General features: G+C 44.3%; 2 protein-coding genes across 7 annotated transcripts; one reads left to right on the top strand and one right to left on the bottom strand.

Annotated features, from left to right (window-relative positions):
• The first annotated feature begins 27,372 nt into the window (after positions 1-27,372).
• SLC10A1 (solute carrier family 10 member 1) lies at positions 27,373-50,472 on the top strand. The gene is made up of 5 exons (XM_037127205.2): positions 27,373-28,014; positions 37,086-37,296; positions 44,053-44,231; positions 46,067-46,263; positions 48,019-50,472. Exons 1-5 carry the CDS (start codon positions 27,659-27,661, stop codon positions 48,120-48,122), a joined length of 1,047 nt encoding a protein of 348 aa, XP_036983100.2. The 5' UTR covers positions 27,373-27,658; the 3' UTR covers positions 48,123-50,472.
• A 1,285-nt stretch (positions 50,473-51,757) lies between these two features.
• SRSF5 (serine and arginine rich splicing factor 5) lies at positions 51,758-56,575 on the bottom strand. Of its 6 annotated transcripts, none has more exons than XM_037127217.2 (9): positions 56,296-56,572; positions 55,640-55,979; positions 55,393-55,538; positions 55,018-55,088; positions 54,815-54,913; positions 54,461-54,530; positions 53,172-53,245; positions 52,668-52,778; positions 51,758-52,578 (listed from the first exon to the last, which is right to left on the bottom strand). In XM_037127217.2, the coding sequence occupies exons 3-9, from the start codon at positions 55,516-55,518 to the stop codon at positions 52,293-52,295; spliced, it is 837 nt and encodes a 278-aa protein (XP_036983112.1). In that variant the 5' UTR covers positions 55,519-55,538; positions 55,640-55,979; positions 56,296-56,572; the 3' UTR covers positions 51,758-52,292. The 6 variants fall into 6 exon arrangements, 5 of the variants coding, with proteins under 5 accessions (XP_036983112.1, XP_036983137.1, XP_036983122.1 ...); XM_037127242.2 differs by having other exon boundaries at positions 56,421-56,572; XM_037127227.2 differs by lacking the exon at positions 55,640-55,979.
• Positions 56,576-62,400: the final 5,825 nt, after the last annotated feature.

Raw genomic sequence — 62,400 nt, 5'->3', positions numbered from 1 at the left:
TCTCAAACCCTGCCCACAGAGCAGAGTGTGTTAGTAGAACACAGATGCCTGCTGCCCCATTTACAGTGTGACCTTGGGCAAGTTACCTAATCCTTCTGTGCCTTAGTTTCTCCACCAATAAAATGGAGAGTTGTAAGGATTAAATAAAGTAATATGTAAACAGTGTATGAAACAGTGGCTGGTATATACTAAGTGCTCAATAAATTTAGCTGTTATTATTGTATATCTGACCTGCTCATGAACAGTGAAGTCTGACTCCCCCAGAAACTAGAAGTTTGTCTCCCAGAAATAGCCCCTTCCAACACATTATCAGCACACGCTCCTCCTGCCTTCAACCTCAGGCCCAGCTCAAAGCCGAACCTCAATGAAATGCCGAGCTCCAGCGAAGAGCCCAGTCCCCAGCAAGATCCCTACAGAGGGATCCCAGCCACACCCCCAGCCTCTGCTTAGGGACCTGGCAATCCCATTGGCCCAGAGAAGAGGACAGGTTGGGAGTGAGGAGGGTTCCTCGCCATGACTTTGAATCTCCTCTCTTGCCTTCTCAGGACTTTCTGCTCATTTGTCCAGTTAAGAGTAACATCAGTGGCAGCCACCACTGACTGAGTGCCCACTAGATGTCAGACCTGTAGCTCATTCAATCCATACTGAAACCACACAAAATCTTATCATAGCATCCACTGCACCATGAAGTATGGGAACTGAGCTCAGAATGGTCAAGCGATTTCCCAAAGTGGTGGAGCAGATTCTCATGAGAATCTGACCACAAAGTCCAGCTCTTCCTAGGACACTACATAACTCAAGTTCTTTTACTGGTGAAGTTACAGAGTTACCTTCCCTGGAGAATGTGCCCCAAAGCACCTAATGTGGCAGGACACTTGGATTAGGATTGCCAAATTGAGCAAATGAGAACACGGGACACCCAGTTAACATCGATCTTCAAATCTGTATGTATTTGAATTCAAAGTTAACTGGTTGTCTCCTATTTTATTTTGCAACCCTACTTCAGGGGCTTCATTCACACTCCCCAGCAAGCCAGCCAGTTCAGCAGATGAGATACACAAGATGGTCTCCAGAGAACAGCACAATGATGTGATATCACTTAATCCCTCTCCTCTCTGTGCCCCTTTCTAACACAGGGGTGACATGACTTGTCTGAGATTGCAAGACTGGAAGTTGAGTCACACACGGCCTCAGTCTCCTGGCCTGAGCCCCCTGCTATGATCACCATGCTTAGTAAAGTGGTGGCCACAGCTCAAGAGACAATCTGTTTTCCAGTGTAAAATGGCCATTCAACTGCATTAACACAAAACTATTGTGAAAATTTTAGTAAGTCATGTGACCTAAAGGCTCTCTCTTAAGATTTATTAAAGATCATTTGATTACAAGTGACAGACACCTGGACCTAAACTGACTGAGACTAAAAAGAAATTAATTGATAGCTCATGTCACCAAGAAGCCCAGGTGACCACAAGGAGAAGAGCCAATGAAAATCTCCCAGTGCTCAAAGCCAGAACGAAGTGAGCAACAAAATAAATAAGTAGTATTGGATTACATCTCAAAGTGTAAAATAAACACACTGAAGTTCATACTTACATAAATAAATGATTGAGTAAATAAAAGGAGGAGAAGGGACAAATCCCCCATGCAAAAGAATTTCAAATAATTGATGCAGATACTCCCAGGGTAAGAGTCATAAATCCCCACTCGTTAAGCACAGATTGCACAGACCAACTTCCTTCCAAAAATTAGTTTAGAAAGGGGGATGAGCAATAACTTCCCATCGGGGAAACATGACAAACTCAACCTCAGCCAGGTGATCAAGGTCAATGTCAACAGTGATGAGTCATGTTGAAAGCATGTACCCTTGACATGATGTGAGGAGAAAGGCAGTTTGCTTCTCTGGTTTTCCTCCAAAATCATATGACCCCAGTCAAATCATGAGAAAAACATTAGATGAATTCCAATTGAGGGGAGTTTATAAAATATTTTACCTATACTCCTCAAATGTGTCAAAGTCACAAAAAAAAAAACAAGGAAAATCTGAGAGACTGTCACAGCCAAGAGAAGCCCACGTGTAATGTGGTACCCTGGATGGGCTCCAGGATAAGGTTAGGGAGAACCAAAAGAAACCCGAATGAACTGTGAACTTTAGTTAATAATAACGTGCCCATATCAGTTCATTAATTGAGATAAGTGTGCCATACTAATGTAAGATGTTAATAACAGGTGAAATTGAATGTGCAATCCATGGTAACTCTCTGTACTATTTTTATAATTGTTCTGTAACCCTAAAACTATTCTAAAATAAAAAGTTCACGTTAATGAAAAGCCAGAGGCTTTAGGTGTGCCTGGACTTGGAGTTCGGACGAGGTCCTCGTCTGACCACTTCTGTGCAGGCTTCAGGCTCACGTGAGGGCAATGTGGCAGCCCCGTGACCACCACTGTCTCCTCTCAGGTTACAGCTCAGCAAGAAGCATTAAGCTTCTTGGAGCAAGAGCTCTTCTCAGCTGCTTCTTTCCCAGAATCCCATACGGCTCTTTGTGTCTCACTGCATGGGTTGACCCACAGGCTCAGTCGCTGGGGCTGGAGGAAATAGAAGCCCTAATTGGTTTATCCCAGGCCCATGCTGCAATTCTGAGTCAGGGGCTGACTGTCAAGGAGAGATGGAGACACCAAAAAATTGGGGACTGCTACCTAAAGCAGGTGAATGGATGTTTGGTGGTTAAAACTCATCAGTGTCCAATGCCCCCTTTAGCATTGTTGGTGCTGTATGAAATAATGATGACTAGTTTTTCTTTACTATCCCTACTTGTCAAAATAGTTAACTACTCTGTATTCATCCCTCAATTATTTTTTTTAAATCTGATTCAAGAAACCCCAGAAAGGAGGAACCACTGTTCAAGTCTGATCCGCAGAGCTAAAGCATCTCAGTGAATTGGCAGACAGTCCTCACCTCCCTGTAGAACTCACCTTGAGGGCCCAGGAAAATGATGGGACTGCTTGTGCAAGGAGCAGAAAAGCCAGAGGGCTCCCCAAGACAAGCCCCTCTTGAGCTGAAGCAGGAAGGTTGGGGCAAGCCCCAGTTCTCCTAATATTTAATGATGCATCCAATGAGCCAGACACCCCCCTAAGCAGCACATGCATGAATGTTGTGACCCTCACAACAATGCTGTGTAGTAGGCATTATTATCCCCATTGTATAGGTGGGAACACTGAGGCAGGGAGCTTCAGTAATTTTGCCTAAAGTCACACAACAGGTGAATAATAAACCTGGCATCTGATCCCAGGCTCTGGCTCCAGGACCATTCTTTAAAAACTGAAATAGGAAAGTGACCCCAAAATACAGACAGTATTCAATATCCAGCTTCTTAACCCGTTTTTCAAGCTCGGGTTACCACTGACCTTCCTTTCATTGGAAAGTCACTTCAGCTTTTAACCCTTGAGGGCCTGAACCTTGAAAAGGAAAAAAATAATTTCTCTACTTCTCTCTCCCTCCCTTCCTCTCCCCCTCCCTCTCCCCCCTCCCTCTTAAAGAAATAAAAACAGTCTGGGGGGAGGGGCTGAACAGGCTACCTGTGGAAAACACAGATTCGTGGTTGTGTGCTGAGTTTGCAGCTGTGTGTCGTTTTTTCCAGGCTGATGCATGAGATATTTTATAGCCAACTTGATTTTTTTTTTTTGTAAGCCTCTCCCAGTTTGCACAACCAATTCACCCTGCCGCCCAGCTCTGAGCTGGCACCCAGCAGGTGCTGAGAATGAGCCTGGCTTTCCCAGGCAGGAGCACTCCCTGCTGGGGACTCAGCCTGACCTAGGCCTGTGGCTCAAAGCACACGTGGGAACCCAACTTGCTGACCCTCTTTCAGGAAATCCCTGTGGGTGTTTTCTGGCTCTCTGTTCCTCACTCTTACCAACCTGAGTCCACAGTAATCATCAGAGAGAAAGTTACTTTAAATCCAACGCACCCTCTCTCACTATGAACCTGCCCCTCCATCTGTGTTCCCTGCTGCCAGCACCGAGCCTGGCATTCAGACCAGAGCCCTGGGCCTCCACACCCCAAAGCCAGCTGCTCCTGAAGTCCAGGGGGTTCACCTCCTCCATGCCTCTCAACTCACCTGTCGTCATCTGTCCTTACCCCTCGAGTGGTTTGTTACAACTTCTTCAAACCCTTCTACCTCCCAGTCATTCGTCCACAGTCTGACGATCCAATGTCACTGTCCCAATGACAATCAACTACCTAAAACAGTCCATGAACCACTGCCCCCGCTATAAGACAAAGACTGAACTGAGATTCCTGAGGGCCCAACTCAGTTCCAGGAATCATGGGAGAGACAAGATAAATGGGGGAAATTGCCTTTGTCCCAAAGAGTCGCAACAGAACCGGAAAGATGAGAGAAACACAGGAAGCTGCACATGAAGTCCACCTGAGGTTCTTATACATAGAGCATTTAGCAGAGTGCCTGGTGCCTAGTAAGAGTGCAATGAGAAATAGCAGTGATAAGTCACATTATCATTATTATCGCATAGTTTCTGCCAGGAGCCCACTGGGGTTAGGCAGAAAGCCCACTGGGCCTCCCTTTTTACATTTGCCAAGTGGAGACAGCCTTGGAAAGAACCCTTGGGGCCCCTGGGTGAAAGTCTTTTCTGGACTTGTCTCTAGCAACTCTCCAGTTCCTCACAACCAGCACCACTGTCCTTCTCAGGTCGGGCTGGGTGTCTCTGGGCAGGTTCAGAGGGCCCAGCTGCTCGAGGCCTGAGCACTGCCTGGCCTTCCCACAGCTCTGCACTCAAGGTCAAGACCTTGGGTGCTGTCTCCAGCTTCCCTACAGCTGGCTTTCTCTGCCTAGATGGGTAGCAGATGCAGGGCTGGTCCCTGGGCTACACAGATCCTGACACCCTTAGCTGTTATTCAAATTCCAGCTTTGCTTTCCAGAAAGCTGGTGCCTTGGCCAGAGGACTAGACCAGACTCAGGCAGTGCATGTGCACATGCACACACACACCACTATTAGTCTCCCAGGCCTCAGCCCCTCCCCCACTTCCCTTCTGCTCTCAGCCACTTGCTCTGTGCCAAACTCCAACACCCTCAACAGTTTCCTAACTGCTGCCACCAGTCCAGTTCTGGGGAGCAGGTCAGCAATGAAGGAGCCGAGCTGCAGCTCCTGTGAAAACAGCCCAGGCTGGCCCCAGCGGCCACACCTGCACACCTCATTCATCCCCACGGTTTGTTTACACATTGTCATCCCGCGGTTAATGCTTTCCCAGCAACTGCAGCGGGCTGATTGCCCCAATGGCACATGGGGACCCCATTCTGAGCCCTTGTGTCAGTTAAATTGAGCATGGGGCCTTGTCATTAAATTAAGGTTTGTGGCTCTGCCACTGTGGCCCTTTTTCCATCCCACTCTGCCTCCTCCTCCTTCCCCTCCCTCCCCTTCTGCTTTCCCTTCCCATTCATCACAGGGCCTCTTTGCAGTTTGATGGGGGGATGTGGGCAAGGAGAAGTGGCCTGGCCCAGAACAGGGAGGAAGAGTAGATGTCTTCCACTGAAAGCAAGGATCAAAGGGATGCATGACCTCTTGGTGAGAGGGGTTCTGGGGAGAGGACACAGCACTGGAACTGGAAAGAAGAGGGTCGTGCGGGGCCTTTGCTAAGTTATCTATTATTAGAACCAGCATGGCAGAGTGGTTAAGAATACAGGCTCCAAGATAGACAGACTGAGTTTGGGTTTGATTTCCAGCTATATACCTTTCTACCTCTGGGACCTTTTCTAAGTGGAATAAGTTTTGGTTTCCCTGAGCTGGGCAGAGGAATCAAAATGAGCCAAGAAATAGATGTAGCACATATCCTTGATATGAAAAGAACAGCACTTGACCTCTCTGGTTTTCCTCTCAAAACCCCCTAAACCCAGTCAAATCATAAGAAAAAACATCAGCTACATCCCAGTTGAGGGACATCCTGCAAAATATCTGACCGTTACCCCCCAAACACAAGGAAAGTCCGAGGAACTGGCACAGCCAAGAGGAGCCTAGGGAGACAGGATGACGGAAGGTGATATAGTATTCTAGATGGGATTCTAGAACAGGAAAAGAAATAAGCAAAAACTGAGGAAATCTGAATAAAAGATGGGCTTTAACTAATAATAATATATTGATATTGGCTCACTAATTATCATGAATGTACCATAGTATTTTAAGATGTTAATTATAGAGAAACCCTTTTAATTATAAAGAAATCTTTAAAAAAAAGAAATCTTTATGGGATTACTCTAATCAACAAAGAAAGATTGACAACATTAGAATGTTATCATTGTTACAACCCTTAATGAATGAATGAGTGAATGAATGAATCACTAAGCAATGATCATCAATGGTTGATAAAATCACAAAAAAAGAAATCATCAGATATTTTATACCTCTCAATGGAGGCACGTACCACCATCTATGGGATAGTCTTACAAAACAAAGAACAAAAAACAAACAAAAATCCCTAAAATGGACCTAACTTCAAATATAACTTCCAAAGTACAATTTTTAAAAACACAGGGGACAGAAAACATGTTAAACAATACCACCATTATGAAATCAGCAAAAAGTAGGAAATTTACAGGGCAAAAATTTTATTTCTTCAACAATGAAAACCACCAAATTGTGAGGGGGAAAAAGTAGAGATGGAGAAGAAATCTGCAAATTAGTAGACTCATGAGAGCCGCATCAGCCAATTCCAATGTATGAACCTTCTAAACTCTGGTCCAAACAAGCTCAAAATTTTAAGACAAGTGAGAAAATGCTCATTGATGATCATTAAGGAGCTGTTCATTTCTTTAGGTATAAAAATGCTATTGGGGTTATATTTTTTAAGAGTCTAACTTTTAGAGTTACAAAATAAAATATTTACAGGTAAAAATGATATAATGACTTGGATTTGCTTAAAAATAAGATGAGAGGGGGCACAGGTTAAGTACAGGTGAGACGGGGCTGGTCCTCAGTGATGGTTGAAGGTGAGTGATGGGTACAGACATGTAATAAACTATTTTTCATACTTTGTATATGTTTTAACGTTTTCAGTTTAAAAGGGAAGACAAATTGTTGGGTGTTGCAGGGGGTGGGGGCGTGTGGGAAAGGGACCAAACATTGATCTGCCAAGATCTCCAGTAGCTACACTCCCACAACATGAGGCAATCATTACACTATTCCAGTTAAAATCATGACCAACAATGTCCTCCCAATTTTTTCTGTTGAACTATGTGCAGGTAGAGCTCTAGAGATAACTATGAAAATGAGGTAACATGTAAAACTAAGATCTCATGACCTGGGTCCTGGGTTCCAATCCTCTCCTCTAGGGACCGTTTTGCCTACATGGCATATCCCTGTTGATTTCTAGCCCTGGCTGGTGTGGCTCAGTGGGCTGATTGCCAGCCTGTGAAACAAAGGGCCACTGGTTCAATTCCCAGTTAGGGCACATGCCTAGATTGCAGGCCAGTTCCAGTAAGGAGCGCATGAGAGGCAACCACACATTGATGTTTCTCTCCCTCTCTCCCTCCCTTTCCCTCTCTAAAAATAAGTAAATAAATAAATAATTTAAAATTTTTTTTTAATTTCAAATCCCTGTTGATTCCACTCTAATCCTTGTTTCACTATATTTTTCTATGACCAAAAGCTTTGCTGTTGATATTTATTTCCACAATACAGAAAGATCTTTGGAAAATTGTTGAATGTTTGATTTAATGAACACATTAAATCTTTCGGAAATTTTAATTTAGATTGTCAATAAGGAAAATACATAATTAAAAAAGAGAGCAAGTGAGGGATGGGAGAGGTAAGGTAGGACCTGTGAGACCAGCAGGCTGGGGGGACGGACCATCAGCGTGAAGTCCAAGGTTGCTCGGAGGAAAGCATGTGGATTTGGGGCCCCTTCTGCTTGGGAGATATCTTTGCTTCTGGAGAGCTGTTGGGGCTTGATGAGGTCCCAGGCATAATCTAGAATGTCTCCCAGGATCAGTCTCCTGCCCCCCACCAGAAGGGTCCCAGTCCACTGCTACCTAGATGCAAGCCCATGGTCCTGCTGGAACCACCAGCATTTGATAAGGTCTCAGTCATTTGGGCTAGTACAACAGAAATACTGTAGACTGGGTGGCATATAAATGTCAGAAGTTTATTTCTCACAGTTCTGAATGCTGAAGTCTGAGGTCACAGTTGGGTTCTGGGAAGAGTTCTCTTCCAACCTAGAGACCGCTGTCTGTTTGTATCCTCACGTGGTAGGGAGCAGAGAGAGGAAGCAGTGTCTCTCAGGGCTCATAAGGAAACTGATTTCATGGGCTCCTGTGGGCTCCACCCTCATGTCCTCATTTAATCCTAATCACTGCCTAATGGCCCATCTCCTAATACCATCACGTAGGGAGGTAGGGGGTTCAACATATGAATTTGGGGGGACACAAACATTTAGTCTATAACAAATTCCAAAGCCCAGGGCAGGGGCTCAGCAAGTGCAGGGTTTCCACAGTCACCAGGAGTCACAAGCTTCCTGGCCCCACTGTGACCCACTGCGAGCTGACTCTGCACTGGGTAGCTGACCCCACCACACACCTCGTCTCTGCTAGATATAACTAACCCAGTCCCACAGCCCCCCACAACCGCATGTGAAGAAAGCAAGAGGGAAAGCCACAATGGATGGAGGTGGAGGGCCAAGGGAGCTGGCTTTCTAATTCTCCCCAGTGAGGTTCCCTGAAGACTCTGTCTTAATGTCTTCAGCACCTAGCATGGGTCCTGGTACCCAGATCAATACACAACACACACACACACACACAGAGCAACCCTCAGCCCAGTGATAGACATGGAAAATGGACCAGAAAACAGATTTACAAGAAGAGTAAAATATCAGGGACGTTTTCATGTATTATTTCTGTCATTAACTACAAAATTTTTTAAAACAATGTGGAAACACCCAAAACCCAAAGTCCCTCAACCTTTTTTTTTTTTTTAAATCCTCACCTGAGGACATTTTTTCCATTGCTTTTAGAGAGATAGGAAGGGAGAGAGAGAGAGAGAGACATCAATGTGAGAAAGAAGCATCAATTGCTTGGTCCCGCACAAGCTCAGTCCAGAGACGGAACCTGAAACCCAGGCATGTGCCCTGACCAGGAATCAAACCCCCAACAACCTTTCGGTTATAGGACGACGGTCCCACTAGCTGAGCCACACCAGCCAGGGATGGACCTCTTTTCTTTAACGGTAGAGTGAGAGAGTCTTCCTCCTGGACCTCATCCAGCCCCAACAGCGCTCCAGAAGCAAAGCTACCTCCCAAGCAGGAAGGACCCCAAAGCCACATAAAAGGAAAGTGAACCAAAAAATTGTCTGCCTTCTACCCTCCCTTCCTCCCTTCATTTCTTCCTTTCCTTTTTTGCTATTTTTTTAAGAAAACATTTTATTTCATTTCCATTACATAAGTAATACACGTTCATTGTAGAGCAACCAGAGAAAATAGATTTGGGTGTATCTGCACATGGTAATAACACGTGGCTGTGGGAAGGCATTTTTTTAAGCATAAGGTTGATCTATCAGTGTGGACAGGCGACGATGTCCATGACATGCTGTTTAGTGAAAAAAGCAAATTATAGCACGGTGTATACAGTGTGATCCCCATTGTGTTAAAACGCACACACATACATTTACATGTGCATACCAATGTCTAGAATGACATACACCAGCCTGTCCACAGTGGTCCTCTCTGGGGAACGGGGCCACGAGAGGGAAAGCTGCTATACACTTCTGTCTGGTTTGAATTTCTTACAAGCCTCTGTGACTCTTGTAATTTTTTAAAAACCTAACAAGGTAAAACAAGAACAAATGCAAGACTAGTATGGCTATTTCAACATTGAAATAAAAAGGAGATACCAATAAGCCAAAAGGAAAAAGGTCACGTATGATCCTTGTTCCTCCTTCCCTGCTTTGAGGCAATCACTGTGAATATTTTGTTGCAAAGCCCAATCTATTTTTAAGCGTGTGATGCATACATTAATTTTATTTTCATAAAAGGGATTATATTATACACACACTTTCCCTTTCTCACCTAATAATACAATATGGACATCTAAGTCAATAAAAAGACATTTCTCATCATTTTAAATGGTAATGTACCTATTTAGGTCGTTTCCTTTTCATGCTACTTTATTATTTTTTAAATTATTTTATTGTTGTTCAATTACAGTTGTCTGCATTTACCCTCCACCACTCCCCTCCCACTCCAACCAAACCCACCTCCCACCCTTGCTTCCACCCGGCTTCGGTTTTGTGCATGTGTCCTTTATATCATGCTTTTTTTAAAGGCTACTGTCACCCTGGCCAGCTAGCTCAGGAGGTTAGAATATCGCCCTGATTTGCCAAGGTTGCTGGTTCAGTCCTCAGTCAGAGCACACACAAGAATCAACCAATGAAGGCAGAAATAAATGGAACAACAAATCGATACTTCTCTCTCTCTCTCTCTTTCCCTTCCTCTCTCTCTTTCTCTAAAATCAATAAATAAAAAATTAAAAATATATATTTAAAAAGTGAAAATTAAAAGGCTACTGTCAACAGCCCTGGGCAGCTACATCTTTGGGCACATCCAGCATTATGTCTGTAGGGTAGGGTACATTCCCAGGAGTGAAGCTCCTGGGTACAAGGGCAAACAATGTTTGTTAACGACCTTTGTGGATCACTCCCAATCACCTTCCAGAAAGGCCTTGCCAAGGCTCTGGCCCAGGCGATGGGGGCGGGGGAGCCAGGCTGGCCTCCCGGGTGTCCACCCCCCACAAGTTAGTTCCACTCTGAAATTTTCATCCGTTTGGAAATTGAAAAAAATGTAATTTCTGTGTCATTTTAATGATCCTTCTTTAATTACTACGAGAACTGGGCATTTCTTAATGTTTCTCAGTCATCCATTTGTCTCCTTCATGTGTTTTTCCAATATCCCTACTGGGGTGTTTGTCTTTTTCCTATTGATTTGTAAAAGCTACTTATATATTAAAGACATCAATCACTGCCTTTCATATGTGTCATTTCTATAAGAATGTATGTTACTTTTTTTTAACTTTATAATTTTTTAATGCAGAGAAATTTTAAACGTTGAACTAGATGAATTAGTCTTTCCCTTTACCGTGTCTCTATTTGATGTTATATTTAGAATATCCGCCCTGGCTAGTGTAGCTCAGTAGATTGAGCGCTGACTGTGAACCAAACTGTCACTGGTTCAATTCCTGGTCAAGGCACATGCCTGGGTTGTGGGCCAGGTCCCCAGTAGGGGGTGCACAAGAGGCAACCACACACTGATATTTCTCTTCCACTCTTTCTCCTTCCCTACCACTCTCTCTAAATATAAATAAAATCTTTAAAAAAACCTCCTACTATGACTGTATTGCTGTCAATCTCTCCCTTTATAAAAAAAAAAAAAAGAATATCCTCCCACTCCAAGACTACATAAATATTTACTAGTGTTTTCTTCTAGTGTCACATTAAACTGTCCAGCAACCCTCCCCCACAAGAAAGAATGTGGAAAGTTTCCATGCAGGACATTCAGTCCTGTCTGAAGCATCCACAGAGACATCACTCAGTCTCTGTAGTTAATATGCACCCCCCCTTTCTACGAGGTTCATCCCTGACACATCTGCCTGACCCCATGTGCCAGGACTAGCCAGGCTCCTGAGGCCAGAAGGGTCCCTGTGGCCCTACACCCGCAGCACAATTATTAGACCTGTACGACATCATAATGGTCTTTATGCATTAATTCTGTGAAACAAAAACAGTAACAAACTTCACGGGCCCCTGGAACCCAGGGATGTGGTCTAGGCGTGGACACTTTGGGCAGGGCCAGATTTCAAGGACCTTCGGTGTGGGTCAAATGTCCCCACAGGAGTTCTAGGCAGGACAAAATGTCTGCTAGTCACTAATCAAGAAGTTTACTTAAGAATTGGATTTTTTAAAATCCAAAATGATGGAAGACTCCCAAACTCTTTTTATGAAGCCAGCATCATCCTAATCCCAAAGCCAGATAAAGACACAACAAAGAAAGAAAACTTCAGGCCAATATCGCTGATGAACACAGACACTAAAATCCTCAACAAAATATTGGCAAACTGCATCCAGCAATACATTAAAAAGAGCATACACCATGACCAAGTGGGATTCACCCCAGGGATGCAAGGATGGTACAATATTCACAAATCAATAAATGTAATACATCACATAAACAAAAGCAAAGACAAAAATTACATGATCATATCAATAGATGTGGAAAAAGCATTTGATAAGGTATAGCACCCATTTATTATAAAAACACTCAGCAAAATGGGAATAGAGGGAGCATTCCTCAATATAATAAAGGCCATATATTGTAGGGGACCGGTTTGTCTTGGCCTGGCAAATGTGACTCAGCTCTGTATGGAAAACTTACAGATGTGAAGTGGTGGGCAGGAGCCAGATCTTCAAACCGAGTTTTCCCGTGGGAATCAGGCCTAGAAAATGCTTACAGATTGTTATGGCTTGCTCTTGCTAAAACTCCCTCACCCTGGTCTAAAGCAACAGATGTGTATTGTCTATCTTCAAGGTAATTTCCAAAGCCTGTGTGAGTTCTCCCAAGGACAGAGCTAATGAGCTCATTGCCATCCCCCTTTGCATGTTATTTTTATTTCCTTAATTGTACCTAAAATGTAGACAATAATATTCTATGTGATAGATAATAAATCTTTCTTTGATGTAAGACCCCAGGAAAATAATAAAAGCCTGTCTAGGCAAGGGTCAGGCGCTCCTCTCTTGAGGGCATAGCCGAGACACCCATAAGTGCTCTCCCCTTGAGAGAGCAGCCATGCCTGTTCCCTTTTTCCACACGGGATTGTTGTTGCCTGTGTATTGATTCTCATCATCAGCCACAACAGGCAGACTCTGCTGGACAGGGTCTGCAACAATATATGAGAGACCTACAGCCAATATCATACTCAATGGGCAAAAACTAAAAGCTTTTCCACTAAGATCAGGAACAAGACAAGGTTGTCCACTTTCACCACTTCTATTCAATATAGTATTGGAAGTTTTAGCCACAGTGATCAGACAAGAAAAAGAAATAAAAGGCATCCAAATCAAAAAGGAGGAAACAAAACTGTCATCGTTTGCAGATGACATGACAGTGTACGTGGAAAATCCTACAGACTCCACCAAAAAACTGCTCATCGTAATAAATGAATTTAGCAGAATAGCAGGATACAAAGTCAATATTCAGAAATCAAAGGCATTTTTGCATACCAACAATGAAATAGCAGAAGTAGAAATCAAGAAAAAAGTCCCATTTGATATAGCAAAAACAAAAAAAAAATACCTAGTAATAAACCTAACCAAAGAAGTAAGAGACCTGTATGCAGAAAACTACACAACACTGAAGAAAGAAATCAAGGAAGACACAAAAAAATGGAAACATATACTGTGTTCATGGATTGGAAGAATTAACATCATCAAAATGTCCATACTACCCAAAGCAATTTACAGACTCAATTCAATACCTATTAAAGTACCAATGGCATATTTCACAGACACAGAACAAACACTTCAAAAATTTATATGGAACCATAAACAAGCCCAAATAGCAGCTGTGATTTTGAGAAAGAAAAGCAAAGCAGGAGGGATCACAATACCTGATACCAAACTGTTACAAGACCACTATAATCAAAACAGCCTGGTACTGGTGTAAAAACAGGCACATAGACCAATGGAACAGAACAGAGAGCCCAGAAATCAACCCAAGTCTCTATGGTCAATTAATATTCAACAAAGGGGGCAGCAACATAAAATGGAGTAAAAATAACCTCTTCACCAAATGGCGTTGGGAGAGTTGGACAGCTATGTGCAAAAAAACGAAACTCAAGCACCAACTTACACCATACATAAAAATAAATTCAAGGTTGATAAAAGTTTTAAATATAAGCCATGACACCATTTAAAGTCCTAGAGGAGAACATAGGCAGGAAATCTCAGATATTTCCCACAGCAACATTTTCATTGATATGTTCCCCAGAGCAAGGAACATGAAGGAAAGAATAAACAAATGGGATCTCATCAAAATAAAATGATTCTGCATAGCTAAAGAAAACAGTATTAAAATAAAAAGAGAACCAACATGGGAAAACATGTTTGCCAATGATACTTCAGACAAGGTTTAATCTCCAAAATAGATAAAGAACTCATACAACTCCACTCCAAAAAGACAAGCAACCCAATTAAAAATGGGCAAAGGACTTGAACAGACACTTCTCCAAGGAGGACATACAGAGGACCCAGAGACACATGAAAAGATGCTCAATATCACTAGCTATCAGGGAGATGCAAATTAAAACCACAATGAGATACCACTTCATATCTGTCAGAATGGCCATCATAAACAAAGCAACAAACAACAAGTGTTGGAGAGGATGTGGAGAAAAGGGAACCCTAGTGCACTGATGGTGGGAATGCAGACTGGTACAACCACTATGGAAAACAGTATGGGATTTCCTCAGAAAACTAAAAAGAGATTTGCCTTTTGACCCAGCAACTCCACTGCTAGGATTATATCCTAAGAACACTGAAACACCAATCCAAAATAACCTATGCACCCCAATGTTCATAGCAGCATAATTTATAATAGCCAAGTGTTGGAAGCAACCTAGGTGCCCATCAGTAAATGAATGGATTAAAAAAAACTAAGGTACATTTACACGAAGGAATTCTATGCAGCAAAAAGAAAAAAGGAGCTCCTACCCTTTCCAAAAGAACTGGATGGAACTGGAGAGCATTATGCTAAGCAAAGCCAGGAGGTGAAAGACAAGTACCATATGAGCTTACCTTTAACAGGAACCTAATCAACAAAACAAACAAGCGAAATATAACCAAAGGCACTGAAATACAGAACAGGCTGACAGTGACCAGAGGGGAGAGGGGAGGGAGTTTCAGGGGAAAAGGGGAAGGGTTTGCAGGAACAAGTATAAAGGACACATGGGCAAAAACCAGGGGGCATGGAAACAGGAGGGAGGTGGGGAGGGCTGGGGGGAGGAGTAAAAGGTAGAAAACTGTACTTGAACAACAGTTAAAATTTAAAAAATTAAAATACTGTGATTTAAAAAAAAGAATTAGATTAATTTCAGTTTATACAAATAAGAAGATATTATGTAAATACCTCCGAGCACTGAAGACCACAAACCAAGACTGGGGCGTGCTTGCCCTCAACCCACCCTGGCACCTTCACCAAGCCTGGGCTTCTTGGCAGCCTGGCAGCAGGTAGCTGGGCTCCAGCCACACGAATCACCAGCCACCCTGGGCAGCCAGACCGGGGTTTGTGACTGGCCAAAGGAGGGCGGAGGGTTATTCTGGTGTGAATATCTTGAACTGTTTTTTTTCCAGGCAGACTGACAGTAGGGGTCGAGATGTGACTAAGGTTTGGAGAAAGCTTGGGCCCGTTTCATTTCCCTACCTGGATCGTGCCCCAAAACACCCAGGGCTTCCCATGCCAACTTCAGGAAATTTTAGTTGTTCTGAAGAACAACAGAAGCAAGGAGTCCAGACAGCAAGTCAGCACCCCTCAGCTTTATCTCGGAAGTGGGGAGAGCCCGCTGCAAGGAAGGAAGAAAGATCGGAAGCTGAGTCAGCCTCTGTCACGGAAAAAGCCCACACCTGTGGGGTTTCCCACGCTGTGGGAGACCAGGAGATCCACAGGCTGCCTCCCCCCATCATATCACAACACCCTCCACCTGGGGGCTATGCCGCATGGCCCCGTGGTATCTGGGGGTTTCACAGCCCCGGTTTCTAAAAGTCAATTTAAAAAGATAGGATGGCTCGGGGGGAATGACAGCTTGGGGCCCTAGTCCAGGGTGACCCATGTTTCGGAGCTGGATGGAGGTGCTGGTCGCCCCACGCTGTGAATGTGCTAAATGTCATTGAATTTGTCTACTTTAAAGTGGTTAATTTTTATTAAAAGTAAAATGGTTAATTTTATGTTATAAATGTTACCTCAATTTTGAAAATAAGATGATCTGACACAGTGGATAAATAAAAAAATAATAATACCCAAGAATCAGTTACCTTGACATAGAAAAGAAATATCCAATTGGAAACTGGAGGGAAAGCCCATTTTAAATAGCAACCAAAACTGCGAAATACTTGGGAGTAAACTTAACAGGAAATGTGTGAGGTTTGTGCATTTAAAATGATCCCATGTAATTTAAGGGCAGGAGAGAAGTAATTTGAATATACATGGAAAGATTTGCCACAACCCTAGATAAGGATTCTAAATATCATGTAAATGCTAAGTCTACCCACAGTGTCTTATAAATTAAATGCAATTATTAATCAAAATCTCAAGTTTGTTTTAGGAACTCGACAGTTTCACTATATAATTCATTTTCAAATAGGGAAAATAGGAAGCGCAATCTCTGTGACTTGTCCATGACCCTAAACTGCACACACACTCCTTGTGACAGTCTCACTGTACTGCCTTCTGTGTGTGTACATTCCTGGGAAAGCTGTAAAACACAGTGGCAGAGGCCTCCCTCCGGAGTCAGTCCATCCTGACTCTGCAGCTTAAGGTCGTGTATGTGACCTTAGGCGGGTTACTTCACCTCTCTCAACTTAGTTACCTCTTTTGCAAAATTGGGACAATAGTAATACCTACCTCAATATTAATACCTATCGATATGAGTATTAAGTGAAATTTTCATGTCTGAGTACTTAGCCTAGTGTTTCGGATGCAATGGATCTCAGCCTTTACACACACCATCTCCCAAACCCCCAGCAGTCCCTAGGTGCAAGGCAATCCCGTAAGAGGGGAATTGCTGCCATCTGCTGGCAGAATTGGTAAGGGCAGCTTAGATTTTGTCTATTGGCTTGATTTTTCTGGTTAACACAGACTATGATCTACCAGCCACAAACCAATCATTTTTTTTCTTTTATTGGGAAAGAATTGATGCGTAACATTGTGCACGTTTGCAGTACACAATATGCTGATTTTGTACACTTATCTATTGTGACATGATTGCCATTGTAGCACTCCTTTATCTAACGCCTCTCTAGGGTCTGTGGGGAATATAAAGCAAGACCGCACTGCACTCCTTCCCAGAACCAGACAGAGGCATTTGGGTGCCTGGGAAGCTGATGCTTGCTAACTTGGGGTCTCTTCAAACCTGTTTTAACATATATTTAGTTGTGATAGGGGTTCCCTGTTTAATAAAAACAGAAATCATGTATTTCCTTATGCTCAAATAAGAAATTTCCTACATGTAATTCACACATAACAACTTTACAAGCATATTGAAATAAAAGTGTCCAAACATGTTTAAAAATTCTCATGCTGACTCTCAGCAAAATGTTCCCAACTTTCTCATCTTTCTTCTTAGTTTTCTTTTGCAGTTTTCCTAACTGGGCAACGTTTTGCAAGGTAAACTTAAGGACTTATAATGGAGACAATACTTGACCACTTGTTGATAATGCTTTTGACGTTATTACTTGATTGCAGAATCTTGGCTGACTTCAGAGGGAGGTCACGGCCGACAGTTCAACCTGGCGTGGCACCGAGCAGACTGCATTCCCACGGCACAAAAGTATTTACCACATTCAGTCTGTGGCTGTCAGGGACTGGTTTTTGTTACTGATCTAGAACACCGTATCAATGAAAGCGGGACCAGTTTACTCTCCCCATGTGAAGAGCTCCATTTAGAAATATAAGCCAACTGACGCTGGATTTCCAATTTGTTCCAATGATTTCTTTCAGAGCTTATATGTATTACGAAGTATTTTCTATGTCTAAATAATGCATATAAGTCTAAAGGTAAATATACATTGCCCAGATCAAAAAAGATAACCTCGGCAATGACTTCTAAGGCGTTGCTTACTGTTTGTGTCCCTCACCAAGGGGAATCCAATCCAATAATGTTTTGTATCTCGTGTTGTTTGGAGTGACTGGCTGAAAGCACAGAAATCAACTCGGATGGTCTTCAAAGGGGACACTGTTGAAAGAAGAGAGGGTTTCCAGCAGAACTCCCAGGAAGCTGAAGGGTCAGGTCAAGCTAAGAAAGGCAGGAGGAGGCGGGGCTGGGCATCGGCCTGCCGCCCTCCACTCGGGGTAACTGCTCTCCAGACAGGAACCCATCTTACCTTTGCCTTGAAGGCAGCCTTCACCCACAATAACACAGTTTTCCGAACCTGTGTCCTGTGCCCTGAGCAAGCAGGGTGGTGGTTTCTGGGAGTCCCAACCCTGGAAACCGGTTGGGACAGCAGTTGACTGCCCCAGAGCTGCCCAGCTGGCATACCCACGCTGTCTCTGCTCCATCCCCCAGATTTCCACCTGGAAGGGGAGCCACCCAGGCAAACAAAGCACTGAGAGTATGTGGAAATCATCCTGTGAGGTTGCCAGATACTTATCGAGTGCCTCTGCCAAGTACACACCAACGTGGCAAATGTGCAAGGAGAAAGAAGACACTCCCCTCCAAGGACAGTTGAGCCCCCAATGGGACGGGGAGGGTTCCGCAATGGCATCGAGTCATGGAAGACCTTGTATGTCTTTCTGAAGAGTTTGGAGTTGAGACCTGTGGGACACATAGGGCTGCCAAGTCGGGGGGCGGGCGTGATGAGCAGAGCTGTGCTCTGGGAAGATTGTGCTGAGGGTGAGACTCAGCTCAAAGACACCTGCTGGACACAGCATTGCACTGACTCAGCACTGACCACTGTTTGGACTTCAGGAGAGAAAGGTCAAGGGAGTCATGGGCCATCTCCGTCCCCGCAGCTTTGTGCGATTCCCTCATTCCCTCTCCCTGTAAGATGCACAGTGACTAATCTGAAGTACGCTTGGCATCAGGAGCGAAGAAATGCAGGTCAGCCTTTGCCTGCCTCCTCCTCGCAGGAACCCAGCTTCCAGCAGGCAGTCTGCATTCAAATCGGAACCTCCAGCTGGAGTTTCCAAGGAGTTCAGGTGCACCCTCTCCTTGGTTTCTGCTGCCTTGCTAGTCATTCTTTCTCAGTCTCCTTTTCCCCAACTCTAAATGCTGGCCAGAGCTCTGATCCCCGATGGGCTGTCGTTGTCCACCGTCATCTCCTGCCGTCTGGGCACTGGTGACTGCCGTCCATACACCAATGATATCTGACTGCCCCTCTGAGCTCCAGATCCATATTTAACCCTTTGGATGAGAAAGACACCTCTCATCTCTCACTCAGCATCTCCAAAATGCTGTCGTGAATTTGTTCCTTCCTCATCGTCCCTCACCTCCATAAATGGCACCACCAGTAAACCCACTGCCCAGCCCTCGCTTCTTCCCTCTCAGGCTCTGGGCAGCTCTGCTTTCAGAAACAGCACAGAATCCAACCATGTCCTGCCGCCACCCCTCTGCCCCCCCCCCCCAGTTCACACGCTAGTGCAGTGCTCTTCTTAGGACTCAAATGCGGGCCACGCATGCAAGCTTAGGTTTTCCAGAAGTCAGCTTTTAAAGGTAAGATGAAGCAGGCCAGATGAATTTTATAATATATTTTTATTAACCCAACCTAGTCAAAACATTACCATTTCAACATGGAATCAATATTTTAAGTTATCTAGGTGAAATTCAAATAAATAAAATTCAGATGAAAAAAGTTGTCAATGTGATATTTTCTTATTTTTGTAATACGTCTTCGAAGTTCAGCGTGCGTTTTACACTTGGGAATATCTCGACTGAGACCAGCCACATCCAGGTGCCTGTAGCCAGGCTGCAACTGGCCGCCTGGCCAGCCCACTAGACAGCCCAGTGAGAGTCTAAGAAACCTTCATCTCTAGTCGGGTTTATCTCGAGAGTTTCCTGTTCCCACACTTGCTCAGCTGAAGAATGTTCCACAAAGCAACCAGGCCTGACAGGGTCACCTCCCCCTTTAAAACATCCAGTAGTTTCCTGCAGGACCAAGAACAAACTGAAGGGCCTTTTCCACGTCTGACAAACACCAGCATGGTCTGCTGTGGCTCCCTCTCCCTCACCACCAGCTCCTGGCTCCGGGCTCCCCTTCTCCACTGCTTCGCTCCCCAAGGCTTTTTTGCCACCCTCCAACTTGCCAAGCAAGCCCCCAGCCCAGATCCCCTCCACTCGCTGTTCCTTCTGCCCAGTGCGGTCGGCTCACCCACTCCCTTCATCCAACCATCACGTCCCTTGAAACCCATCCAGGCGCTACCCCGAGGCCACAGGACTCAGAGGAGGTGGTCGCCGGCAGGGGCCCTCTCTACCTAAGGAGCCAGCCTGCCCTCTCCTCTTGGCTGCTGCTGGCCACAGCAGGAGGCTCCAGGGCCTCAGTCACTTCCCCTGAGGCCCCTCGGGGAGGAAGCACAGGTCATCTCTGCCCTAAGAACTCCAAGTTTTTTCACCCCAAGGTGATGGTGCCCAACCTGAGGTCATGACCCTGAGTAGGGCAGAGGGAACAGGACACAAGCAGATTTGTTTCTCTCTGGCTCCTTCTCTGATTCTCCCCCTCCCTCCTCCCAGATCTTTTGAAACCTGGTTAGACCTTGATCTTGAAAACAAGCCATCAAGACTCCTCTCTGTTTTAAGTTTCAAATAAAAAGCGGAGAGTCACAGGGTTGTGGCTTCGATCCCTGTCCGGGTGCCTGGTGGGAGGCAGCCAGCCAAGCAATGTCTGTCTCTCACCGGCTGCTTCTCTCTCTGCCTCCCTCCCCCCCTCCTTCCTCTCTCTCTCAAATCAGTGGAAACATGTCCCCAGGCGAGAATTTTAAAAATTAAAAGAAAAAAAAAAGCCAAGTATTCACATGCTTCTTTCTCTCTGCACTTCTGAAATCCTCCGCTGAAGACCTGAGCACTCACCGGCCAGGCCCAGGGTGCAGGACAGTGTGGGCTTAGGGATGGGGAAGGTCAAAGTGCAGCATAGCACCCTGCCGTTTATTAAAGGGTGTCCATATTTAAAGGTATTTCACCCTGGATGGCGTGGCTCAGTGGATCGAGTGCAGGCCTGAGAACCAAAGAGTCACCAGTTTGATTCCCAGTCAGGGCACATGCCTGGGTTGCAGGCCAGGTCCCCAGTTGGGGGTGCACGAGAGGCAACCACACATTGATGTTTCTCTCCCTGCCTTTCTTCCTCCCTTCTCCTCTCTCTAAAAAATAAATAAATAAAATCTTTTTAAAAAGGTATTTCTATGCAATATACCTCCCTCAGTAATAAAAATAAAAAGACTGGTGCTAAAATGACCCATGATATAATGTACTGGCACCACGATGTATTAAAAATTCACTTCTTGCTGCACACCCCAAAACTGCCCCAGGTGGGGGCAGGGGTGGACATTTGTGGGCAGGAAGGAAGGCCCTGAGCTCCCATGGCCTGTAATGCAGAACCGCACGGTGTGGGGCCTTGGAGTGTGCTCCTGTGTGATTTCCCACAGTAGGCCTGCAGGTCTGCAGGGCTCCGGCCTGCCCACCAGGCCACATTTATGACAAGTGCAAGTTAGCGCCAGGGATGGCAGGAGGGGCTGGGTTCAAGGCTGGCAGAGAGAGATACACACATTCCCAGGTTGGCGGCCTCCATGAGGTCATTGCTCCTGGGCTCACCAGCATGTTTGCTTATTGCAGTTTTGACATGATCCAAACCTCTTAGCCTTCTTCAATTAGATTCCAGCTAGCATTTATGGAGTGTCTGAAGCACCTCCACAAAATCCTGGGTCCTCCAGGAAGCCGGTTGGAAACCACTGGATTAAAATATTAACCATGCTTATCTGTGGGCAGTGAGATTTTTGTTTTCTTCTTTGTTCTTAGCTGTTTTTTCTGTCTGCTCCAAAATAGGCCTCTGCGACTTGCGTAATTTTGTTTAAGCCTTAAAGTGATCAATGTTAAAAAGGACCCTTGACCCTGCAAATCCTGCACTCTCCGCCTGGGACATTGAGTCTCCCATGTACTTTGCCCTCTCCTGGCCACAGAGTATTTGCTCACATTTACGAGCTGCCTCAGGGGGTGAAGCTGACCTTCACTGCACCACCTCTCCATTTTGCAGGCCATGTGGTGCCGGAGCCACGGGAGTGTGGCAATAGCCCAGCCTGAGCGAGTCCAAGAGGATGTGGAAGAACCTCAGCCAACACCGTCAGACACAGGGCGCTGCCTTTCCCATCCCCCAGTCCCAGTCCGTAGTCGTCAAGTCAGTGGATCCCAGTCCACGAGGGACCCCACCACCGCCTCCTCTCACCTACGTCCATGTGACCTATCAGCTCTCAGAGACGAGCCACGTTCACCAGTATTGGTACCACAGGGACTGCCTGGAAACCTGCTGAGACCCCCAGCTGCGCAGCATCGAATTCAGACCTTCACAGGTGTGTTTTGTGGGACAGGAAGACTTCCGAAGAACCCAGGGCACAGAGTCACCGTCTCCAGCCATAGGAAGAGGGAGAACGTGCTAGCTGTTCTTTCAACACCCCTTCCTTTCAACACATTTTGTGTTTACTCTGGAATGCTATCAATCCTCTGAGCATAAATTAAAGAGTTCGCTTGCTATCTTTGCTGATTTCGCAGCCTACGCACACATTTCCCAACCACATGTTGGAACATTGGACTGGTACCATGCTCAGGATTATGTGAACCCCTTTGTTCTTCCTCCCTCTGCTAACACATCCCCTCCCCTGGCTAATCCAACCCTAGAATCCCAGGTTAGGAAATAACACCCTAGTTTCCTTCTCCAGTTCCCCTCTGAGTACTCGAGGTCCCTGAAAAACGACCACCTCTGCTTGAACTTGTCCCACCCACCCAAACCCCAGTGACAGGTGCTTCCAAGGCGCTTCATTCCTTTTCTTTAGACAGTGAGAAGTTCAAGGTTTTCCCTGTGTGGAATCAAATACAGGTTCACATTCCCAACTCAGTAACTCCCCAACCCAAACCGTTCAGACATCTAAACATGGGTTTGTAATTCTTTGGACAGCAAACCCTATTCTCTCCCCATGAGAGGCTTGATTTATTGTCTTGATTTACTCCTCCTGCGATTCACTGCAGACAGGCTGGCGAGTTCGTCTGCGGTGCTGCCCCAGGCCCCAGCTGGAGTGCAGCACAGTGCATGCACTGGACCACCTTTCCAAACTCTGCAAGATCATGGAGAGTTTTGAATAAGAAACTGTAAACCTGAATCTGCTTTTCTGGTATTTTGGTTTTCTATATCCATTTTACTTTTTCCAGATGGCCTAGAACTGACTGAAAGAGGTGCGTGGAAAGTTTCCTACTATTTGTTGGCTTCTCTGTTGCTCCCCTGAATCTCCTATAACTTTAGCTTTATGACTATTGTGTTTTCTTGCTTGATACATAGGTTTTCTTTCTCATTGTGAACCACATCTGTGAGCATGGTAAAGAGCCTTTCTCCGTTTTCACCTTATGTGATATTAAGGTTATGACCTGAGCTTTCTTTTCTTTGCTTTTGTTTCATATACCTTCATATATACTTTTCTTTTCGACCTTTCAGAAAATGCTTTTTCTTAGACGGACCATTTGCTTGATTACACTATGAAAGTGGGCTTTTCCTAGGAAAGAGTCTGAATACCTTTTCTCTTTTAACAGACAAGTGAAAGCCATTTCAACATTTATTGATAAATCACGTGTTAGCCTTAGTTCTATCGTAGTGATATTATATTACTTTCTGTTTTATCGTTTTTAAAAAGCTTTCACTCTGTTGTCTTGGTTGCTGTAGCTCTCAGATTTCAACAGATTTCTATTTTGCATTAGTTGTTACTTTTATAATGCAAGCTTTAAATAATACCTCTAGTGTTCTGTTATTTAACAAATGTCTATTAGTTCCTTCCTCTGAACAGTAAAAATGTAAGCAGATTTCCCCTTCTTTCCTTCCTCTCCTCTTCTACCCTAACTACTCAATATCTTTCTTAGAATTAATCTTTGTATTTTAAAGGTGTTTATTCTATTATTTGGCTTGTTGAGAATTTGACTTCTGCTTATTATAGACGGAGATGGCAGTAAAGTTTGCCTCTCACCTACTTCCCTCCACCAGGTCTTGTCACTTCAATTGTTTACACAGTGTCAGGTCACACAATTTTTGCATCCTTCTCAGCCACTCCAGTTTTAGCTTTGTCCGCAGTAAACATATTCAAACCTTGCAGCCAATATTTTGTTTCATAATTTCCCCAATAATCTCTTAGTTGGCAGACATTTTGTCCACTAGTAGTTTCCTTGAAAAAGGTTCAAAGAAGCAACATTCTCTAAATTCTTTCCTGTTCGAGACTATCTGTGGTCTTCACAGCTGAATGGTAATGTAGCTAGATATAAAACCCGTGGGTCACACTTTTGTCCCCGGGACATCATTTAAGTTTGCACCACCAGCTTCTGGCACCGGGCGTTGCAGTAGAGATGCCCAGTCTCTACTGGCTTTTGTTCCCTATAAGTGACTTGATCCTTTTGCTTGATTGATCATCTGTGAAGCCTAAAAACTTTACTAAGGTATGTCTCAGTGAATGGCTGTGGATTAACTTTTTCTGATACATGGTATAAATTAAAGTCATCTTTCTTTCAGAAAATTGGACTCGTATTTGATCTGTTCCACTGTTTTGGTCTTCTTCTATGAAGGCCCCAATTTACGTATCTATTGAATCTTCATTCCTTGTATTGTCTATTGTTTTCTCCCTTTTTCTAATTCTTTATTGCCATTCACTTTGCTTGTCTTTCTCCTCTTTCTCTCCCATGCCCCTTACTATGATTTGTTTAATCATCTTTGACTTGTGCCCCTTCCATTTCCTCTTTAGCTCTAACGCTGTGTTCCTCCTGAGTTCTGCCAGCCCTGCCTCATCTCCCCGCCACCTGGACATCTCTTCCCTGCATCCTCTTCCTCTTCAACTTTCCATTTTGAAAAATTGCCACCAGACCGACATATTGGAAAAGGAACACAATGAGCATCCTTATACCCTGCACGGAGTTTCCCCAACTGTTATCATGTGGCCACATCTGCCTTCCCTCTCTCGATACACACGCACGGCACACGAACACACTTTCCCAAACCATTTCAAAATAAATTGCAGACATCAAGATCCTTCGTGCATTAAGATATCAGCCTGCATCTCCTGAAAGGAGAATAATGTGGTTATCCTAAATAACCACAGGACTAATTTAATAATTCCATAAAATCATCTCATGTAAAGTCCATATTCGAGTTTCCCCAATTACTCCCCAACATGCTTTTAAATACCTTTTCTCAACCCACCAGCCAACTATACTTTGCATTTGGTTATGTCTCTTTGTTCTTTAAACACAGGGCAGACCCCCAACTTTTGTTACAATACTTACTCATTGAAGAGGACACGCCAGGTATTTTGTAAAACGCCCCATATTCTAGATTTGCCTGGTTAGTTCTGTATATTTCACTTGTTTTTCTAACACTTATACTTCCAACAAGCTGCCAGTTAGACCTAAAGACTTGGTGAGATTCATGGGAAACCTTTTCGACTATATTTACAGCATGCATTCCATCTTGCATTCTATCAGGAGGCATATGATTTCAGGTTGTCTCACTATTAAGAATTCCAAGTTTAGGGCCCTGGCTGGTGTAGCTCAGTGGATGGAACGCAGGCCTGCCAACTAAAGGATCACGGTTCAATTCCCAGTCAGGGCACATGCCTGGGTTGCAGACCAGTTCCCAGCAGGGGGCACATGAGAGGCAACCATATATTTATATTTCTCTCCCTCTCTCCTTCCCTTCTACTCTAAAGATAAATAAGTAAAATCTTTTTTAAAAAAAGAATTACAAGTTTGATCACTTGATTAGGTGGGTAACTGCCAGGTTTTGCCAATGCAAAAGTGTATATCTTCCCTCTATAATTACCAATTAATCACCACATGAAAATCCCATTCCCCAATTACTTTTTCCCCAACGGTTTTAGCATCTATCGATGCTCTTCACTTGCATCAGCTAGTACATTCGGGGTACCAAAATGGTGATTTTAAAAAAATTTTATTTGTACTATATTTCTGTTTTGTGGCCCTCCTTCACAGAAATAATTACTGTGTTCAGGGTTTGTTTGTTTGTTTGTTTGTTTGTTTTTTTAACTCAATAGCATAATGTTTGGACAGTTTTTATCTGCTCTGTGACAATGTTTTCCTGGTGATATTCTTCGATTGTTAGAAACTTTTCTACTCCTTTCCTCTTCTACTTTATAGTGGATTTAATTTCATGTTGTGTGTTACTCATCGAAGGAGCTGCTGATTTGCATGAGGCTCCTGCAGAATGGGCCAGGGTAGCCCACCAGGCTTCTGGCCTTTCTTCAGCCAGCCCAGGCTGCTTCCTACCCACCCGATTCTCTGTGTGGCCTGGGGTGGCAGCAGGGGGAGGGGGGCACAGGGATCCTGTCGCCCAACCCTTATCTATGCGGAATCCCAAAGGTCCCTGGGGCCTTGTTGGAATGTACTCATTTTTAGGCATTTCCTCATACCAAGCCCAAATCTGCCCACCCCCACCCCACAGTGTTTCACACCCTGGTCTCTACCCCACTCTCTGGAACCCACACAAAAAGCTTCATCTCCTGCTTCAGCAAATAGGAAACTCCGAGACCCCACCTAGGCCTGGTGGGCTCCACCCCGCCAAGAGGCCAGTGTATTCCTGACGACTGGTCCCTTGTCCCACCTCTGAAGGTACTACCCTGCTAGGTCGGACCACGCAGGTGCGCATCCACCACTCACACAAACTCACACTGCAGCCTGTCTCTCTCTAGTGCTGCCGCTTGCCCGGAGCCCGGCTTCCAGCCTGACACATGCGGTCATAGAACAAAAGTAGAGCTGTCAGGAAACTGGAAAGAAATGCCTGTGCATTTCTGTTTCTTGCTCAGGAAGTTTCCCGAGCTACGGGGCTCCCCAGGCTGCTGGCCAGGGAGTCTGGACACAGGGCTTCATAGCCAGGGACCCCCTTGGAGCTGCACTTCCTGAGAGCCCTCCAGCCAACCCTGCAGGCTCTTCCCTCTGGAGGTGTGTATGTTCCTCCCCTGAGACCCCCACCACCCAGGTTTGGGAATAAGACAAGGGTTTCCTTAGCACAAGTAAAAAAAACACAGGTACCTCAACTCCCGGGAAAAAGAGTTGTGGACATGTCCCGTCCTAGAGGCCATTGACACACCTGCCCCTACCCTGTCCCACAACCCCTCGGGATATGCCATCTACATCCAGGAAGGAAAGGTGATGTCATGCTTGACTCCTTTCACCCCTGCAGGTTTGGGGGCAGACAACGGAGGCAGCTTGCCGGGTTTGTCGAGGGCACCTCCTAAGTCATCAAGGACTGAGCAGAGGACGGAAAGGGCTGGACCTGGACTGGTGCAGGCCCTGGACTGGGCCCCAGGAACAGAATATCTGGGAGTGCTCGGCGAGGGGCAAAGGTGAGAAATAAGGCTGCTGGTTCCAGAAGCAGCGAAGTGGTGAAGGAGTGTGAGTGGCACCAAGAAAGGTCTAGGAATTCATAGGAGACAGGACGAGCGGACAAAGCTCTGGACTGTCTCCCCTTTGGGGCCACAACCGGTTGCACAATCCTTCTGTTTGCATTCTGGCCCGGACAGCCTGCCAGAGTAGACCATATCAGACCTGCTCCAGTTCCACTTGTCCTGAAACTCTGCCCCGGGAGGTGACTGAAGAAGGTTCCCCGGCGAGGGCTGAGCGGCGGAGGGAGCCAGGGTGAGCCAGTCTCTTGGCCTTGCGTGAGGATGGAGGCCCTCAATGTGTCTGCCCCGTTCAACTTCTCCCTGCCGCCCAACTTCGGCAAGCGCCCCACCGACCTGGCGCTGAGCATCACCCTGGTGCTCCTGCTGATCGTCATGATGCTGTCACTGGGCTGCACCATGGAGTTCAGCAAGATCAAGGCTCACCTCTGGAGGCCCAAGGGGGTGGCCATCGCCCTGGTGGCACAGTATGGCATAATGCCCCTCACTGCCCTTCTTCTGGGAAAGATCTTCCGGCTGAACAACATTGAGGCGCTGGCCATCCTGATCTGTGGCTGTTCCCCTGGGGGGAACCTGTCCAACCTCTTCAGTCTGGCTATTAAGGGCGACATGAACCTCAGGTAGGACTGGGGATGAGGAGGGAGCAGCCTGGGGACAGGGACCACATTGGAGGTGTCACAATCAAGGGGAAAATCTGGACTAAAGACAGAAGAGGGACTAAGTGAGGGTTGGGCAGGTGCTAGGGCAGGAGGTGGCAGGCGTTACTGTCAAGGGTTTGTGCTGGGCTGGGGGCAGGAGATGGGGTATGTCTTGGTTTAAACACCAAGCCTAAGAGACCAAGCTGGTCCAGGGACATCCTGGAGACCCCTTGACCCCCAGAGGCATCTCCAGTGAAGAATTATCTTAAGAGTATTGAATTAAACCAAAGGGGCGTCTGGGGACCTTTACCTGCCTAGGATGGTGAGCAAGTTATCTACTTTGAGGCCAGAGATCTGAAAGGAGGTGCAGGTTGGCTCCGCACATTTTCATGGAGATCATGGTGGCTTGGCACCAAATGGGCACCTCCAATTCTTGCATTGCAAGCAGGAATTTCCAAACCCCCTCCCAACTCTGCAGGCAGATGGGATGTCTTCTCTTAACTTCCCCCATCCTCCCATCAGATGTGGGAACATTTCCATGTAGAGGTCCAAGAGTTTCCCAGTGCCGGCCAGGTTATGCTGGGCCTTACCTCAGCCAAACTTGGGCGGGGCGTGGGGACCAGCAGCATCCCCATCACTGGCTGAGGAAACTCACCTACAGGAGCTCCTGCCTCCATCTAAGCCTCAGTCAAGCTCACTGCTCTTTGGTTGGGTCCTCAGTGGAGACTCTTTTCTATGCCAGGTAAAGCAGGGGATTCAGACAGTCCACATAACCAAGGAAGGTACCCCCTCCTGGTGACACTGAGTGAGGCCAGGGCCGATTTTAAAATGAATAACAAAGAGTGATCCTTGAGGTTTGCCAGGACCCTCCGTCTGAGTGGCTCTGGAGTCTCCACCCATAGGGTTCACCCTCACTGAAGTAGTCGATGGGAGAAGAGGCTTGACTTGTACAGGCTCCCACAGGAACACAGCCAATGTCCAATCACCTCACTGTGAGGAAGTTCTTCCCTCTGTCTAATTTCAATCCTTCTTGCTGCAGAGCAAACCCTTGGCCTTGGTATGGCCCCTGGACAAGGCTCATCGTAGTGTCTGTGTCCTGAAAAACCCAGACTATACCTTAATTCTGGTTTAGAAGAGACACAGGAGTTCAGTGTTGGGAAAGGGGTCCCCTGAGGGCTTTTGGATCTGTACAAACAGCCGAAGGGGGGTAGGGCAGTGTAAAGGACGATGGGGGAGTTCTTAAAGGGTCAATGACCAGATGTCCTGGCTCCTTTGGCCAATGGCTACTGACAAGGTCTGCATGTCTGAGGCCTCCACCCACAAGGCCTCTAGTGACTCAGGCTTGTGACCCCTTACACTCTCCAGCTCAGCCTCTGTGCCTGGGGCCTTGGAGACTGTCACTTCTACCCAGACCCAGATGAGATGATGCTCTGCAGGGAGAGCTGCCTTCCACCAGAGGACCCCTGCCCTCAGACAAACCTCCCATGTGCCTTAAGCCTCGCAGACCCCACTGTGGAGCAAGAATCCCATCATCAAACACCATGTGTTACCAGACTGTGCATTCCAATTTGAGTTCTTCTCGGACAATTTGTTGCACGTATTCTAATTAGGAAAATGACCCCGACAATAAAGACCAGCCAGCACTTCCCCCAGCATGCCACCTGGCATCCTCATACAGCAGCCTGTGAGGGGTGCTGTGGAAGGGCCCATTTAGAGGTGAGGAAACAGAGTCTGGGGCTCCAAAGCCTGTGTTTTTGTTCAAATATCTTCAGGGTCAGGCAGGGACAAAATACAAACAAAATACAAACAAAACAAAATACAAACAAAACCGGAGGCCCGCAGCCAGCCCCAAGGGCATGGCCCTGCCCCCGCTACTCAGGGCAGACGCCACCGGTGTGTTCCTGTCCAGGGAAGCCACCAGCAGCAGTTTCCTGCTTTTTGGAGAAGGCAGAAACTCCCCTTTTATCTGAAATCTCCAAATTCTTAAATATTGGCAAGTATTAAAAACGTTTTAAGATACCATGCAAGCTAAACTGGACACGTCAGAGGGCCAGTTGTCACAGAAAGGCCGCCAGTCGGAGACCTCTCTCAGCACAACGCTCTCCTATTCCCATTTAGAGGAGGGCCTTTTATGACAGAGATTCCACCTGACCCACGAGAAAGCTGGGTTCCAGAGACTTGTCAGAGGCTCCCCAGAATTTGTGGGCCTGTGGTGTCAGGAGCCAGGTGTGGGCTTTCTCCTCCGGGTGACACTGCCTCACAGCTGGGGCGGCCACGCTTACATTCCGGGAGGCTGGGCCAGCAGCTGGACCTCGCAGGGCAGCCAGACACGGCAGCTCCTTCCTCAAGGATGCCACTTAGACAGGCTCCAAAAAATGCAGGTGCCACAGGCAAGAGAAAATATCCCCAGAGTGGAGGCAAGCTTAGCTTGTCAAGGAGAGAGTGACCGAGGGAACTGGGCCCCTTTGAACACATTCGATATCCAAGTTCATCTGCTTCCCCTGACCCAACTCACAGCAGGGACCTCAGAGCCACTAGCTGTGGGAACAACAGACATGGACACAACCCAAGGATCCCCACAGCTCTACCCACTGTGACATGGGAAACCTAACCCGGAGGAGATGGAAGCCATTCGGGTTTCCAGAGTTTCTTACCCTTCACCACAGAGACCCTGGCAGGGCCCCTCGTGCCTCCCTCAGCTTCTGCTTCTATGGACTGGGGCTCAAAGTCCGTCCTCAGACTCAGCCCACAGAGGCCCAGAAGCAGGGTGTGTGCAGTGCTCTGGGAACTGACGTGGGAAGGATGAATAAAAAAGCAAATGTGCTCTTCTCCCCCTGGCCCCCGGCTCCCTGAGAGGCAACCACGTCCACAGTGTTACTACTATGGAATGGGTTCCAATCTCAGAATGAGGGTCTGGACAAGCCACCTCCTATCCCAGTCCTTCATGGTGAGCTGAGGGTCACGTCTGTCACAGGTTCCAGCAAGTCAGGCTGTGGGCATCTTTGACCAGGGCCCAGCACTTACGCATGTGGAGGAGGTCCCTGAGTATCTACAACCTGGCTCCCACACCCCCTGCAGGCACGAGGAACACCAAGTCCCAGAGCAAATTCCAGAACTGACATGTCAAGCCAAAGTAAGCATGACTCCTCTGCTAAAGGACATCTAAACAAGCCCACCTGTGAGTGCCGCCTTTCTCCTCAGAAGAGATCAACAGCTAGCATAGTGTACCCCTCCCCAATCTCAACCCCCCATCCCCACCCCACAGGGGCCACCTCCAGGAATTTAGCACCTTTATAGTATCGTTTATACCATTTCTACTGATGTACCAATTCATAAACAAGATATACTGTTAATAGTATTGGCACGTTTTTAAATTTCATACACACTATCATACTGCCCATGTCACTTGACAATTTGCTTTTTTTTTTTGAGATGTAGGCATATAAATAAGTAAAATAGCACCTTTGTGCATTTGGACTGCCACATAGCATGCTTATGTTTACCTAGTCTCCTGTTGTCAGACATTCACGTGGCTGACACTCTTGGTCGGCTCCCTGCCGTGACCCGCCTTGTGAGCATGCCCCGCACTCACGTGGGAGGGAGAGGCTGTATGGCAGCCGCAGGGCAGCCGGGTTGTGCAGTTCACACACCTTCTGCGATAGTCTCCAGAGCAGTCGTCCCGCTTTTTCCATGTTTTCATCCACTTTGGGGAGTGTCAGACTTTCCATTCGTGCCACCTGGTGATACTAACCCGGGTCACGGCGGCTGTGAATTTAATTTCATGGGAGGTCCAGTGCCTTCTTAAATGTTTACTGGCCATTTGGGTGTCCTCAGCTAGAAATAATGTTCTTTGTCTATTTTACCATGTCTATTTTATCTGTGTGTTTTCTTCTTAATTTGTCCTTTGCATTGTTTTTTTCTATGTTGCAACAGTCTACTCACAGTTTGGGGCTTGTCTTTACACTTTGATAATAATGTCTTATAACACAGAGTACTTATTTTGATTTAACCAAATTTACAAATATTTTTCCTTGACAGTTTGTGTTTTGGGGGTTCCTTTGAAAAGTTCTTTACTACCTTTAAGGTCATGAAGATATCCCCATATTTTCTTTGAAAAGTTTTAAAGTTATGCTTTTCACGCAGAGATCTTCAATTGCTCTAGAACTTATTATGTATGCTGTGATTTAATTTTACCTTTTCTATATGATAGAAAAAATACCCAGGACCACCAGGTGAACTTTTCTGTAGTGGTTTGTAATTCCTCGCCCCGCAGACCAGAGTCACAGACGGGCACATGTCTGTGTCTGGAATCCCTCTTCCCTTCTACTGGTCTCTGTGGCTCTCCTTGCATGATACCACACTTTCTTAATCACAATTTTTGAATCAGTTTGATATCTGAAAGGTGAGTCCCCCTACCTTGTTCTTGAAAATTACAGTGGTTATTCTTGACCTCTTACTATTGCAATTGAATTTTGGGGTAGACTTGAAGCTCTCAAGTCTACAATAAATGTTTCTGGCATTTTGGTTAAAGTTGCATTAAATTTATAGATACATTTAGAGGCCATCTTTATAATATTGAGTCTTCCCATCCAGGGAAACCTATAGCTTTTCTTTTACTTAGGCTTTATTTTATACCTTTTTATGAAGTTTTGTCATTCATCCCATAAAAATTTTGCTTACCTCTTTTGGATTCATTTCTAAATATTTTATAGTTTTGTAAATGGTACATTTTATAAATCATGATAATTATTTTTCCTACTATATCAAGACTCAATGGATTTTTTTATATTGTTAATGTATTCAGAACCACATGGATTCTCTTATTTACTAGTTATCATTGAAATTCACTTGGACTTTTTGTGTGGACGGTCTTATCATTGGCATATAATGAAAATTTAATTTCTTCTTTTCTCATTTCTATACCTTTTCTATTTCTCGTTTTGCTGTGCTAACAATGACCTATATGTAATATCATTTACAACACAGTTGATAATAAAAGGCATCCCTGCTTTTTTCATCTAATTTTTCACCATTGAGGTTACTGTCTCCTATAAATTTTTGATTCAGGAATTTTCATTCTGTTGCTTGTGTGCTAGTTTTTAGCATGCATGCATGTACACTGAACTTTGTTGAAAGACACTTTTCTGCCTGTAAAATGCTTATAACATTTTTAACTCAATAATAGTGATATATATCAGTAGATTACCTAGTGTTAAGCCATTCCTATGTTGCTGGGATTAACCCATTTTGTTCATTGTATTATTTTGTAAAGATATTACTAGATTCATTTGCTAATATTTCATTTATTTGTTTGCCTCTATGTTCATAAGTGAGAATGGCTACTAATTTCCCCTTCTCATAGTGTTCTTTTCCAACTTTGGTTCTAAAATTATGTTATTTATATACAAAAGGGGGTATGTTCTTCCTTTTCATATTCTCTGTATAATGTTGCGACTATCTACACCTTAAACCTCTAGTAGAACTCTACTGTAAAACCATGTGGGGATAAGATGATAGGTTTCAGAAAACTTACTAAATGTCCTAATGGTTCTAAGTTGATTCAGATTTTTGGCTATCTTTTGAATTTGTTTCTGTAATTATATTTCCCAGGAAATTGTCCATTCAATCTAAATAGAAAAATCAAAGTATAAAATTATATATGAAATTATGTTCCCCTTTTCATTCCTAATGTCTTCAATTGTGCCTTCTCTCCTTTTCTTTGATAAGTCTCGCCACTGTCTATTCATTGGTCTTGGCAAAACAAACTGGTTTTGGTTTAATTGGTCCTCTCAATTTATATAATTTTTAAAGTTTATTCTTTCATCTTTAATATTTTCTTTCTTGGACTTTCATTGGGTTTACTTTGTTTCTGAAATGGAATGCATGCTTAGCTCATTGATTTTTGTTTGTCTTTCTGATTTTCCTCTATAAACATTTAAGTCTATTGATTTTTCTCTAAGAATTAATTTAGATGCTCCCCAGCTTTTTAAAATTAACTTATTTTTTGAGATATAATTCACATACCGTCATAAAATGTACCCCTGTAAAGTGTATAATTCAGGAGTTTTTAGTATCTTCTTAAGTTTGGACAACTATCACTGCTACCTAATTCCAGAACATTTTACTTACCCCAGAAAGAAACCCTATACCCAGCAGCACTCACTCCCCATTCTTGCCTTACCCAGCCCCTGGCAACCACTAATTGAATTTTTGCATCTACATATTGCAAAGAAATGGAATAACACCATATAGGGCCTTTAATGTTTCTGCCTATTTTACTTACCATAATGTTTTCAAAGTTCACCCAAGCGACAGCATGTAGTAGTACTTCCCACTGCTTTTATGGCCAAGTACTATTCAGTTGTATGGACATTCCATTTTGCTTATCCATTTATTAGCTGATGGATTTTTTATTGTTTTCCACTTTTGGCTGTTATGAATAATCCTGCTATGCACATTAGTATCCATGTTTTTGTGTGGAAATATGTTTATTTCTCTTGGATATATATATGCCTGGGAAATGGCATTGCTCAGTCATATGGCAACTCTTTTTGAGGAGCTGACAACTATTTTCCATGATGGCTGTACCACTTCACATCCCCATCAACATGTGAAAATTAAAACCTCTCCCCATGCTTGCCAAGACCTAGCCAGCAATTTTACTGCAGCCACACCAGTGGGTGTGCAATGGTACCTCATTATGGTTTTGACGTTTATTTCTCATTTATGCTTATTGGCCAGTTGCATATCTTCTTTGGAGAAATGTCCAATCAAGTCCTTTCCCACTTTTAAATTCAGTTATTTAGGGCTTATAAGTTAAGTTGTAAAAGTTCTTTATATATTCTAGATACTAAACCCTCATATGCTTTGCAAATAATTTCTCCCATTATGTGGGAGACTTCTTTGATAGTGTTCTTTGGAGCACACAGGTTATTCATTTTGATGAAGTCAAATTTATTTGGTTGTTCATTTATTAGGTGTCATATTTAAGAAACCATTGCCTAATCCAAGGTCATCTCCCCACGTGTTTTTATTTTTATTTTAAAGATTTTATTTGTTTATTTTTAAAGAAAGGAGAAGGGAGGGAGACAGAGGGGAATAAACATCAATGTGTGGCTGCCTCTCACATGCCCCCTACTGGGGACCTGGCCTGCAACCCAGGCATGTGCCTTGACTGGGAATTGAACCAGCAACCCTTTGGTTTGCAGGCTGGCACTTAATCCACTGAGCCACACCAGCTGGCGCTCCCCATGTGTTTTTAAATATGCATTATAGTATATTCTATTCCCCATGTTTTCTTTTCATTATTTGATATTTGACCCATGAGATAATAAGATGTTTTATTTTTCCAATTTGTTTTTTATTATTGATCTCTCTGTTTCAACTCTCTTTTCAGAAGCCTAAAACCTCAAATCTGGTCCCTGTCTTAGGCATTAAAACCAAAGCCTCCAGATTACCAAAACGGACACTCTACTTCCTACCCCTCCACAGAGTGTAGCTTCAACATGAGTTTACCCACTAACTACAGCAGCTCCTCAAATACCAAACAACGTTTCCTCCAACAGTGTTGTGATCCAACATTGGCGAGATGCTATAGGAACTTAACTTGTTTATGTCAATGAGCTCATGGTTAAACTGCCTTTTTGTATATTTCAGTAAGTGAAGTATGTGCAACTTTAAGGTGAAGACTTACTTTACTTTGCTTTCTTTGTTTCTGACCCCTGGGAACCTCCCTTACTTTCTTACAAGCTCAAGGATGTACTTAAGTGTTTCAGATATTCACAAGGGAAGGTTCCCCATTATTCAGCACACAGGTGTCTCACCTCTGACACCATCTTATCCCTGCTATCCTCTCCCTATTGGTGTTTTGATGGCTACACTCTGGACCATTTGTACTAGGCTTTACTTGATGTTCATTTAAGCCACAGTTCACCTTGATGGAAACAATGGAGGAGTGTAGATAGAGGACAGGGCTATGGGGAGGAAGGATACACACTGCAGTGATTATCCTCAGATGCTGCTAGAATGGAAGCCAGAGCCATAGAGTGAAAGGTCTGTGTCCACAAATCCAAGAATGTTCCCTAGCAGCTTCATTCTCTCAGTTGGTCTTTCTGGAAGGCATGTTGCCTATACAGGGTCCTGGGACGAACATATATTAGATTCTGAATGAAAATGGTAATAGGACAATTAGGATATAAATTAGAGCTGGGATGGTATGTTATTCAGGCTCTGAGACTCACACTCAGTTCATTTAAAGAACGTAAGGATAAACCAGAAAGAACATGAGAACTACCAGTGTTGGGGACTAGAGCCATAATTGAGATACAAAGCAGCTCTGATGACCAGGTTGTCTGGTCATTTATGCAGCACATTCTATTGCTGCTGTTTTTATAGTCCCTCTGATCATGGTCTCTGTTTATTTTTCCTTTGCATGTTTTTGGGGACTGCCTGGCCACTCCACCACCGCCACCCACTCTTAACGACCACATGTTCTATCATTGTGTCTCACATTCAAAATCTCCAAGAGAGAAAATGTTCTTGATAGAGTTAATTCTTATTTCAGTTGGACATGACCACTATGTCCAGCCATCCCTGAGGCTCTAAGACGACACAACCATGGGCCAGGTGCTGCTCTGTGATCCAAATGGGATAAGGTAGTCAGAATGATGAAGTCACACAGTTGGCTTTCTTCTAAATGGGCTGTGCATATAGCAAGTGCTCAGAGCAAAAAGAGTTCTACTAAAGAGGGAATCAGAATACTCCTTCCAGAAGGAAGCACATCGGGATTGAAGCAGTTGGACAGACTGGGTACAAATCCTGCCTCCAGCCATTACTACCTGCTTGATCCCAGAGAAGTCATGACTCTCCTAGTCCTTAGCTTCCTTATTAGCAAAAGGGAGATTGTATGCTTACCTCCTAAGGCTACCAGGAAAAGAAAATGAAGCAATATATGTAAAGTGCTTAGCCTAGTGTCTGGCACATGGCCGACAGTCAAGAAAATCATCCATATTAATGGGCTTTCTGTCTGCACTCTTCCTATGTCTCCCACGCAGCATTGTGATGACCACCTGTTCCACCTTCTTTGCCCTGGGCATGATGCCCCTCCTCCTGTATGTTTACTCCAGGGGAATCTATGATGGGAACCTGAGGAACAATATACCCTATGGAGGCATTATGATATCACTGATTATGGTTCTCACTCCTTGCACCATAGGGATCTTCCTCAGCAGCAAAAGGCCACAATATGTACGCTACATCATCAAGGTAAAAATTGGGGGGCTTGGGTGGGGAGCAAGATCGCCACCGTTGTCTCAGCATATGGCTTGACGCAAGTCATTTGGTTTTTTTCCCTTGTTTACAAAAAGGGAAGGGAAGGGGAGAGGAGGGGAGGGGAGGGCATAGGAGGAGAGGAGAGGAGAGGAAAAAGAAGAGAACAAAGGTCTACTACTGGGACGCCCACTTAAAAGGATTATAATGTACCTGAGAATACTTTCAAAAAGTTAAGAGAAAAAAATTAAACACCCTACACAACTATAAGGTGTTATCATTAGTTTAATAATTAAATTAAATTAAAATTTTGTTACACACCTACTATATTTTTTATCCTACACCTTCTGAGGATTCACAAACAGTTTGCAGAAAGTGAAATAACACACTAGAAACGAGACCCAACACAGCAGTCAATCAAGCATTGGCAGAATGCAAGGAAGTTAGTGAGGGCCTGGTAGCCCAGAAAGGTCTCCTGGAGTGGACAGTCTTGGGCCAAAGCATGAACAAATATAGGATTTGGGTAAGCCTGGGGACAAGCCTGCATGTGAGGAGGTAACACAAACCTAGCTGCCTGGCCAAGAAGCCAGAGGGTGGAACCCAGGTGAGGAGGTAATATGTACATTCCCAGCATTTCAGGAGTGAGATGAGAAAGGAGTGCAGTGAGTAGGACCCCAGAGGGTTGGGGGAGTGCTGTGGTCACAGACAGAGCATCAGGCCACCACCTTGCCCTTGGAAGAATCACAGACTCTTGGAATGCAACCATGGTCCCTCTGCCAACTTTTGTGACCGTACAGCTGGGTCCCTGTCAGTGTCCACTCTGGCTCACTGCTCATCACTTGTCCCTGGGAACACTCTGCCTCCCGACATACTGAGGGTGTGTTCCATCCTGCCCCTGGATCTCTGCCCCAGGGCCTGTCTGCAGAGCCTGCTATCTGGAAGCCAAGGCTCAGCAGCAGCTTAGGCCTTGAGACAAAAAAAAAAGCTGCAGTTCAGGCTTTCAGGGTTATCCAGATTTTCACACTATCATTGTCAGAGTAGTTTTTGCCCTTGTCCTGACACAATCCTGATACTGTGGCCACAGCTCCCCTTCCCACCTGTTCAAAGACATGGACGCCATTCCTCCCCCTCCTGCTCATGCTGATCGCCTTATTCCGCTCTGGATGGCATCCTCCATTCTCTCCACCCTTGCTTCTCAAAAAGCTCCTTTTGTTGATCATGTGCCTTAGCCCCCCATGATCTCCCTTACCTTGCTCTCATTTCTAGAACATCGCTATTAGTTGTTCCCAGCCAGCCTTGATATGGAGTCACACCTCTCTTATCCTTTTTTTAAATCCTCACCTGAGGACATGCTCATTGATTTTGGAGAGAGGGGGAAGGAGGGGAGAGAGTAGTAAGGGAGAAACATCAGTCGGTTGCCTCTCATATGTGTTTGGATGAGGGACAGACCTGAAACCTAGATAAGCGCTTTGACCAGGAATTGAACCTGCAACCTTTCAGTTTACAGGACAATGCTCCAAACAACTGAGCCACACTAGTGGCTTTTTTTTAAAATCCCTTCTTAACCACACTTTGGGAAACACCTCTCCCCCAACCATGCCCTCTCTCATGGCTTCTTCTCCCAGCACACCGCTACCAGGGCTGCTCTCCCCAGTGACCAAGCCCTCCACAACCAGTCTCAGTAATGTGAGTCCCTCTCTTCTCTCCTCCTTGGTCTCCCATCCACTCAGCATCCTGATGACCACTTGCTCCACTCTCTTCACCAAACCCACAGATTATGGTGGACCAGCGGCTCCTTCTGAAGAGCCTTCGCCCTCAGCCTCGGGGACTGGATGCTCCAGCTTTTCCCACCACCTCTCTGGTGCTTCTTTTCCGATTCCCTTATGAGTCTCCATGATACCAGTTCTCTGTATTCAGCTCAAACTCTCTGCTTCTCTTCCCAGGCTTCCCTGAGCCCAGGGTCTTCCCACCACAAAATCTAGCCCATCTCAGCAAACATCTACGGGCTGAGATGACTTGCAAAATAGCCTCTTCAGCCCTCACCTCTCTCCCGACTCTGGAATCCACTTATTGGCTGTCCAGTCTTTCTACATAAATATGCTTCGGGCATTTAAAACTTGGCATGTCTTAAATTAAAATTAGCTCCTCCCCAAGCCTGCTCCTACCCTTTCCTTCCTTGATTATCTCGATGACTGGAGTTGCGCATGCCCAACTGCCTGAGCCAGAAACTGGAAAGTTATTCTCAATGTCCCCTCTCCCTCCCCACTCACACTAATCAGTGATCGTCAGTTCTATCTGCTTTTGCTTGAATCCATCCACTCCTCCCTGTCCTGTGTCCACAGTCTTCGCTCAGGCCACTATTCTCTCACTAGACAACTGAAATACTCTTCTAACCTGGCTCCCTGACCCAGTTTTAACCCTGAGGGTGGAAAATACAAACCCTCCCCCAGGACAAAGTTTAAATTCATTCATGTGGGTCCTCAGGCCTTTCTTGACTTGGTCTCAGTGGACCTCTCCAGTCTATTTTCTTTGCAAGTGCCCTTTCCCCTACCTGGAACCCTCCCCTCTCCAAGTTCCACCTCATCCACCACCTTCCGCTGGGCTCACACGTGCTCACCCTTCACGTTCAGCACAAACGGCATCTCCCCAGGCAGTTTTCCCTAACTCGCAAGCCTGCCTAGCACGCTGGTCCCATTTACTCCCACAGCACCCAACACTGACCGAGGCAGCCCTTATACTGTATTATCAACACCTGTTTGTTTTTATTCCCCACTCACCTCGAGTTCCTCATGAAGAAAGATCCTAAAGCCATATGTTAACCCCCAATCCCGGTACCTATCACAGCGCCCTAGTGCATGAGAATAAATAAAGGAATAACAGAGCAAGTTCTGTCTCTTGCGCATATTAGCATTGGGGAAAAAAATCCAGAAATGTGTTTGTGCAGACCATTTCATTTATTCAAGATAGTGTGTGGGGTATAGCAACAAAGGAGAAAAATCACAGAACAGCCCTGGCCAGTGCAGCTCAGCCTGTTGGAGCATCATCTCATATCCGAGAGGGTGGGCCTTCGATCCCCCGTCGGGGCTCTTGCCTAGGTTGCGGGTCCAACCCCCAGGCTAGGCGTGCATGGGAGGCAACCAATACATGCTTCTCTCTCACATCAACATTTCTCTTTTTCCTCTCTCTCTTTCTCTCTATAAAAGCAATTAAAAAAAAAAAAGTCCTCCAGCGAGGATTAAAGAAAAAAATCACAGAATATAAAAATTTAAAGTAACCTGATGATTTAATGCAACTCTACCCTTTCCCATTTTATTTTTTATATGTTTATTGATTTTAGAGAGAGACAGAGAAACATCAATGTGAAAGAGAAACATCGATCAGTTGCCTCCCATACACACCTTGGCTGGGGTTTGAACCCACAACCTAAGTACATGTACCGTTGGTGTACGGGTCCACATTCCAACCAAGCAAGCCACACTGGCTAGGGCTACCCCCCGCCCCCATTTTATAGATGAGAAAACCAAATAACTAGAACCCCACGTGCAATTGATATAAGAACATATGCTTCCTTTTTACCTCAGAATAACTTTAATTAAAAGTATCCCAAGGATGCAAAAAGAATCTCGGATCTTCAAGCTGTAAGGTCCTTCAAGATAAGGTTCAGTCTCCTGCCTTATTCCCATTTAACAGGTAGAATCACTGAGGCCCAAGAAAGTTACCTGGCAGAGTCAAGGTCATCAGTCAGCCTTCTGCTCCTGTTGTGCTGCACATCCCTGCTCAACTCCACTGTAAAAATGGAGTCAAACTCCCCCCAGAGAACATTAGAAGGACTACGATACACCTGGGCTAGAAAGACAGGGACAGTGTACATCTAGACCCAATTTACCAAGGCTGCACCTCCAGGGTCAAACAACCAGAGGTCAGCAGCTCCATCTATCAAATAACCCCCAATAGAAGTCACCCCCGAGGATGCAGAGACAAGTGTGTGGTCACAAGGCCAAGGCTGAGGTCCCTGCTTTCATGGTTCTTGGAGGTCTAGGTTCATCCTTCATCTCCCCGCTTCATAAAATATAATGAGTTTCAAGCTGAAAAGTGGGCTAATGATCATCCCAGCCTCTTTGCATACTTAACCCTCCTAGAGATTTTCATCTCAAAATAATCCAACTCCTAAAAACTGTCTCTGGCAAAAAGGTATCTTCTCAAACTCTGTTCAACCAGTTGCATTTCCTAGTGGGAGGTCATATTCAGATACACCAAGATATGATCTCAGGAATGCCAGTCTGGAAAGGCAGTTCACATAACACTTTACCTTCCCCACAAGGGTTTATTCAAGGCTCTGTGGTTGGTGAGCCCAAGCACAAAATGGACGGGAGCCATTTTTACCAAAAGCCAACCACCACTCCTTAGTAAGGGTCCAGCCATCACACTGACTCAACCACTCTACTCACGCTTCCCCCACCTGCTGCTGCTGGCGTGCTGACCTGGCTTTGCCGCATGGCTTCTGCCGACTTGTGGCCCCTGCTGCTCCCAGGCCTCTGTGTCTTTTAACACATGCATCTGCTCCTGCTTCCCTATAAGTCTGAAAACTCCTGGAATGAGAGGATGTGACTACTTGGGTCACTCACCAACCTGTGCAGGCCACCTTTGTGAGAATAATTTGGGCCAGATCATGTCCTGGGTCAAGCTGGAGGAATTGGCTCCCCATGAATGGGCACTCATCACAGGTTCAATCATCTGACAAGGTAGTGAAGTCCACTGGCACCAAAGAAAAACACAGCGACTGATGGAGAAGACGCTACCCGTGGCCTCCCGTCTCAGCAGGAGGGTGCGGACATGAGATTTCCATACAGGGCAGGCCTGACTGTGCAGGAAACTTTGGAGGGTTGGTTTCCTCTCCTTTGCCTACGAGTAACGGGAGCTACAGTTTGGTGGGTGGTCCTTACACGGCAGGTCCTGTGCCACCCACCTCAAAGAGGCTACGTGACTCAGCCAAGGTTATACATCTGGAGTCCAGCTAAGCCAGTTTTCACAGCCGGGTCACAGCAAAGTCTGTGCTTATATCCACTCAGCAGCCCCTAAGAGCGGGAGAACAGGCGCCAGGGCATGTGAGTGAATGCCCCCAGAGAAAAAGGGCTCCTGGGTTCCTGGACAATTCCCATAGCCCAGTGCCCCCACCCTTTTCCATTCCACTTTTTTGGGGGGTCAAAAACTTTGGTTTTTCGGTGGAAGACAATGAAAAATCCAAAAAGAGAAATCAACTCAAAATGCAGGAGCAAACTGAGCAAACCAAGCACTGCATCAGTTTCGAGTCTTTTAGTAAAATTTGAGGCCTGTAGTTATTGAAGAGACCTGTGAAACTCCTTCCTGCCATGGGATGGGACTTAGTGGGTGCAGGTGAGGTTTTATATGGCCACCATTGGGTGGAACATAGATTAAAAACACAGAGATGCAAAATTGTGCAGCTAAAATTTAAGCAAAATAAATGTTAAAATGTTACCAGGACAAATTTGTGGATGTAATTAGTGCCACTGAATTGTGCACTAAAAAATCGTTTAAATGGCAACTTTTGTGTTCTACTTTACCACAATTTTTTAAAATGGCACAAGGGGTATCAAATGCTGCATCTGTGAATGAACTGAAAACTGAACCAACACCTATAATCATTACATGCTAACATGGTAAGCTCAAAAAAGAATTTGATATATCTTTACTTAAAAGATGAATGAGACAAAGAACCTTCAATTTGTGCATATACTTTATCAGTTTGGAGTGTGACATTCTCCAAAATGCAGATTATAAATCCGTCTTGAAAATTAAAATGGTAAGATGCAACTAGAATTTTTAAAACAAAGGGTGGCTTTCATACTAAATATTAACATGAATTTAATTGTAGTATTCTTAAAAGCAATAACTGTTGCTTCCACAGAACTCACCTGGGACAGGGTGGACACCTGTATTGTTTTGGATGATGCCATCATGACCCAAGACATCCCTGAAGCTCTTTTTAGGGACTTCCTTCCTAAACAATGTGCAGGTCACTCAAGAAAGTAGGCTGGACTCTTTACAGTCATACATCATTTTGGATGTAAAACCACATTACCTGACTTGATGATCCAACCTGTATGTTTATTAGCTTCACTTCAAATGACTCTTGGCAACATCCAGAAGTCAAATTCATCCTAAAATGGATGAGGTCCCTTCCCATAATGGAAGTCCTACTTGAGACAAGGATGACAGGTTCTAATAACAACATCGAGTAAGTTCCAGCGTATCTGGAGCCATGGCAGTATTGCTGGGTTGTGCATACAAGCTCTAGAGTTGATGCCTTTGCAAGAGAACTTTGCATTTACAAGAACCGCTTTGCAAGGGGGCGGAACAGTCTCGTTCCTTCACGGTCAGAGCACGTACTTGAAAATCCACTCTCCAGAGATGTCAAGCTGACACTGTACTTGGCTTAGTCTTTAGTAACAAGTGTTAATCAGGTCTCTGTCTTCCTGGAAGCTTCCTAGCTACTGATAAGAATTAGTTTTCACTTACAGTTGACATTATTATTTTGTATTAGTCTCAGGTGTAAAATTTTCCAAAAGATGGAAAACAAAGGTCTTTTGTAGTCACTTCCACTTCAAGTGCCAATTATATTTTAATTAAAATGGTTCCCACCTTCCATGCCCGCAGTGCTTTGACCACGTCCCTCGGCACCTCAGTGTCCCCACTGCCCTGCTAACTGCCTCTACTCCTTGTCCTCCTTCCCAGACAGGAACGACCATCATGCTTTTGCTCAGCGGGGCCATCGTAGTGCTGTCCACCATCAATGTGGGCAAAAGCATCATGTATGTCATGACACCCCACCTGTGGGCCACCTCCTCCCTGATGCCCTTCATTGGCTTCCTGATGGGCTACCTCCTCTCCGTTCTCTTCCGCCTCAATGGACCGTAAGTATTCCTTTAGGTCTCACTGTTTCATGGGCCTCACCTTTGTCCTGGTCTCTCAGGAAAAGGACGAGGAGATCTGAGGTCTGGGGGAAGGTATTTTCCTAGCAATATGTCCAAATGCGTCAACTGAACAAAAGACTTGGGACTACAGCGAGACATTGGGAAGGAAGGGGATAGTTTACAAATATTAATCTGGAGAAGGATGGCATTTCTCTAATCACCTAGGAACCAATAACTCATGGCAAAGTGCTCCCTCCGGAGTCTAGTTTCCAACTCCTGCCCAAACTCCTGGTAGCTAATGGCACCAGGGTATCTCCATGGCATCATGACGAGGGTTGATCATTTTCTCCCTCTCCAATTTTCCTCCTTTTTTGCCTGGACAAGGACACCATCCAGTGACAGCTCTGCTAAGGGGCACTCAGAGCTGCAGTGGCTGGGACCTCGTCCTCGTCTAATCCAACTGCGAACAGCTGCTACTTTCGGAGAACAGATGGCTTGGCAAGCCCGGTATGGGAACACCAGGCTCCGTCCACAGAGAGAACATTCCAGGAACCCGTGCTTTTTTCAAGCACAGGCAAATGCTTATGCAGGAGCCCACACATTAGTAGCACCCTAGCGCCTTCCCCCCAACAAAAACAAAAAAGTGTTTTAAAAATATAGCTTAAAAATAATTATCCCTAAAGAGAATGAAGATTGCAAGATAGGAGGGGGTTAGGGACTGCGTGAAAAAGGTGAAGAGATTACAAAGTACAAATTGGTAGTTACAGAATGGTCTCAGGGATGCAAAGCAGAACATAGGGAATACAGTCAGTAGTATTACAAGAGTTATGGTGCCAGAGGATCACTGTGTAAATCACATAACTGTCTAACCACTATGCTATACACCTGAGACTAATGTAAAATAATACTGAATGTCAACTGTAAGTGAAAACTAAAACTTAAAAAAAGCATTTATTTTTTAAATAGAAAGCATTCACTTTTAAAACATGCTAACAAAGAACAAACTACCACAGGATGTGACACATGGCAATAAAGCGGAGTCGAAAGGCTGCCGTGACCACTCGGTGTGGATTTTCACAAAGACACAGTGATTCGTACAGATCACAGCCCCCCGGCACCAAGTGCCCGAACCTTCACAGCAGCCCTCCCCACAGCGCACCCGGAGAGCGCTCAGGGTGCTCGCCAGCAACGACTATTTTAATACACTGGTTGCAATTCAGTGAATTTGGTTTATTTCCATTAATTGTGAAAATCCCACTCCTTAATCTGTAAAATGGACTGCAAAACCAAGAGAATGTATTCCAAAGACAAATAAATCTTTGAATCAAGTTTTTTTATTTTCCCAGTCATCACATGTTTTGGAGTTCAAGGTATCCAAGCCAGAATCTTGGGGACAGAACAAGGCCCCCAGACATTTCCATCTTCCACTGAATGTTGAAATTGTCGTTGTCCTGTCTGTATGCCCAATATAACAGGACTCAACACCTTCCTTTCATCCTTCATCAGCTGGACGTTGCTCCAAATTTTAATTTGGTAACCCTACAAAAGTGCACAAATTGTAGATTTCCAAATAATCAAAAATGATCTCATAAAAACTCACAACACGAACCAACTAGGCACCATCTTCCACAAGGCTGGGTTAGTGATTTTGAGACACGTCAACATTGCTTTTCTTGAAACCCCACGCACCCCGTACCCTGGCACACTATCATCTGCCTGTCTTGAGGTGTTCAGTGGGTCTTAAAGTATCTGTGAAGGAAGAGATAGGGAACTGAGTTTGCAACTCATGCCTCTTTTGTGAGAGCATATGGGGTCGGTTTTTTTTTAACCTACAGATGCAGCCGCACTGTCAGCATGGAGACTGGGTGCCAAAATATCCATCTCTGCTCTACCATCCTCAATGTGACCTTCCCCCCTGAAGTCATAGGACCACTTTTCTTCTTCCCTCTCCTCTACATGATTTGCCAGACTGGAGAAGCGCTTTTCATCATTGCCCTCTTCCGGTGCTATGAGAAAATCAAGCCTTCCAAGGGTGAGTACTGAATTATTCCCCTTGGACATCTGTTCTCATATTGGAGGCAATCCAGCTTCTGGCAAGGACCTTTTGGATGGGGCTATCGTTCTTCTCAAGGCAAAGGAAACAGACGGCATCAGGAAGCACAAAGGGATCTCAAAGAGCCGAGGCTACATCACTCACTGCATTCTGTTTAGAGAATGCAGTGGGTTAGAGTTGGCCTCATGGGACTGAGGAATGTGGGCTACTTTAACTGAGACCATAAACAGCGCTCAGGAGAATGCAGGACAGAACTTTCTCGGCCATTAGATAGTGGTGAGGTATTAGTTGTGTGGGAGGACCCCTTTTGCAACAGTTCAGGAGGTCTGTACTTTAGGACCAGGTTCTCGTGTCCAGGAACCAGGTGAGAGTCCCAGCACCACAGGCACCCCCGCATGAGGGAGAACATTAAAGTGATGCAGCCCCATAGCCCTGCATCCAAAAACAGAATTCCAATTCCTGTTACACAGTAACTTAAGTTTATTGAACAGTAGCTATCACCATAATCTAGTTTGATCTGACTTATACCTTAAATTAATCTGATTACTACTAGATTAATAACTTCCTAGCCAATTAGTGCCTATTTTCTGAGGCTCAGATCATTTCATTCTCTTGAAAATATAATCAAAACTCCAAAAAGCTCACAGTCCCTTCCTCAAAGTGGACTTTAACCTTTTTTTTTTTTCCCAAACCAGGAAACACAAACTTACTTGGAAACATTACTTATTTTATATTCTAAACATCAGTATATTGTTAATCACTCAAATCCTTAAACTCTTATTCCCACAAAATTAACTGAGAGTTGCTTGGAGACCTTTTTCCTAGACACCTGATAGTCAGGAGTCTAGAAAAAATCAGGGTATAAATCACTCCCCTTTTCCAGGGACTGATTTATACCCTGGGGGAAGGATGCAACTTCCCCTCGTGAGATTATCTCGTAGTGGGCAAATGCCAATTTACAATGAACTAAAGCCTAACCTTGGTTATCAAGCAGCCAAAAAGAAACCAATAACTAGCTGACCACACCTCAGAATTTTGTAGGTGTTGATTCAATACGGCAGTGGAGTTGTAGAAAACCTACTCTGATGCTTATTTAAGAGCAACTCAAGAAATCCATGGCCATGGCAGTCTCCACCCACTTCAACAAAAAAATTAAAAAGCAAGAGTGGACAAGATTTCTACTTTGTGGACTAAGGGCCCAAGCAACCACTCAGGGTGAAGAATGTGTCGAGGGTTTGTGATTTTTACTCCTGTACCCTTCTGGAGACGGGAGTCCAGGGAAGGCAGACCCTGACTCCTGTCTTCACGGCTGCTCGCCGCAGCCACACAGCCAGGAAAAGCAGACCACCCCACCGAATGGGGTAGTGGGGGGCATGCAAACACCGTGGAAGACTTGCCCAAGGGCCCTTCCTCCCTGACCCCTCCTTGCTCCCCAAATGCAGTCAACCACCTCACTAAACGCAACTGCCTACTGCACTGCATGGACAGGAAGTTGGGGCTGGAGTCCTGAAGAGTCAATATCCTGTTCACTAGACCTTCGTGACTGCTAGTAGGGAGATTGAGGGGAAGCACATCTTCCCTCTGAGTTACATCACGAGAAGAGGTGGTAGAGAGATGGGAAAAAACAGAGCCCACCTTAGGAGTAAGCTGGTATTTTATCTTCCAGTTCGAGTAAGCTTTGTATTAACGATTCTCATTCTTCTTCCCCACCCATAACCCTTTTCAACTTCACAGATAAAACAAAAATTATCTACACAGCTGCTACGACTGAAGAAACCACTCCAGCCGTTCTGAGAAATGGTAACACAAAAGAGGAGTGCCCCCCTTCCACAGCCTAGCCTCGCCCGGTGGCCTGGATTCGGGTCAGGTGATTCAGAAAGCCAGTATGGTGAACCAAGAGGAGAAAGTGGCATGATGAGCACACCAGCAGTGTCTGAGTCTGTCTGCAACATTTCTAGCAGGTCTCAGGATCAAGAGCCTTGCCTAGAGGACAGAGGGTGGGGGCTATCTAACCTAAATGCCTCACCTACCCCCAGCTCAGAATTTGATACTTGTTAAACAAACTTGTTCAATGACACCCCTATGAAAGGAACCAAAATTGCCTTTTGCCCCCGCATCTCTAGAACAGTGCCCAATAGGCATATAAAAAGGTGCTTAATTTCTAAACTAGTTAAAAATGCTTTCCTAAAAACCAAATGTCCAAATCCTATTCCAAGTTTTATGACTTTAAAAAAATGCTCAGAGAGACTTAGTAGATTTCAAGTCTTTTCTAACAACCTTAAAATTAAAAGTTCAGATACCATTAGCTCCCTTTTGACATCACTACTGGGATTAAAGCTCCTGAGAATACAAGCACGACACCAAGTATACAAAAGCAAATGTAATAATATGCGAGAGCAATTAGTCAGGACAAACTAAAAAACTCACCCATAATGAAATGAAAGCATATAATCCCAGAAGTAGAGGGGAAACACTTTAACAAGAGCCAGGCAACAAGAAATATAAAAATCAACAGAATTTTCGTTAATCTAATAGTCTCACATCAGGTCATTAGTTATATCAGTGGTTTCCACATTATGCTCCCTCAAAATTCAGAGTTTAAGCTACTGTCAGAGTGCTTTCTCAATTCAAAGAAAATACTCAAATTAGAACTCTTAAAATTCAAATTTCCTCCAATGAAATTTAGACATTTGCATATTGCTCATGTGTAAACAAGCACTAGGCCAAAGATGAAAGAACAACTGATCTTAACACTGACAAACTGCTGATCACGCCTAACTACTTGTGATTTCTGTATCATTTAATGATTAGATACAATTGAAACTATGACAGTTTCAGAATGCCAGTCTGGCAAATGTCCAAGACTACTACTATTCCCAGTACCCATGCAAACTGAAGAATCACTAACCTGGGCCACTCACTAAAAGGTCTACCACCTATCTTTTTTTTACATATTATACACTTACCTAGCTATTTAAATATTCTCAGATATCTAACAGACATCATTTGCTAGGAAACTTGGTTAAGTACAACAAAGGGGGACTAGTTTAGAGGAAGGGAAGGCTAGACTTATAAAGATATTACCCTTGATGAAAAAAGGTGGAAATATTAATGTTGTGGCTGAGTCCACATGGAGAGACATTGCTGGACTTACGTGCTCACATTTTAAGGTGTATGTGCTGCCCTGGCTGGTGTAGCTCAGTGGATTGAGTGCAGGCCTGCGAACCAGACAATCGTGGTTCGAATCCCAGTCAGGGCACATGCCTGGGTTGCAGGCCAGTTCCCAGCAGGGGATGCACAAAAGGCAACCATACATTGATGTTTCTCTCCCTCTCTCCTTCCCTTCCCCTCTAAAGATAAATAAAATTAAATTTTAAAAAAAAGTGTACATGCTGCCTAAGCAAGCACCACATTGTTAAGGTAAATGTCGAATCATTATCGTATGCCTGAAACTGAGGTTATATTGTATACTAACTATACTTTAAAATACATTGCAGATAAAGATGTTATGCAAATACTAGATGAAAATATATAAATATATAGAACACAAAAGTTACACTATGCCCTGTCAAAAGACAGGTCCTAAAACTGCTTAGGCTCACACCCACACTCCTCATGACTTCTCAGGTCCAGGATCTGAGAATTTAGGCCAACTTGCTGGTTCAAACCACCTCCATCTTCCCTACCATTTGTTTAGAGGTTCTTATTTTATTGCCTATGTTAACAAATTATTTCTAGTATCAGGTTGGCCAAGTTCATTTGAAGATGGCTCTAGTAGATCTTAACTTGGAAACAATTTTGTTATATTGTGACAGCTCTATCAGTGTGCACTTTAAAAAACTTCCCAACTGAATTTCTGCGTAGCCATTGTTAACATTGGAAATGGAATACCAACAATTTCAGCATACTGTATTTCAAGGAAGGTAACAACACAACTGGAACCCAAAAAAAGATTTGTGCTGTGAATGGAGAAGGTGCTGTGTGAAACACGATTGAACATGTCAAGTGTTTTGCAAAGTTTCACGCTGGACATTTTCCTATTGGATGATGCTCGAGTCAGGTAGACGCATTGAAGCTGATCCGATCATATTGAGATGTTGAGATCAACGTTATACCACAAAGGAGATAACCAACATAGAGTATCCAAAAATAAAGTTTTCGGTGAAAATGAAAAATGTCTTGTCTTTTGTTTTACAGAAAAAATAATAGTTTCAGCCAACCCAACAGTAAGCCACTTGCAACTGCTTGGCTGACTTACAGAAAAAGAACAACCTTTTGCCATTTCAAATACAGCCAGTGCCCTTCATCCAAGTTCTAGCACACCATATAAACTCTCCCCAGAATCATCTTCACAACTTTATGGCCCAAGTTCTTGTCTTCAATACAGAGGCAAGTGGCCATCGTGCCAGTATACCCAAGAGCTTTTGAATCCAAACAACGATCTCTAGTGAATCTCTTTGAGGAAAACAAAAGCAATGTTTCCAGTGCTTTCCTCAAAATCCCTATAGGGCTAGGGCACAGTTAGCACTCCTTTGGTTTTGGAATTCTGCAATTTAGACTTTCTGGATTCCAATACCAGTCCAGTTACTTGCTCTTCTCTTTGGTCCTGAATTTCCTCCAATGAAATGGTGTTATCCAGTAAGTAGTTTTTTCTTACTGTCAGTAAGATTCAGTGAATGTTGCTACTCAGTTACCAAATATCTACCTAGCACTCAGAGGACTGACTAAAAAGGCTAGTCTGAGATTCCTGTTAATAGCTCAATTACCTGCAGAGAGCAACAAGCTTTAACACTTTAAATAAAGATGGATAGAGAACCTTAAGCAGCTTTCACTATTGTTTCCCCCTAAACAGATACTTACACACCTATGCCTCAGGAATAAAAGAAAAAGCACGTATTCATGTGTATTGATCCAGAAACCAAAAAAACCTTATGTGAAGATCTCTAACGATCACAATTTTCTACAACTTCTAAGTCAGGCATAAAATATTGTCCAATTTGCTTCCTAAATGATCTTCAAATTTTATGTATTGATTCTAGAGAAAGATAAAACATAGATTTGTTGTTCCATCTATGCATTCATTGGCTGATTCTTGTATGTGCCCCAGCAGGGATCAAACCTGTATAACCTTGGCATATCACTGGGCAATGCCCTAAACCAGCTGAGCTACCTGGTGAGGGCCCGGACTGCCCTTGCCTTGACTACAGGAACCTAAGTAACCTGATGCCAACAGAACAGTGGTGATAAAGAGAAACAGCATGGGAGGTCCATGACACATCAACAACGTGTTACTGAATAGTTCCGATTTCTTTGCCCATTTTCTGACTAGCCTAGAAATGTCAGAAGTATTACTTCAATTTTTAAAAATAAAGAATGTAACCAAATGACTCCAGGATTCTCTAAGAAATTCTGAATATGGTGAACGTAGATGGGGATGAGGCAGTAAATAGCACACATCCTTCAGACAGACAAATCAGTTTTATAATCTTTTATTATCAATAACAGCTGCTTTAATGCCAGGCAGCTGTTAAACGATGGGTGCGAGGACACCCTTGACCCTAACAAGAAAAACTGAAATTAAGCCTTTATGTACAAGCAAATTTAGAGCTCTTTTAAGTGTTCAAAGCTATTAATTAGTTTAATTGACACATTAAACTAATTCTGAATTAACATATTTGAATAATCAAGAACTAAAATGTTCAAATTTTTTCTAGTACAAAAAAATTAAATTTGCTTTAATTATAAAAGAGCTCTGTCAATATACACAAACTATATACTTCAGACATTCACAAAAATGTGAGCAGAAGGCTTATCAAAAGACATTTAATACAATTAGTTTTCAACAGCCCCTTGGTGGTCCACATCTACAAAGTTATCCAGCCCAGCCCACCACCCCCTCCAAATCCCACCCCCACAGAAAAGCACATACTTACCAGAATTTTTAGCAAGTATGCTTTGGGAATTTGTTTTTTGTTTTTTAAAAGGCCCCCGGGCAAGTTATTTACAGTTTAATTGCCACTGTCAGCTGATCTGGATCTGGATCGGGACCTGGACCGGGACCTGGACCTGGACCGGGACCTCTGGCGACCCACAGAAGCTGGAGACTTAGATCTACTTGAAGAACCACGTTTCTGGCTCTTCTCAGGTGCAGGGGACCTACTAACAGAACGGGACTTGCTTCGGCTCCGGCTCCTGCTCCTAGAGCGACTGTAAGACTTGCGACTCCGAGAACGAGATCGGCTACGAGACCTAGAGGAACTCCTGCTCCGGGAACGAGACCTGCTTCGTGACCTACTAGAAGGGGGAAAAAAATACAACGTAAGCAGCAGGCCCTCCAAACCTACTAAATAAAACTTTTGAGAGAAAAATATTAAAAGAAATACCTGTGCCTTTTGCTGCCTTCAATTAATTTAATTTTTCTCCCATTTATTTCCTTTCCAGAAAGTTTTTCAATAGCATTCTTTAAGTCACCATAAGAGGCAAACTCAACCACCCTACAATGCGAGGGGAAAAGAAAAAGACCACTGTAAAGTTATGTACATCTTGTATAGTACAAGCTATAAAAAACTAGATTAAGTACCTTTTCTATGTTCACTTCGCTATTGCTATGTCAAAAGTCTGTACTTCTCGATGGATAACATGGCATTAGAGCAAGGTTTCTCATCACCATGTTACTGCTGACATTTTAAGCTACACAAGTCTTGGGGGGGGTGGCTTTCCCACAACATCCCTAGACTATGTCCACGTGCCAGACGTTACCAAATGTCCCAGGGGAAGCAAACTAACCTGAGAACCAAGAGCATGTGCAAATTCAAGTACTCAGGAACATTCACAGTAGAATTTCCAAGATATTTTTAAAGGCTTATAATTTTTAGTGTACCACTTACCCTTCATTTAATTTAGGTCGATGTGCATCTGCAAAGGTTACTTCTCCAGCTTGTCTCATAAAATCTTTGAGATCCTTAACACAAGACAATTGTGTTACGCAGAGAAGTGGAAGCACGACACACAAACAACATAGCATAAAAACAAGACTACTGAAAGGGAAGATGTTAGATAAAGTACAAACATGGCATTTACCACACTTGTATTCTATCAGAATTCAAAAATTAATCTAGGTCAGGGCACGAAATAAGCAAAGAGCATATTGCTTTTAAGCAAAATGCTACAGGAAATTCAGATTTTAACATTAAGTGGTATTAGTCTATACTGAGCTCAATACAAAAGGAAAACAAACAAACAAAAAGAACAAAACAAAAACAAACAAAAAGTACATATTTTAAAAGTAAAGACTAAAGTAGAAACTTTATATTTAAAAACAAAATATTTACAAGACACGTTATTTTGTGCCCCATATGTCATTAAAAAAGTTTACATTACCTTTATTATTATTTCCCTAGGCTAGTCAAGCAGCAAACCGTTAATCGGTCGAAGAAACCTTCATGACATATGCCCGACTGGCTCTTCGCCACCCACTCGAAGGATACTACCCAATCGATGGAAGCCTTTAATCGCACAGCCCTCCCTATTAGCAGACTACTGGCGGATGCAGACAGGTTCTACTCTTGTGCAGTTACCAAGGACCACTTTATGCGAACAGGATTCCAACGACCAACTAATTTCGTATCTTTGAACTCTTTTCGGTCAGGACCTCTTATTCGGAAGCGTTACAGGAAGACAGCTCTCAACTTAGGAATCAGATCACGTTATCAGCGCTCTGGGATCGCTGCGACCTGGCACTTCAAAAGTGCCCCGATTACGTCTAGACCGGCAAACACAGATCTAGAGGTGGCCAACTGATCACTGTAGGAGCTGACTGGCAAAGTCAACCAGGGCCAACCAAGAGTGACCAAGACAACGATTAGGATAACCCACAGGCACTCCTCGTCATAAGGCCAACGACACAGATAGGCTGGCAAATAAAGGGTTTAATATTTGGTTAAAATTGATTTTAAGAACAAGAAAAAATATCCTCAAAACATTTACATTTGATCACTAATATTAAAGTTTGAAATATCCCCCAATCATGTTTAATTAAAAATTTAAATTACAATTAAGTCCATTAATTAAATATAGAATTACTTTAAAAAATATATTAGTAAAACATTAACTACCCATTCCATTAGTTTAAAAAAAAAGCCACATTAAAGTATCTCAAAACTGAGTTTCTACAAACCTGCCAGCTGACTCTTGAAGATAAATTCTCAACTATAAGCCGATTTTCTGTTCTTACAGGTGGAGCATTTCTGAGGAAGAAAACAGATATTCACAATGGAAGAAATACAGCAATGTGCACTTATTTTGCTCAACAATGAGCAAGTTTAAGCAACCAGATACAAGTCAGTCAAATGACTTTATCGACTACTTCTGAATTATTTCATGATTCATTATACAGACTTAACAGAAGACTGACACAAAACTAAGAGCACGTTTTGGTAAATACCAGAATCACTTGTTGCTAATGTGGTTCTTAGTTATTAAATACTCATAATATACGAACTATTCAAAAGAGCCCTCCACCACCACATACCGTCTATCGTTTCGAGGTCTGCGACTACTAAAACGATCAGAATAGCGTCCTCGACCTCTTCCACCACGAGATCGAGCCCGAGCATGTTCAATAGTAACCCTATAAAAAAGGAATAAAAATCTTCACTAACCCCATATGCTATGTAAGAAATACCCCAGCAACCTAACATTCTGTTTACAATGCTAATTATAAAAGATTCTTACCTTTCACTGCACAGTTCTTTTCCGTCAAGTTCATATACAGCATCATCTGCATCCCTAGGATCCTCAAATTCCTAAAACATAAGCATAAAGAAAATGTAATGTCTAGCACAGTGCATTCTACATGTCAAGAGCACTGAAAACACAGATGGGAAAAGAAGTATATTAATGACAGTGCCATAAAGATTAGTAAACCTAACTGACAGAGACCAGTAGTTCCCCTCCAGTGAGCACTAGCGGCACCGCAGCAGTCAGCAGTTAAGTGTTTATTAAAAAACTCATTGCCTTAAGGCTGCATAAAGATTCTCTGCCTGGACTCAGTAAGATCAACAATCTTTATCAACTTAACAGATGATCCAACCAGTTTCAAATACTTACCACAAAACCAAAGCCTCTTTTTAGATCAATATCTCTTATTCGCCCATATCCCTTGAAGAACCTTTCCACATCTTTTTCCCGGGCGGACGGATTTAGCCTCCCGATGAATACTCGACAGCCACTCATGACGCCCGGCTAATTATTTCCTGTTAGAAAAATAGTTCAATTGAGACAATACAAAGTGAATGTCAGAGGAATGCCTGGTCAAAGGGTCGAAATCATGAACGGCAATAAAGAAAATGTTTACCGGATGATGTTATAAACAAGACTGCCAAGAGTGCCTCTTATTAGGCCAGGTCCCTTGCAGACAAAATTAAAACTCGGCTCTCAACACGATCCTTCCCTGGGCCCAGAACGCAGCAACCGCAACGCCCACTGCCGCCTCTGGAACTGCGCAGCCTCACACTCTCCCCGGCTCTTCTGGCCCCCTCCCATCTGCCGCAGTTAGGAAAGGCCGAGAAGTGCGGGCGGAGCGGGCCCCGCCCTCTGCCAGGCCAGCCCAATGGCGAAAGGCCTCGCGCACGTCGCCGCCTCTCGGGAGCGTCACAGCGGGTGGAAGCCGGAATCTCGCGACGCCACGGCCACGCCTGCGCACAAGGCGGCAGGCGGACGCTAGGCAGCCACAAAATGGCGGCGGCAGAGCCGCGGTGGGGAGGGCCGCCCGCGCCAAAGTCCATTCTCCCCCCCGCCCCCTCCCCCGACTCCACTGTTCGGAGTCACCGTGCCCGCCCAAGGAAACCCCGAACCACACCCCAGGCAAAGCCCACCACTCCAAGGTTTCGGCTAATGTAGAGGCAGGGAAGGGCACACTACCCGTCCGTATAAAAGGACCAACCAAAACCGCCCTTCCACCTTCACTTCCCCTCAAACAATACCCAAAGGGAGACGTGCCCCAGCGCCCACCTCGGATAAACTGCGCTCATTGGACGCCGTCCTCCGCAAAGAGAGCAGCCTTGGCCACTCGCGATCTGAGTGACCATGAAGAAGCCTCGATCCGAGAAGCCATTCCCTCAAAGTGAGCCACTCACCTACCGGACAGGATCTTTGGCTGCTGAGACCCAAGAGAGGTCCGTAGTCTGCGACGGAGCCGTCTGCCTCCCCACAGACCAGGACTCAACTCCTCTATGTCTCTCCACAACTGACGCACTTGCTGCTCTAGCGTTCTACAAAATGGAGGGTGCACCTCTGCGTCACTTCCGAGACCGCCCATGGCCCTCCCCCTTGGATCCCACGGCGGCTGCTTTCACGGGACCGAAGGCCCCGGTCGGGCGACCGTCCTGGAGACCCACCCCCGCGGTGGGCGGGGCCAAGAGGCCGGCGCGGGCGGGGCGTGGTGACTCGTCCCGGCGCGGGTGGGGCGGCCGTTGATGACGTCTGCTCTTCCTCTGCCGGAAGAGTTCGGTTTGTTGTACCTTCTCGCATGAAAATACCATCAGACAAACACTTCCTTTTTATCTGGAAATTTTGTGAGATGCTCGAAGAATACTGGATTAAAAAACTCAGGCTCTGCAAAACCATCTGGCCATCTCTGACTGACCTCTTGCCGCTTGATTTCAGATTGCATGTTGGAAGACCCTCCTTTAGGAGCGATATTTTGAACACACCGCGGACGTGTAGTTTAAAGTAAGACTAAGGAACTGCAGTACTTTTTAAAAGAGTTTACTTCTTTATTTTTAGAAAGGGGAAGAGAGGGAGAGAAACATTGGCTGTCTCTCACACACCCCGCTCGGGGAACCTGGACTGAAGCAACCCAGGCATGTGCCCCTCCTGCAGAACTGCAGTATTTTTTAAATGGGACGTGTTTGCGTGATGAAATACCGAAATTAGGACTGCAGCTAGGAAGCCAGCTTTTTAAAAAGTTTTTATTTTATTCCTTATTGAATATTTTCCAGTACCACTTAGTCCCCCTCATACCCATCTCCAGCCCCTCCAATCACCACACTGTTGTCCATGTCCATGGGTCCTTTTTCTTTTTTGCTGGATCCCTCTGCCCACTAACAGCCTCCCTCCCCCACTTAGCTATCACCCTGTTCTCCCTCTATGAGTCTGTCTCTATTTTGCTCCTTTAGTTTGCTCATTAGATTCCCCTATGAGTGAAATCATACGGTACTTGTCTTTCTCTGACTGGCTTGTTTCACTTAGCATAATGTTCTCCAGGTCTATCCATACCGTCACAGAGTAAAATTTTCTTTTTTATGGCTGAGTAGTATTCCATTGTGTATGTCCCATCCTTGTTTTATCCACTCATCTACTGATGGACAGTTGGGCTGCTTCCATATTTTGGTGATTGTAAATAACGTTGCAATGAATGTAAGGGTGCTTATGTTCTTTCCAATTAGTATTTGCGGTTTCTTTGGGCATATGCCCAAAAGTGGGATCGCTGGGTCATAAGGCAGATCCTCTTGGGGGGTATGTTTCCATTGCTGCCTTCAGTGACTGCACCAGTCTGAATTGCTACCAACAGTGCAAAAGGGTTTCCCCTTTTTCCACACCCTCCCAGCACTTGTGTGTTGATTTACTGATGAGAGCCATCCCGATGGTGTGAGGAGGTACTTCACTGTGGAACCACAAAAGGCCCTGCATAGCAACAGTGATCCTGCGGAAGAACAAAAGGGAATGCTACCTAATATCAAACCATTCTGTAAGGTCATAGGAATCAGAACAGCATGGGACTGGCATAAAAATAGACACATAGATCAATAGAACAGACCAGAAAGCCCAGAAATAAGCCTACACCTTTATAGTCAATTAATATTCAACAAAGGAAGCAGACACATACAGTGAGCTAAAAATTGTTTATTCAACAAATGGTGTTGGGAAAATTGGACAGATACGTGCAGAAAAATTAAACTAGACCATCTTCTTACACCACACATAACAAAAAAAATCAAACTGGATTAAAAACGTAAATGTTAAACCCGAAACCATAAAAATCCTGGAAGAAAACATAGGCAGTAAAATCTCAGGCATTGCTTGTAGCAATATTTCGCCTGATATAGCTCTTTAGGCAAGAGAAATAAAAGAAGAATAAACAAATGGGACGACGTCAAACTAAAAAGTTTTTGCATAGTAAAGGAAATCAACAAAATAAAAAAAGAACCCACTGAATGGGAGAGTATATTTGCCAATACATCTGATAAGGGGTTAATACCCAAAATTTACAGAAGGCCGTCTTGCATTGACTCCAGAATGCAGATTTCTGCATTTGAACTACACTAAAACTGAGCTGGCTAGAAGAGGTTTCAAGCTACTTTTAAGTCCAAATGGTATTTGGTTAACCCTCCCTGTTCAGGTTTCTGTAATGTAACACATGAGCACCCTCCATTCTTCAAAAATAGTATGTCGTGTTTTCAGAATGGGTGTGAAATTTAACCCTCCACTTCCTTATCTCTGCATTTTCCCGGCAAGGTTGTCAGGCTTAGAAATTTAGGCATAAAGATAGTGAAAGCTTACTTTTCTTTAACGCTTTTAGGTGGAACCCAAGGCACCCCACCTTTGAGAGGTACCCAGAATCTAAGGTTGCTGCTTGTAACTAGAATTACAGAGAGATAAATATAGTAGTTCAAGAAGAAACAGAGCTACCTGGCCTTTAACTCTGGCCCTTACTCTGACCTCCTCTGACCTCTGGGGCATTTAGGAACTCTGGGTTAGAACTTGGATAGTTGGTATGCCATGGGCTCGTCCGTTCATGCATTTTCATGTTTATTTTAAAAAGCCTCACTGGGTACTCAGCAAAATCATTAAGTTAGTTATCTGTTGTGTGGGAATTAAGGATGGATTTAAAAGAAAATATGTACCTGTTAAAAGAAGACACAAATTTAGCTGCTAGCCTGATAAACACTGGCATTTCATAATACACAAATTGTCCCAAGCCAGTACTAATTTCATTAATTTGTTTGCTTTTTGCATAATTTTTAAAAACAGGTTCTTCCAATTATTTTCTACATTTTATGTTGACTGTGAAACAGCTGCTTGTGATTTCACTCACCAAACGTTTTTGCCGCAATAAGAGAAAGTAATCTAGAAGAGGTTTCATGGAGGTAAAAACCAGGAGCAACGGTGTACACCAAAGGAGAAGTGGCTGCCTTCAGCCCATGGTGGTGTGCTTTTCTTCAGGACTACTTTTTAAATAAAGCCTTTTCTCTTGAGTTACTTACTCTTAGGAAGTTTCTGATTTCCACAAAGGTAATTTCTCATTACTATCACCTAGGGACTTAAGCTACTATACTTTAAAGTACTTGTCTCCTGCGATGCTTGTTTGTTGCATGACAGCTCTCTAATGAGTCTCCCTACCAGATGGTTTCTTAACAATGTCTCCCATCAACTGATGTTCCATGAGCACAAAACCTCTGCCTCCTCTGTGGTCCTACAATATTCTGTGTACACCCCTATAATTCCTTCATTACTGAGGGTGGTTTTACAATACATTTTTAAATGGTTGGGGGCTGGGGCAAATCGAAGAATGTTTCATGACATGCATGATAAGTATATTAAATTCAAAGGTTATTATCCATAAATAAGGGATATTTTTTTGGAACACAGCCACTCTTGTTCATTTAATTATTGTTCACATCCATCATCCCGTGGTGGTGAGGCTGAGTGGCTGCAGTAGGGGCTGTAGGCCCACGAGACCTGAAATAGTCACGATCAGGCCTTTTGTGGAACAAGTTTCTCAGCCCCTAAACGAATTGATTCCCGAACTTTAAACTGTGATGCTCCACCCAATTCCTTTTGCCAGCTTTATTTCTACATAGAGTTTATTTTATTCCAATTATAAAAAGAAGTATATCCTTATTATAGCAAAAATGTTCAACAGGAAAAGTAATTAAAAGAAGAAAATACTCGTGAGCCCATCTCACCAAATCCAGCTCTGATTATATTTTGCTCTATTTCCTTCTCATGGTTTTTGTTCTGAGTGTTTCACGTGTTTTCTTTTTCAATTCCAGAATAATACCATCATTTTTTTTAAATCATAGATTTGAACATGTAAAAGGCCATCCTTATTCCCAACAGTGAAGGGTAACTATTTGGCTTTTTTATAACTGTCCTTTTGTGTTTTTCTGTAAGCGCAGTTGTATTATCAAAATATAAATTATTCTCATATATAGAATTTGTTTTTCTGATTCATAAAACTTAAAGCATTTTCCATGTTTCTTTGTTTTTATATATTTATGGCCAGAAATGCATACTAAGATTTGTATCTGTTTTTCCATTTTCATGCCACAACTACATGCCAGGGGAAAATACTTATTCTGACCAAGCTATTCTGTTTCTCCAAAAACCTCCTAAATCTCACCAGATTTTTTAAAATTTCTGTCCAAAACTCCCAACACTAAGAAAAACATGTTGCTTCCTTGATTCTACCTAATCTAAAGATCTTTCGAAGGAAGAAGTATCCTTAATCTCTCTTGGAAATGTATAGGTTTCTTTAAAAACGTTCAGCTTTGCCTGGGCTGGTGTGGCTCAGTGGACTGAGCACTGGCCTGCCGGTCAGGGCACACGCCTGGGTTGCTGGCCGGATCCCCAGCTGGGGGCATGTGAGAGGCAACTGATGTTTCTCTCACGCATCGATCTTTCTCTCCCTCTCCTAAAATCCCTTCCCTTCTCTCTAAAAATAAATAAATAAAATCTTTTTTTAAATGTTCAGTTTTGACTCAGATTCACCCCTACATGCCTATCTGACTTCTTTCTGTTGCTACATCCTGATTTTATAGTTGTCGTTCAATTTAGTGCACAATACTTAAAATACCTGTGAAACCCGCTAAGGTACCCTGAGTGCCTAGATCGGTGTTTCTCAACACCAGCTATACACTAAAGTCACCGAGGAAGCATTCTGCTGCCTGGGTCCCGACTGGCAAAAATTCTGATTTAACTGGCCTGGGGTGGAGGCCTAGCGTGCTAGTATGGGCTGCGGGTGATCGTAATGCTCGCCCAAGAGCATTAGAGGAGGGCTGACCCGGGTCTAGGAACTCACTTCTTTGTTCACCACGAAACCTGCCTGTCATCTGGCTCCATCTTCCCTCCTCCAAACACTCCTGCCTCACTCGGGCTTTGCCTGCGGCCTTATGGGGTCAGTGGGGTCAGTCACAAGGAAGCAGATTTGCAACACAAATCATTCTAATGTCAGGATAGATTTAAATCGAGGGCACCTATGCGTATCGTCCTTACCATCCTTCTTAATAGTGACAGCTGCCATTTCCTGAGCCACTATTATGTGTCAGGGACTGTGCTACAGACATTACACACAGTATCTCCATCAGTCCTCATACCAATTCCTTTGTGTAGGTGTTGCAACTTTTTAAATGAGGAAGCTGAGGCTTAGAGAATCTTATGACCTGTGCTGCCCAGAACAACCCACTTTCTGATTTTCCTGTCGTGATGGCCTTGTTCACAAAAGTTTGCAGCATGACCCTCATGTGACACGTTTCTGTGCATCAGACTGGCCCCAGAAACCCCAGCAACCGGAAGCACTTGGACTGCATTGCAGAGTTCTGACCACCAAAGCCAGAGAAGGTTGGAGTGAAGGAAGAAAACACAATAGAAAGAGCCTCTATGCGGAGGGCGTCTCTCTAGAGAGGGCAACGAAGGTTAACATGAGGGCTTCCAAGAATATTTTCTTAGGTCAGGTTAGAAAAGAATTCCCATTAATCCAGAATTTGTTGACAAAACTTAAAAATTCTTTGTAGGCTCATAGCCTACTAGTGTTTATCCGATGTCCGTTGTATTATGAATTAACACCCAATTTAAGTCCTAGCTTTAGCTGCTATTTCTGTTTCACTCTTAGTTCCAGCCCCAGTTACCTTCTAACTCACTGGTTCTTTAAAAGAATCATGCAGGCACTAGTCCAAACCGATTCCCAGTGCTGTTTTCCCAGAGAGCCTGATGCAGGAACCTGGGGCGTGGCAGTCGGAGTATTTGACTGGTGCACCGGTCCGGTAGGCCCCAGCCGCGGTTTGCAGCCCGGCCTGCACTGGTTGGCTCACTCATCCCTTTCTCGTGATCTGAGCA

Source organism: Artibeus jamaicensis, unplaced genomic scaffold (genome assembly GCF_021234435.1).
Source record: "Artibeus jamaicensis isolate MK-2021 breed Jamaican fruit bat unplaced genomic scaffold, CSHL_Jam_final contig_851, whole genome shotgun sequence".
NCBI lineage: Eukaryota > Metazoa > Chordata > Mammalia > Chiroptera > Phyllostomidae > Artibeus > Artibeus jamaicensis.
This window is presented reverse-complemented; position numbering and strand designations above follow the sequence as displayed.

Excerpts from the sequence above, each read along its gene's own strand:
- SLC10A1 (XM_037127205.2), top strand. The coding sequence starts at position 27,659 with ATGGAGGCCCTCAATGTGTCTGCCCCGTTCAACTTCTCCCTGCCGCCC. Across the intron at positions 28,015-37,085 it reads AAGGGCGACATGAACCTCAG|CATTGTGATGACCACCTGTT; the intron begins GTAGGACTGGGG and ends TCTCCCACGCAG. Across the intron at positions 46,264-48,018 it reads GAAAATCAAGCCTTCCAAGG|ATAAAACAAAAATTATCTAC; the intron begins GTGAGTACTGAA and ends TCAACTTCACAG.
- SRSF5 (XM_037127217.2), bottom strand. The coding sequence starts at position 55,518 with ATGAGTGGCTGTCGAGTATTCATCGGGAGGCTAAATCCGTCCGCCCGG. Across the intron at positions 54,914-55,017 it reads AAAGAACTGTGCAGTGAAAG|GGTTACTATTGAACATGCTC; the intron begins GTAAGAATCTTT and ends CCTTTTTTATAG. Across the intron at positions 52,579-52,667 it reads GAAGGCAGCAAAAGGCACAG|TAGGTCACGAAGCAGGTCTC; the intron begins GTATTTCTTTTA and ends TCCCCCTTCTAG.